Source organism: Stegostoma tigrinum, chromosome 30, assembly GCF_030684315.1.
Source record: "Stegostoma tigrinum isolate sSteTig4 chromosome 30, sSteTig4.hap1, whole genome shotgun sequence".
Classification (NCBI taxonomy): Eukaryota; Metazoa; Chordata; class Chondrichthyes; order Orectolobiformes; family Stegostomatidae; genus Stegostoma; species Stegostoma tigrinum.
In genome coordinates, this window is record NC_081383.1 from 15130094 (window position 1) to 15202182 (window position 72089).

Below are 72089 nucleotides of genomic sequence, written 5' to 3' on the forward strand. Positions count from 1 at the left end.
TCCAATCCATTTTTACATCTCAAACACTTCAGAACTGCTTTTATGTCTAAAAGGAAAGTCTTCTTCAGCTAGGAAAGAGTTAGCTTCTCTGTTAACAAATATTTACAATGAAGGATAAAGATTTACATCATCTTTCTAAGAGTTCAATGCCCTCAAAAACTTCTGAAATGTGTCTCCAAAAAATCACTTTTCCTACAGCATTCAATTCTAACTACTCCTTTACCCACATGATGAGATGAAATGTGATCTATTGAACGGTTGCCTGGTATGCTAATTCTTTTTTGGGATTTTGAACTCAGCCAAGAATTCATAATAGGAATTAATTGCACAGCTGTATAGGTAAAACCTTCAGAGCTGAATACATTAAAATTTGGTAAATCATTGAAATAGTTCAGCAGCTATTTCAAGTTCAAATCAAGGGAACAGATATCTGAGCTGTCAGCAATGAAAAGATTAAATCACTAGAGCAACTGAAGCAGTGAAATTTGAATAACATCATTGTTCAGTGCAAAGAGCACTTTATCCCTTGCACTCAAATGCATATTAAGATTGTTCTACTTTCACAAGGCTGGTCCATTAAATGGCCCTTAAGAACTAAGCCCTATATCAATCACAGCATTTTTAACATTTAAACACATTCATACAGCAACACATTATGGCATATGAAGATGTCAACACCTTTTGAACTTTGAACTCTGTCAAAAGGTTTCTGACTCCAGGGTGAGGGCTGGTTCACGATTCCTCTGAGCTGACGTGAACCACTGTGACTTCAGAAGCTGGCCTCAATCCATCAACTTGTGGAAGGTTTAAAATACCCGCTCCTTTCCCAGAGACAGCAAGGTTTGGCAGCACTGTATGCAGGTTCATAGTGTTCTCTTTTCCTGCACCACAAAAATATGGTGGTGGTGAGAGGAAGAGGGTGGGATGTCTGCAAATGGATTCCAACTGCTTCTTTTTCCTGTTATATAAACATGCCTTTTCTCAGAACTACATGAGGGCAAGAAAGTCACACTGTTTGTGTTAACCCATTCTCCCTGTTCTGAATATTTTCAAACTTGTTTTTTTGCTGGGTTAAAGGAATAAACAAGCAGCAGTAACAATACACATTGTCATAATGGCTATTCACATTCTTACAGTGACCCCTTGAGATTGAATCTAAGGTACAGCAGAACTTTTGCCTCTCCAATAGATACATTGCAGATCCCATTCCTGATCCTGAACTGAAGAGCATAAACATTTTGGCTAGACTTCTATGTGGTTTGTGGTTAAAGGGAAGGCAGGGCTAGGGGTGATAAGAGTGAAACATATGCTAATGATGAATCCTCACACAAAATAAGGAAACCAATCAAGTTCAGGATCAGTAGGAATATTTTCAAAGGTCTTAACTTTGTTATGAAACTGATAGTAGGAGTGCACTGGTAATCAAGCCCCATTACTCCACAAGCCAAACCATAAATGTAAATATCTAAATTTAATTGCAAAATGGCCAACTGGTTATTTTGTTGAACTACAGTTACCTGGAATAAAAGAACATTTCAGCAGGCCTCCTTTACAAAATCAGAGGATATCTTCTTTATTCTAAATAAAACTTGCTCTTTAAACAAGTGGGGAAAATGGTTAACGGCTGGGCTGTAAACTGGACTTAAACTACTAAGAATTAAACTTTAAGCCCAAACAAACATTATATCATGATAAGTGTGTTAATACAACTCTGCAGATCTGAAACGGATTTTCAAAGAATGAGGGATAAAATCATTCCTGTGGATTGGGATAAAATGGAATGATTTCTGAGTTTCCTATTGAGGGACTGAAATGTGAACTGTGGTAGAGTGATGGAAGATCTTGAGGCCAGACTTCTGGTCAGATGAGAAGTCAGGTTCGCTCAAGTCTTTGAACAGAAGAAACTTTCTGGGTTTTTAAGGTAGTCATGGATACTGGTACTTGGAACTTAGTCTCCAAGAAATACGTAATTGAGGCAGAAATTTTCAGCTTATCCTGCTTTTAATATTTCTTCTTCATTTTCAGCTTATTGCAAGCTTTGGACAACTTTGCCTTCTACTGAAACACTTAGGTGTCCTGGAAAAATGGTATTCAAATGCAAAAGCATTGTTAGGCAACCTTCGGGACATTGTCCCCATCCCTTTCAAACCAAGCTTATCCAGCAATTAAAATATAAACTTCATCTCATGTCTCTTAAAAGAGCTGTTTGTTTCCTTGATAACAAAGTGTGGGGCTGGATGAACACAGCAGGCCAAGCAGCATCTTAGGAGCACAAAAGCTGACGTTTCGGGCCTAGACTCTTGATCAGAAAAAAAATCAGTTATGACTTTTCTGTAATTAGCAGGTGAGTCCTAACTCACATTGCATTTTTGATTTCAATTTCCAAAAAAGGAAGCCTCACTTCAAAACCCTCTTGATCCAGGATTTCTCAATAGTTCAATTTTCCATTCTCCGTGGTCTTTTTTCTTTAGAACATCCAAGAAGATCCACCAGCAAATCTCCCAATTACTCAACAAAACATGCATGATTCTCCTTTTCTTTTTCTTTATCTTTATATCCAAAGATGCTCTTACACAGACTGAACATTTTTTCTGTCACCAAAGGGGTTTTTTGATCATCTATTAACCATCACCAGTAAATCACTGTGTTTCCCTCGATTATTTACATGCAAAGCCCGTTTGGAGAAAATGCAACTAATGGAGAGGTAGGGAGAGGTAGGAGGAGGCGGAGGGGGCTGAGTCAAAATGGAGTTGGAAGGGTCACCCGTAGTTCTTAAGTACAAATATGCATTCTGAACAGACGCTTTTCCATTGGCTCCTGAACTCTTTGTTATTGATTGCAAATGAAAAACCAATCTTTTGAAAGAATACTGGGTGTGACAGTAACAATGATGAAATGCTAACAGGCATATTCTTTCCCAAGCATAAAAAGCTCTTTCTGTGCAGGTATACATAAAGGGAACAAGTGCAGATGAATCTACAAGAAATTTCTAAAGACAGCTTATGTTGCTCAACCAGTTTTGTTTTCATCTGATATCAGCACTTGAGGCAGAAGCAACAAGGACCCATTCCAATTCTGAAGGAATTTCACAATACAGACACCCAAATTGAGTCCTGTCCCAAATCTAACTTACAATTATCACTTTATGAAACTATACATTTGCAATCCTAGCATATCACACCAAGGTGTTATTTGAAGTGATCCCTTGTTAGCAGAGGAGAGATAAGATTACAGATTGCAGAACTGAACACGAGCTGATGATGACTCTCTATCTCTCAAGATTAGCACTAAGATACACCATTGACTGTAAAGAAGTATAAGATAACCAAATTGCAAGTTAACTGAATTATTTACAATGTATATTAATGACTTAAGGAATAAAGTGAATGTACTACAGCCAAGTTTGTGGATGGTACAAAAAATAGATGTGAAGGCAAGTGGGGAGGATGACACAAAAAGTAAGGGCATAAACAGGTTAAGTGACTGGGCAAAAACTTGGCAGATAGAATATAAGGTGGAAAAATGTGAGGTTGTGTATCCTGGCAGGACCAGAGGAGATGAATATCATTTAAATACTACAGAAGACTGCAGAAAGCTACAGAAAGAAAGGAATTTGTTTGCCCTTATCTATGAACCACAAAAAGGTGGCATCCAAGTTCGACAAGATTTAGGAAGGGCAAATGGAATGTTAGCCTTTATTTCAAAGGGAATGGAGTATATAAGATTTTGCTAAAACTATACAAAGTATTAGTCAGATCATAGCTGGAATACTGAAAACAATTTTGAGCTTCTTATCTAAGAAAAGGTATATTGATATTGCTAGATTTCGTTCAACTGATCCCAGGTGTGAGGGAGTGCCTTATTAGGAGAGATTGAGCCTGTACTCATTGGAATTTAGAAAAATGACAGGCGACCTTATGGAAACATAAACGATTTTTAGAGGACTTGACAGCTTAGTTGCAGCTGTTGATTCCCAATGTGGAAAATTATAGGACCAAAGGGCATAATCTCAAAATAAGGGATCATACATTTAAGACCAAGCTGATGAAGAATTCTTTCTCTCACAGAGTAATAAATCCATGTAATTCTTTACTGCAGGGTGTTGTCAAGATTGGGTTTTTAAGAATATTCAAGGCTAAAATGGAAAGATTTTTAATCACTAAGAGAACCGGGGTTATAGGGAAATGACAGGAAAGTGGAGCTGAGGATTATCAGATAGCTATGGTCTCATAGAAAAGTGGCGTTATATTTCAAGGATACCCAAACTGTATTATTCATCTGTTGCCTGCCACTCCCAATGTACCACCCTGCTCCATGGCCAACATCTCTGTCTCTGGCTTGCTGCAGTGCTCCAGTGAAGCCCAATGCAAGCTGGAGGAACAGCACCTCAATTTCCGCTTGGGAACCCTACAGCCCTCTGGACTCAATATTGAGTTCAATAATTTTAGGGCTTAAACTCTCCCATGCCCCAGCCCCCTACCACACGCACCAGGCCTCATTAGCACATAGCCTGCCATTACATACAGTCACTAACTCTCCCCATTAACAACTATTCACCCTCCCAGTCTGATGGTTAGCAACTCCTTTGTCTGTCCATCTGTCTTTCTCTCTCTTTGGGCTCTATCCTTTCATTTACCTCTTACCCCACCCACCTCCCTTTTCTGCATACAAACTGATGTTTTCCCAGCCAGCATCAGTTCTGAGGAAGGGTCACCAGACCCGAAACATTAACTGTGTTTTTCCCTTCACAGATGCTGCCAGACCTGCTGAGCTTCTCCAGCAACTTTTGTTTTTGCTCCTGGTTTACAGCCTCCACAGTTTTTTTCAGTTTTTGTTGTGTTATATTATTTATCTTCCTTTTGTATCAACTTTTATAATAAAAATTGCTGGACAGTAACTCAGCAGGTCAGGTAGCATCTAAGGACAGATAAACTGAGAGAACCCATGAGTCCAAAAAAACGACTATTTCAGAACTGACCGCTATCTGATATCCCCTTTTAACCTTATACCATTTTGTGTGCTTGAGGACCCACGTGACTGCACAAAGCGACATGCTCAATATCAGAGATAACAAAGTGTGGAGCTGGATGAACACAGCAGGCCAAGCAGCATCTTAGGAGCACAAAAGGTGGTGTTTTGGGCCAAGACCCTTCACCTTTACCATGTTTCTCTGGGTTCTCAAGTAACAAACTTGAAAAACCTTATAGCTGATCCATTACCACAGTAAAAATGCGAGAGAGAGAGAGAGAGAGAGAGAGAGAGAGAGAGAGAGAGAGAGAGAGAGAGAGAGAGAGAGAGAAATGCATAGCTCCATGCCAAAAAAAATTTACATCCTTGCTTTAATCAAACAAGAAGTTTGTAAGGAGGGGAGCTGGTACATTCTTTTTCATGTGGTAGTAATAAAGCAATAAAACTACACACAGCTTTTTTTCAAAAAAAGAAAATTATATATGGTCCAGGCTGTGTCAAGATCCTGGAATTCCCTCCTAAGGACAGTATGGGTCAACCTACTGCTATGGTGGGATACAAACCTCTTTCCCTAGAACACGAGAGTTTTGCATTACTGGCATAGTGGCACCACCCTATAGCTAACAGGAAAAGTGGCAAAGTACTCTTGTAGTGTCCCTATCTCTAAGATAGTAGGTTGAAATATTATAGAATCCCTGCAGCATGGAAGCAGGGCATTCGGCCCATCAGGTGTATATCAACTGTCTGAAGAGCATCCCATCGCCCAACCCATGGCTGATCCACATTTCCTCTGGATACTATAGGCAGTTTATCATGGCCAATCCACCTGACCTGCACATCTTTGAACTGTGGGAAGATACCAGAGCACACAGAGTAAACCCACACAGATGCAGGAAGAATATGCAAAGTTCACACAGACTGTCCCCCATGGCTAGAATTGAATCTGGGCTCCTGGTGCTGTGAGGCCACAGGGCTAACCACTGAGCCACTGTGCCGTGTCAAGTTTATGTTCCACCTGATGTAAGGGAGTGCCATAAACTGATCAGATTAAAAACATTTATGAAGAGGTGTGAATTGAGTCAGGATCTGGCCATTTCTAATGTTTCACTTGGTGAATAAAACTGCGTAACAATTGGTTTCTGGTCTAGTACATCAACTGACAGTTGGGAATTTACCAGCTATACATGGAGGACATAGAAAATACATTGGAAGCTTCATTTTGATAAATATTAGCTTTGAGGAGGCTATGCAAGGAAGGTGAATTCCTAGGGGGATTTGTATCTTTTTCTAAACTGAACATGCAGAATTGTTACTATACCTGAGATGAGTCTTGAACCCAGGTCCCATGGCTCACAGGTAGGGACGCTGGCATGCAACTATAAGGGCCTTTCAGCGGAAATAATCTGTAAAAGGTTCTGAAGAAGTGTCACTGGACCCGAAACATTAACTTTGATTTCTCTCTACAGATGCTGCCAGATCTGCTGAGATTTTCCAGCATTCGCAGTTCTTTCATTTTTTTTTTCTGTTAGCAATAGGTTTGAATTCTGGGCAATGGGCATCCAATGTATGACAAGGAGGACAGAGGTATACAAGAATGGAAATCAGCCCAACACAATGCATTTTTGGATGGGTAAGTATTAAACTTGCTTTGGAAAAGTTAATGAAAGCTCTGCTTCTACTTTGGTCATGTCAATATCACAGGCAAATGGAGTGGATATACCATTGGGAGCTCAAATCTTGGGTGTTCACATTGAATCTAGGGGATTAAAAAAGCAAGTTTACTTAATAGCATACGATACAAATCTACCACCAATCACTGTAAATATTATCAAAAGCAAAATGTATTTAATGTGAAGCTCTGACACCTAAGAAATAAAAACAATAAAATGCCCGAGCCAACTTCCGTTTTACCGTCATTACAAGCAAGTGCTCTTAATGTGTGGCCAACTGATTTTAAATTGTCTATCTGTAGAAGTTAAATATTTACCAACGCCTTTTTAATAAAATGTTTCCTTAGCTTTCAAATGTGTGCAGCTATCCACAATTGAGATCAAGTGCTTTAGTCAATGAATTACTTTTGAAGGAAACTTACCCAGGTAAATATGGCAGCCGATGTGTACATTGTAACAACTTCCAAAGATAATTAATCTTTCAGTGATATTTACTGATCACAAACATTGGTGCAGATAATTTGGAGAATGTACCAGATCTTTGAATAACGCTGCAGGATCTTTATGTCCACTTCAACAGTCAACTGGAATTCATCTCATTTGGAAGATATTGCCTCCTACAAAGTAATATTTCAAAATGCTGCAATAAACATGCCTAGAATTTGTGCTTACGACTGTGGAACAAGATTTAAAACCATGAGCTCTGCCTTAGTGGTTAGTATGTAATCACCAAACCAAGTTGACTCCAAGAGTTTTACTTCCATTTCACATGAAGAATGCCTTCAATTTCTTTGCACTTTGCAATCTTAAATGAGTGCATTTTTAGAAATGTGTAGACCTATTTTAAAGTCCTAGGAAACACATGTTGAGGCATTCACAGCTTCAATGTGTAACTCTACAACAACAGTTTCTGTTGAGTGCACAGTCCCCAATCCTGGATCTCTGTACCTGTCTCCAGTATTTTGTATTAGATGTAAGTGGCAAGACTATTAAGACACTGTTATGTTGATCAGAAGCAGCTAACCTGCAAGTACTTAAATAGTGTGCATGAGAGTTTGAATTTGATTGAATTCAGAATTTGAGACATGACTTAGCAATGCCAATGGTGTTGTGGAGAAATAATTTATCTGCTAATACAGCACAAAGAGGAGATATACAATATAGATAATTCAAGGGTTTATTTCGAAGATGCAGGATCAAGCTCAAAGTTTGCCAATGGAAGTGGTTACGTGAGCAAATAGCTTTCTGCAAAAGTACAAAGTTTTCTTTCCTGCTTCAAATTCAGGGAGACACAGCTGAAATCCATGCATAAATATTCAGCTCAATCTGAACTCTTGCCAAAGGGAAATAATGCCTTGAATCTCATTCTTTTTACAAAATACTGTCTCAACAAAATCCTTCTGAAAAGCAACAACAATGAAAAATAAAATAAATTGTTACAAGGCAGCTTTTATTTACAAAAAATTTATTGCAAATTTTATGTAAAGAAATGTTAAACAATACAGAAAGTTGCAGATAGTAGAAACATCTGGTGAAAACATAAAAGTTAATGTTTCAGTTAAAGACACTGTCAAGACTAGAAAATCTCTGTGGAACAGGAACAGCTTTTAAAAAGGAACAGAATAAAGTGGAAGAAAAAATTACAGAACAATGAATGACCTGGCTTGAAAGTTAGGTGTGACACTATAAGAGATAGGAGGACTTCTGAAGAAGGAATTATTGGTGTTTACAAGACATAAAACATGTAAATAACCAAGACTGCAGAGCATTGGGTGGATGCATTGCGGCAAACAGCAGGAAAAGCAGGAAGCTGTCCTACGTGGATAACAAGATATGGAGCTGGATGAACACGGCAAGCCAAGCAGCATCTTAGGTGCAGGAAAGCTGACGTTTCGGGCCTAGGCCCTTTATCAGAAGGGTTGCTCCTCATTTAAAATGTTATAATGGCAGGCCAATCTACATCTTTGATAACAGCCTGCTTTTTCTCTTCAAAGGCTTCTAGACTATTGGAAATCACTCTGCTCAGAGGAAAATCACATTCCATGGCAAAAAATTGATAAAGATTTTTAAATGAATTCCTTCTACGGTCCTTACAAAGTCAGTGTCATCATAGAATATAATTTATTTAAAAGCAAAATGGTAACACTAGCCTCATCCCACCCCCTTGACCCATCTGTCCTCCCCGAACTGATCAATCCCCTCCCTACCTCCCCACCCATACTCTCCTCTCCACCTATCTTCTTTTCTCTCCATCTTCAGTCCGCCTCCCCCTCTCTCCCTATTTATTTCACAATCCTCTCCCCATCCCCCTTTTCTGATGAAGAGTCTAGGCCCGAAACGTCAGCTTTTGTGCTCCTAAGATGCTGCTTGCCCTGCTGTGTTCATCCAGCCCCACACTTTGTTACCTTGGATTCTCCAGTACCTGCAGTTCCTATTATCTCTCTCAGTAACACTGAGCTGTATCTGGTTCAGAAAAGTAGTGAACTGAACTGAAAAATAACTTATCTATAATGAGGAGAAAATTGAGAACAAAGTGGAAATATTAATGGGAGAAACCTTTACCATTTAGATATACTTTGTCTCCACTAAAAGTATTAGCACACATCCTTGTACCCTTCACCAGATGAAACAAAATGAACTTTCAGCTGTTGATAATTGCTAAGATTCACTTTTTTGCAATTCTTTGAGGTATTTTCTTCCCCACCCAGTTTCACTATAATCAATCCCATCAGAAATACTTTTAGAATAGATTTTGAAAATGTTAAGGTCCCATTTTCATCAACCTGCAATTGGGTACAATTCAAAATATTAAGGCAAACTTACATTTGCAGAACACCCTTTGGAATCTCAGTTCATCACAAAATGTTTCAAGCCAAGTACTTGATGTGGTAACTGTGTTAATGTAGTCAAACACAATAGCTAAAATACGCAAAGTAAGATCTCCTAGTAATTAGATAAATGTTTGAGAATCAAATATTGCCCAGGACTTCAGAAATTACATTTGCTTCTTCAAGTAGCGTCAAATGACCATTTTACATTAGTACATTAAAATGGAGAATTTAACTAAGCATTTAGCCAAAATGAGTCTATATTAAAATACATTTGTTCTATCCCTGATAATTATGTGTTCTATTGCCTCAAAATAAGCAAAGTAAGTCACAAAATTGATAAAAATTAGAATTACCCCAGAATTTATAATTTACTTTAAGAGATGCTTAGTTTCCCATGTCTTTGTGATACTGCTATTTTCCAGGTGATCAAAGTAACCTTAATTCTTTTGCTGCCTTGCTTCATTGCTTTGTAGAGGACGACCACACCCATTGCAACCTCAAATAGCAATTCTGATCCATGATACAAAACACAAAATGGAAACATTAACCATATTGAATTGCAAATGCTAACAGCACTAACATTCCAGACTTTGGGCCTTTTCTGAAAATAAGAATGCATGTTTTCATTCCTTTAGAATTGGAATTAAACTATTTTTATTCAAAATAATTCCAGTATTCCACTCTGAAAGAGGAAATGATTTTTGACTTTAAGAAGCTAAAAGCTTTGTACACATGTCCATGATCTTCCACTAACTAATTGCAATTATGGAGGATTTTGCACTTTGAATTCACTTGCATTTTTGCAACTGAAGACCAAGAAGCTGCAATTTACCCAGAGATGGTACACTTAGCGTCTAAGATACACTAAAGGAACAAAACAAAAGTTGAGAGTTCTTAAACAGTTAAGATGACCTGGCAAGTTTCTATAATCCAAAGTATTATTTGATGTAGGAAAAGCAGCAAGATCGTATCATTAAACAGGAGCAGAAAAGGTGAGTCAAAAGGAAGTACCATTGAGCAGAATACCAGAAAAGTGGGGCGGGGTGAAGTTGACCAAACACATTGCAGCTGTGTTCACATATGCTAGTGTCAACGATGCAGGTGCCTTTGCATAACTAGAGACACTTACATTTTTTGATTACCTCAGTGTCAAGAATGGCCAACGGCAAAACCTCTCAGCAGCATAAAGTAGAAAGTCACTGCAGCATGAGAGAGTAGAAAAAGTTTGCATTTATTATGATCTGATGTGAAATCCAAATGTTTCTAATCATTTAGAATTGGTGGAATTAGTCTCCTTGTGGGTAAAACTTCCAATTCTCATTTTTGCTCATCTTTTCACACCATCAAGCTATTGGGCAACATGTTTGTATAGTTATTTCAAGCATTTTAAATTTTCACACAATTTGCTCATGCAATACTGAAGGAGATAAAAGTCCTTTCTAACTACATAACCACGCTAGATCATGGACATCACTGACAGGGATGGTTCATTAAGAAATCCATGTGCTGCTACCCACAGCTGAAGTTGCTACCTAAAAGGTTAATCACCTACAAAGATAAGGTGATTCAATCTCAAATCAAAGCTGTTAACGAGTCATTCAGGAATACATTCTTCCACATTCCTGGGTACTTTTCCTCAAATTTAGATTCTTAAGTACAATTAATCATATTCAATAACAAACCAAAATCAGATTTGCTGATTTAAATTGCCCTAGATGTGAGGTGACAGTGAGGGAACACTAATGAAGATCAAGTCATGTGACACTGCCACCCTTGGCTTTTCTAGGTAATAAGAGATCATGCATTGAGAAGATGCTGTCCAGGAGGCCTCAGTGAGTTATTTCAGTGCACTCTGTAGATGGTGTACACAGCTAGCACTGTGCATTTGTGGCGAAGGGAATGAATATCAAAGGTAGCGGATGCGGTGCCAAACAAGTGGGCTGTTTTGACCTCACTATAGTGTCAATCTTCAAGTGCTGTCAGAGCTGTCAAGTTTGTTCAATTAAGTGCAAAGTATTCCATTACAGTTCAGATATGTCTTGTAGATGTTGGAAAGGCTTTTGGGTGTCAAGGCAAATTACGTGCTACAGAATTCTAAGCCTCTGACCCACTTGTAGCCACAGCATACATATGGCTGTTACATCTCAGTTTCCAGTCACTGATAATAGTAGGATGTTGCTGGTGGAGGTTTCACCAATGGTAATGACATTGAAAGTCTTGGGGCAATGGTTAGATTCTCTCTTTGGAAGAAGTTATTGTTTGGTACTTTTACTGCATACATGTTAATTTGTCACTTATTGCACCAAGCCTAATGGTTGTCCAGGTCTTGTTGCATACAGACACAAGTTGCTTCAGTTAAAGGAGTTGTCAGAAATGATGTGGTGTGAAGTTCAATCAATCAGCAAACATCTCCACTTCTAATTTTGTCATTAATTAAGCAGCTGAATATGACTGGGTGTAGGGACTAGCCTGAGGAACTCCTGCAGACCTTTGATATCTGCAACTACATCCTTTGAGCTGTACAGGTCTCCAAACAGTGGAAAGATTTTAACCTAAAACTGCCATTGACTCCATACCAAACTCCCATAAATTGCTCCCTTGATATCACACTTCACCTCATTTCTAGACTTCAGCTCTTTTGTCCAGATGAGGAAATCATCTGGCGGAAAATCAAAGCATTCCTGGAGTGGGGACTCCTGGTGGGGTTGTTGTTGTACTGGCACTAGGGATTCTTTGAGGTCCAGGATACCTTGCAGAGCCCTGGAGCTGTGTGATGACCCCTTACACAGATGATGAACTTGACTTACGTAATTTTTTTTAAAAACTCAAAATGGAGCCAAGTTGTGGCAACAAAACACACCACTTGAGAGATGTGACAATAAATAATTCAATCATAAAACCATTAGTGAGTAGTTTATTCTCTTGCAAACTTGACAGCACTCATGACACCACTGGATCATTCACTCGACATTATATGCTGTGATCTTCTACCATTAATGAGGGTGATATTTAAGGGCACCCCCACCCCCATCTCCTATTAGTTGTGAGATTCCAGTAGCATTTCATGACTGCAGAACTTCGATCTGATTGCTTGGTATTAGGATTGCTTAGCTCTATCCTTGATTCTGCTCTGCCATTTAATGGCGGATCTGATTGGATTCTCAAATGCACTTTCCCAGCAAACCCCGATAACATTTCATCCTTTTGCTTAACGTCAATCTACTTCCATCCAAAAATATTTTGACTCTGGGTGGAGAACCATGCCTCCAGGAACTCCTATGCTCGTCTATATTTGACTTGAGCTCCTATGGTTACTTTGTCCCAGTTAAAGTGATGGCCTTCCTTGTCTGAATGTACTAATATTAAAAAGGAGAATTCGTCATGATTCTGCTTTTGCCACTTTTTCAGAAAAAGATCGCTCGGAATACTTATGACTCTGAGGAAACAGGTCACCCCATGTTTTAAATGGATAACACCTTAAAAAGAGTGATCCTTAGTTCTCCCATAAGAAACTCTCCACACTCCTTCAGCATCCTTTGTGTTCATTAAAGAGGCCACTTAATCTTTTAGGCTTGCGTAGATATAAGCAAAGCTGATTCAACCCTTCTTCCAAAGACAACCCACCTATTTCTGAAGGTCACCAGACCTGAAACGTTAACTTTTTTCCCCTCACAGATGCTGTCAGACCCGCTGAGCTTTTCCAGCAACTTTGTTTTCATTCCATTTGTTTCAGGTATTACTGACAAACCTTGCATGAAATTTCTTCTAATGCATTTACATCCTCCCTTAAATCAGTATCAGATATAGTCTTACTTGTGCTCTGTATAACAAAGCATAACCCCTCCAGTTTTGTATTCACCTCTTAGAAATAATTTATTGCAATCATTTCCTAAATACTTGCCTTGACCACACAACAGGCTTGTAAGATTCATACATTAGGGTACCCAGATCCTGCTACACCATAGGACTCAAATCTCTCATCATTCAGATAACATATATTGGGGATATAGCCTCTCCCACTCCCATTCTCAAAAAAAAACAGACCAGACATATTAGTGGCAGATTCCAAGAGAAGCACAGTGACAGTTCCTCTGGGCCAGACAAACGGCAGATATTAAAATATAAAAATTCTGTTCTCTCAAGATGAATATCTGCCACACAGTGGCGGTTTCTCATTTCTGGTCTTTGATCAAAAAAATATAAACAAAGAATAAATAAAGAATAAATCTGGACATATTCAACAGTAATCACTTGGACTCAAGCTCCTGATGGTTAACAACATTCAAACTGGACTATGCAAAGCATCATGTGTCACACACTGTCAAATAAATTTTGACAGAGTAAAGTTCTGTAGGAAGGACTAGTTTTTAAACAAATTCTAAATCTGGTAACAAAGGATGAGGTACTGAAATCCTTTTAGAAGTCATGTAATCTCAGTCGTTAGGAAAACATTACACCTGAGTTGAATGAGGAGGAAATGTATAATGCAGTTTTACATTACATTACTTAAAAATCGGAGCATTGAGACAAAGGCTCCAACTACTGAAACAAATTTAGGATTTGGTTTAATTTTTATTGTCATATGTACTCAAGTATGAACGTATAGGAGTACAGTGAAGTGTATAACGGGGCCTTAGGTACGAGTACCTTGGTACAGAAATTTAAGAACAAGGTAGAAAACAAAAACAAGGCTTTAAAAAAAAAAAATCAGTATTTATAGTAGGGTCGCCTTCTTAGCTTTCTTTATTACCTGCGTAAAGCTGCACATTCAATCATTAGTCTTTCTGAAGTGCTCAGCCACAGTTGCACCACACTTTGAGGAATGATCTCAACATTAGTCCACGCTGAGACCAAGCAGGGCCAAAAGCCCATGCTAACAGGCCCGAAAGCTGCCCACTTGGGTCTGTGCTGAGTCCAAGGCCAGGAGAGGAAAATATATACAAAAAAAGGAAAACGAACAGCAAGGACAAGCTCAGTCTGAGGCATCTTACTTTGTCACCATTTTGGATCTGGGAATCAACAGTAAACAAACTGACTTAGCCTTTCATACAGGCTAAGATTCAAGAACCTTGGTGCCATAATGGAATTGATGGGTTTTTCTGGAAAGGTGAGCTAGTTGGCTATTCTCATTTGAATCAGTTTTCGGTTCCCAAATGCCTCCCATTATTATACTCAACCACTAAGCAAAACAAATTCTACAAAAGGACTAAACAAACATTGTAATATTACACTTGCACAAGTCATCTTAGCACATATAATACAAGTTAACTAAAATGAAGATACAAGGGAAAACGTGAATTGCGAGCCCACTTTGGAGTACACTACAGCCAGAACTGCATTTAGAATTAGTGACTTAATCTCATCCCATGGTCTTATTGTTTATCACTCTTTTTATCTTTCTGGTGTGGCATGCAGCCCATTGCAATCCCATGTGACTATCAATGAGCACCAATATTGATACTGTGGTTGGCACAGGTTTCAATTTTTTTAGTGATTTTCTTTCATACCAAGCTAATAGTGACAACTGCCCTTCCATTTGGAAATCTAACTGATACCTTGGATTTCCAATCTGCTTTCAGATGACCTGTCTTTTTCCTTGACAGATGAATTTTTAACTGCTCACCACAGCCCCTCCCTTCATCAAAATTACATATAATGACACTATAATAGGGGTCAGTCATTCCTCAGCAAGGTTTCCTGACTTCAAAGAAAAGCAGGACTATGCCAAATGATAATCAGACATCTATAATTCTTTGAGTATAATGATTGCAATGATTGTGGGTGTGGTACTGAAGTATACAAATAAGACATTAGTGAAATATTACCATATTCCACGATGGCAAATTGGGTACATAAGATTGCTCACTATTAAATGAAACAATTATTTAATCAAGTCACCAACATTGCTAACTTGAAATCAACTTTCTAAATAGAAAGCAACAAAAAAAGTTTGATGGAATACTTAACAGGTCAGTTACCAATTGAAGCTGTCATCTTGTAGCTATTAGCTTGGCAAAATTCCTGATGCAATGAGCTGACAGTAGTTATATTAACTGGCTTCAGTAGTTTTCTAAGCCAAGCGAGGGGATGGTCACTTCTTTAAAATGCTTTAAAATTAATGTTGTAAAAAGTTAGCTTCAGTGATATGCTAAAATTTGGTGTTGTCAATTCACTCCTAAATCAAAGGTTAACACTTGCAATACCTAATATTTTACAATCGGGCAAGCAGTTGCATTAACCTTGAAATGTAATGTTATGAAATCCTAAGATTTTTATATAGACCTGAATTAGTGTTATCACTCTCACCAACTCCCAGAACTTTTTGATAAATCCCTATCAACTCAAAACAGTTAATAACACAAATGCCACCAGATGATCATACCATGGCATATGGTTGACAATATCATGCAATGGTTTTATTTTAAAAAAATCTACATTCATCTGTCTCTAATCTGGTTTGTAGAAGTCAATGCTCCCAGCTTTTTCCAATATTACTTCATTCAGTAATATATTTTCCCATTTGCAAACATCCAAAGGTAAATGAATGTGCAAGCTAGTCAAAAAAGAGAGATGTACATAGTTGAAAGATAATATTAATGATCTTTGCCAATTATACACCAAGCAAACAAATTACTTTCAATTTGTTAAGTGTAGAAAATTCAGAGGTTTTAATTATTATTTGTTTTGATCAACAAGTAGTATTAGAAGCCAATCAAATCAAACCATGTTTTTTAAAAAAGGTGGTGAATCCTTTGTTGAATTGCTGGACTCTTCAAACACTAAAGAACTTCAGTACTTCAGTTATCTGTAGACATGATTAGGCAACTTCTCATAACACAAAAAAAAAATCCCAGTAAATACCCACTTCCAGATTTTATGTTTTTGTAAGTCTATGAAAGGAATTACCTCAAACAAAATTACATCAACTTTACAAAAATACAAATATACTTTTGAAAACAGTGTTATCCAACCACCAAATGACCATGGTTTTATCAGCACAGTAGGAACCAAACTGCCTATTTTTCTCAGGAGGAAGTAATTTTCTCTTCCATATTATCTGCCATCTAAGAGGAACAAAATTTTATGGGCAGCATCATAGGTTTCTCAATTTCATTAGACAGCATGCCTTACAAGGAGATTCTTCTACCTCAAGCATCCAACTCACATTGTTGTACTCTCCAAAACAACTATAACTGAATATGCCAAGGTTTCTCAAATTGGAGACCTGTGACCAGTGGTGCTCCACAGGGATCTGTGCTGGGGCCACTGTTGTTTGTGGTATATGTAAATGATTTGGAGGAAGGTGTAGGTGGTCTGATTAGCAAGTTTGCAGATGACACAAAGATTGATGCAGTAGCAGATAATGAAGGGGACCGTCAGAGATTACAGCAGAATATAGATTGATTGGAGAGTTGGGCACATAAATGGCAAATGGAGTTTAATCCGGGCAAATGAGGTGATACAGTAAATGGAAAAGTCCTAGGGAAAATTGATGTACAGAGAAATCTGGGTGTCCAAGTCCATTGCTCCCTGAAGGTGGCAACGCAATTCAATAGGGTCATCAAGAACGCATACAGCATGCTTTCCTTCATCGGATGGGGTATTGAGTGCAAAAGTTGGCAGATCATGTTATAGTTGTATAAGACTTCAATTCGGCCACATTTAGAGTACTGTGTTTAGAAAGACAGAGATTCGGGGGGACCTGATTGAGGTCTACAAAATCATGAGGGATATAGACAAGGTGGATAGCAAGAAGCTTTCCCACAACCCCAGCACCCGACCCCCAGAGAAGGGGACTTAATTGCTGGGAGTCATGAGTTCAAAGCAAGAGGAGGAAAGTTCTTTACGCAGAGGGTAGTGGGTGCCTGGAAACACGTTGCCAGTGGAGGTGGTAAACGCAGACACGTTAGTGTCTTTTAAAATGTATCTGGACAGGTAGCAAAGAGATACAGGCCCTTAGAAAATATATGATAGGTTTAGGCAGAGGATCTTGATCAGCGCAGGCTTGGAGGGCCAGAGGGCCTGTTCCTGTGCTGTAATTTTCTTTGTTCTTTGGACAGTAACATATGCTAACACAACTTTGGAGTCATTTACAGGGTACATGAAACTGAAAGATGCTCATTTCATGTTTACATCTCTGCGTGACAACCACTGTAATTGCTACTTGTGCGTTTTTCCCAAGTTAGCTCCAAGCTGGCACATTTAAAAACTGGAGAGGCTGGATTCTATCAGAAACAAGCTGGGCATGCTGGCAGAATTCTCAAGAGCAATTAATTAACCAGCCAACCTGGCTCAAACTAAAATTTAACCTCAACTATTTGTGTTTTCACAACACAATAAATGTGCAAACATCTGATTTATGCAAGCAATAAATCTAGATGCTATTTATTCTATGGGCCAACCTGTCAATTAGAGGAAAGACCACAGACGTGAATCTCAATAAGTTGGCTAGAATTATTAGGATGCAAATACAAAGTCTTAGACATTTTAAATTAGAAAATTTTGCTTTATTGAACATTGTAGAAGGAATGACAGCTTTGTAATCGCAAAATTTGGGATTTCCTCCGTCTCTAGCAGTCTTGCAGTAGTTAGCATTTTTTAAAAAAACAAACAGTACCCTCTGCCAGCAACCGGCAACTTTCATAACACCCCAACCCAATCAAATACATATTTTATCAGAAAGTTGGAGCAAACAAGATATTAAACAATAATTAAGAAAAAATCCAGAAAACATAAATGTGCAGATTTCTACCACTGGTTCAACACACTTGGGTTAATGTAGATCAGCCAAGATTCCACTTTTGACTACTGACCAGCACCACATGTTGACAGTACATGTCTGTAAGCAATAATCCCCTTGTAAAAAGTTAGCTGCCACTCAGGAAAAGAAACAGGGGCACCAAAAGTTGTCAACCTCTCAGGCATGTACCACCATTTAACTAGATCATGGCTAATTTGATTCTAGTCTCAAATTCCACACTGCTGCTGGTTTCCCATAATCCTAGAGAGTCTCCTTAAGTAATGAAATTAGTCCAGGCTGGTCTTCAATATACTCAATGATTTTGTCTCCACAGCCTTCTGGGGCAGAGAATTTCACAGATTTGCAACCATTTTCATTCAAGTTGCTTGGTGAATTGGATAAATCATCGATTAGGGTGACAGTCACCTGTGAGACTACATCTAAAAGAGATACAAAAGTTTTAACAAAACAAAGATAAGAAAATTGGATTGATGGGAAAAACATTAAATCATAGACAGTTTACATTTGAAGTGTGTCAACATAATGGAACAGCATTATGACATTTAATACACGAGAGATTACAAATAAGATCACAATGTACTGCAAGTTCAACACAATGGACAATATTACAAAACATAGCTAGGTTATGAATATCAATTAGATTACCATATTTCTACAGCTGCAAATTATTTAATGAAATTAAAATAGATTATTCCCCCTAATCTATTTAATACCATACAAAGTACACACCATTTTCTGGTGCATTTGAAGTGTGCCTCTCAAACAATTTTAAGTTTCAAAGTGTTTCTTTCTAAATCAATTTTATTTACTTGGCTCTATGACAAAACAATTCACTGTTGTAAAAGCAATAAGATCTACAAGTGCTTCATTTAACTAAGTGACAACCAGACTAGATTAAGCTTTTCCTTAATAGTAATATGGTAGACAGACAAATTTAGGAGTCAAAACACTTACATTAATCAACTAGCCCTCAAAATACAATTACATACACAAGCTTAGTGAATGTGAGAAGCAAAACGTACCCCACATGCTTTCCTCTGCCTTCAATGTCAAAGGACAATCAACATCATTGTTCACGAAATCGTCACTCAGATTCGTTCTGCAATATGAAGAGAGTCTATTAGTTATGTTTGGTCATTTACAGCAACTCAACAAAATGAAACTGTTCAGGCTTAAGAATTTAATGTAATTTTTAACGATTTTCAGAAAAGAGTCACAAGGCAAATCCTAGTTAAGGGAACAAATTGTGCCAGTAATGTTATATGGTCCAATTTCTTTTCTTCAAGGGAAAATATTTTTAGAGGGCTCACTGTTAAAAATCAATGGAGTAGAATACCGCAAGCAACTGAATGAATAAAAGATCAAGGAATGAAGCTTTATAGTAAGGTTTAGTATGGAGCTCAATTTTAAGAGTTGGATTCTGCTAGAGAACTAACCCAATACAATAAATGAAATTTCACAAGCACATTATTTGAGTGTTTTGAATGAACAGTCAACATAAACTGCCTATGAGAGTAAAAGGAGTTACCTCAAATCTAGGACTATATCCACATTTGCACTTAGCCATGTGCTGTTTTCATCTCAGGTTTCATTGAAGAAGGCACAGCACTTCGTTCTCCATGGCCATTTCTTTCCAAATGTTAGCAAAGATCCTTAGAAGTTGTGAAGCGTTATAAAAATCTTTAAATGGACTTGAACACCCTTCTGAACAGACATTTGCACCTAATTTAGCTGTGCCCAATTTTATAGCAACAGAGACAGTTTATGAAATGTTGATAAATTTTATCCTGATATTTCTGATAACTGAACTCTTAAAAAATTTACATTTTATCCAGCTGCTGGTACTAATATTATCACTTCAGCCACAATGTAGCCAACTTTGGAATGGAAACTTTCCATTTGGTAATCAATTACTCAAACCAAGAAATTCACAATAGAACTACCAGTTTTTGAGAAACAGGGAAAGAGAGATTCTTCTTCTCTTAAAAATAAACTAAATTCTTCAACAGAAACAGACAGCTGTTTGATATCTAGCACCAGACGCAATTCTTTTCAAACCAGTATGGCAAGAGAGATGTACAATCACCCCTTCAATATTACTTTATGTAAAAACAGTAAATTATGAAAATTAGTACTAAAAACTTAAGCAATAAGACTGAGACAAAAGGAGAAGTAGACTATTCAGCCCAAGGAGTTTGCTCTGCCAATGAGATAATGGACAATCTGATTATCCTGAACTTGCTTTCCCCATAACCTTGCACTGAAAATAGATTATCTAAAATGAAAGGCAAATACAAGAGATTCAAAATCCAACCTGAGGAATAATCTCAAACAGCATATCTGGCAATGACCTCGGGCAAGCCTGTTACATGAGAAAACTGGTACTGTGGTATGATTTTATTAGAATTCCTACAACTGTTGAAAAGGGACAGTTCAGATTTCAATTTAGATCAGCTGATTGATACCTTCTGACAGTACATTACTTTGTCACAGGTTGCTCAATTCTAAACTGGCAATTTTCTCATCAATTAACTAAGGAGGATATCAACTGTGGTTATACATCTACAACCGATCAGCAATGGAAGACTTGGTTGCTTGCTTACATTAGTTCCTAATAGCCCCACTATTCTTCAAAAAGACCTTCTTCCAACTAGCTTTAACATTACAGATTGCAGAATTAATCCATACCTATACCCCTTCTACTGCATCCCATAAGAATCCAACTACAGAAAGATCAGGGTTATGAGTCATGTATTTTGTTTAATGAGGCTTCGTGAAGCCTGTTTCAGTACAAAAGGTCAACTCTAAACCACTTGAACATACAACACAAAGAAAGCCATTTCCAAATATTTCTCATCCAATACATGTCAACTTATAAAGATACATTGCTCAGGACTTCATTCGTAAATTTTGAAGAATTTGGAACATGATTAACTAATTATTTACAGTGTACAGAACTCTTGAAACTACTGAAAGATGCACAAATGTCCAATTACAAGTTTAAAAATAAAGCCTTTTATCTTCAGCAGTATCAAAGCGGTTTGAGGCAGAGAATATCTTCTGTTCCCGTGTTGCTTTCCTACCCTGCTACACTAAAGGAACGTTTCAGATGACATTTTTTTTTAAAAAGAAACAAGAATAAGTGGCTATGAAAGCCTTTATTTTGAAATAAAGACCACAGCTTGTTCAGCTTCTATAAAACATCAGTTTGCTTAGCATAAAAATAGATTGAGAACACACTATAGCCCCTTTTACGTTTGTTTTACTAAAATTGCAGTCAACCCCGCAACTTCATTTCCGAAATAACAACTTTACAGGAAGCATTTGAGCAATATTAAAGAAAAACAAAAAGATTCTAAAGTAAAATGAAAACCTCAGAATATTACTAAGAAAAACATGGAGGGCTTTGCCATCTGCCTGAGAATGCTTATTATTTGATTGTTTAATTCCAATATTACCGAGCCAACACTTAGTGTGCATCCTCATGTCAGAAGCTGTCAGGCTGTGATTAACAAGGCCAAACTGAATTACTACAAGTCAGTGAGAATAAAAGTACACAATACGATTCCACGAAGCTCCGAAAATCTTTATAAATACAGCCATAGGAAGGACGATCTTGAGTCAGGAAGATTTATTTATTCGTTGTGTGTAGCTGAGAACAAGAAGCAGGTACAATGTAAAAAGACTGCAATAGTAATCATAGCTTCCTCTTCCTATTGCTAGATCAGTGCTATGGACTGAATTGGATCATGGTTTAGAGCTAGGAGGGCACAGTAACACTAACCAAAGATTATGACATTTGAAGTTTATGGCATTTGCACTTCCAAACTAAATGTAACCTCATAATTAATACATTATGGGAAAATAATAGGGGACTGGGTTAGAGATTTTTAAACTTACGTAAAAGTCTCGTAAAGATACTCTCAATGCTTTAGAAATTTAGAATACATGCTGCTTTCTTGGTTTTGGTTCTACACTGTAGAGCCTATGATTTAAATGGGAGGACAAATCTATTAACTTAGCTGAACAGATGGCAATAAGATTGGCATGCAGATTAACAGCTAAGTTTAAAAAGCTAAAATCTTAATGGAAAAAATAAATTAAACTATGGCAGTATAAAATTTAAGATTAAGGTCTGTCAAATATTGTACTACTGCAGTTAATTTATACAATCCAGTAGCAGGAATTAAGTACTATGGTGCAGCACAGACCAACATGTTTCTTCAAGCTGGACCCAACAGAACTGCAAGGCCAGAACCTACCATTAGTAGAACTTTCCAACCCCGCGCCCCCCCCCCGCCCGGAGATACACTGTTGAGTGATACTACAGGAAGAATCAATATTACACTGTACTTAACCTACTGTACAGACTATGGTTCTGTATTTCAAATCGTGTGGACAACACTGAAATGCACTGCTGCACTAAACTGCACAGTGCAGCTACACTGCTTATCACAATATAGGCCTTCCCTGAAATTTGTTACCAAGATAATGAGATCATACCAGAAGATGAGGTGTAATCCCAACCCAATAATTTTCCACGTAATATCCATTTTTAAATGGCACCTACCTTAACTGTCATAACTGTCCCTGTAGGAACCACCGCCACCATAACTCCCTTGACTCCTGGGAAAAACAAAATCCCTGTAGTGTTTTCCAGAACATTTATAGTCACATAATCATTAAGATCTACAGCATAAGGCATTAAAAACTTATGTCCTCTAGTTTTTAGCCTCCCCCACGCTAGTAAAACAAAACTTTGGTATTCACCCCATCCATGCCCTATAAAACTCTAGGGTCTCCTATTCAGCTTCTTCCTATACGTCAACCCCTTGGAAATCTTTTCTGCACCCTTTCAAGTTTAACAAAATCTTTCCCAGAGGGGCAATACCAGAACTGAATGCAGTATTCAGAAATAACAAATTATAGCAATATGCAGTCAATCATGGGCTCTTGTGGGGCAGTGGTAGTGTCCCTAACTCTGGACCAAGAAACCTGTGTTCAAATCCCACCTGCTCCAGAAGTAGATAACAGGATAACTAAGAAATATCTAAATTAAATAATAAATAAAACAAAACAAAATTACAAAGAAATATCTTTACCTGTCTCTGTTATAGTAGTCTCTAGATCCAGAGTAGCCACTTCTTGAATCATATCTTGCAATGTACCCTCTATCTCCTCCACCTACGCAAGCATCCAAATAATAATGAATTTAATTAAACAAAGACACACATACATAAACAAGTCACTACGAGTTGAAAAGAAGTTCTAGGACAACTATACATTGTCCAGAAATACAGCAACTTAGCTATTATAGAAATTCAACATGTAGCAAAGGGAGCAGTGAAAGTCTACACAGCAATTTTCTCAAGATCTGTTCTGTATGGATATGGAAGTGGTGAAATTTTGTTAAAACTATAATTATTACTGTTACATACCTCTAGAAAACCCACGGGCTCTACGTCCAGACCCTCCACGGAAAAATCCACGACTATTTGCACTTCCACCCCTGTAGCCTCGGGATCGTTCTCCAGAGGATTTTCCAGCTTGATCTACCCTAATCTGACGCCCATCAACAGACTACAAAGAGACAACATTATTAGACATCAAATGGCACCACTTGTCAAAGTGCCTACACTCATTTGCACCTTCACAAAAAGGCTTGGTTAGGTCACAGATGGAAGACTATGCCGTTCAGGTCATCACGCTATTGGAAGGACGTGAATGAACTGGACAGGATGCAGAGCAGATTCACCAGGATGTTGCTTGAGATGAAAATCACAGTTGTGAACGAAGACTGGGTTTGGCTTTCTTGGGGCAGAGGCAGCTAAAAGGTTCTGGATGTGAGTTTGCTCGCTGAGCTGGAAGGTTCGTTCTCAGACGTTTCGTCACCATTCTAGGTAACATCAGTGAGCCTCCGACGAAGCGCTGGTGTTATGTCCCGCTTTCTATTTATCTGGTTAGGATTTTCTTCACCAACCCAAGGAAACCTAACCAGATAAACAGAAAGCGGGACATAACACCAGCGCTTCGTCGGAGGCTCACTGATGTTACCTAGAATGGTGACGAAACATCTGAGAACGAACCTTCCAGCTCAGCGAGCAAACTCACATCCAGAACCTCAACCTGAGCTACAAATCTTCTCAAAACTCGCTAGCAGCCAAAAGGTATCTGATTCAGGTACACCAAATATAAATAACAAAAAGCACAGACAGTGTAGATCATGAGAATCTTTTCCACATGCCAGGTGGATCTAACCAGGAAACATAAATTTAAGGCGAGGACAAAGTGGTTTAGAGACAACCTGAGGACATTGTAGAAATACAGAATGCGCTGCCTGAGAGGGTGGGTGAAGAGGGGTATTCTTACAACATTTAAGCAGCATCAGGATGAATACTTAACATGTGATGGATGGTAGGCTGTGCACTCAATGCAGGTAAATGGGATTTATGGTAGTTTGATGTTTGTTGGTCAGCATAGCTGTGGAGGTCGAAGAGCTTATTTTATGTTGTATGACTATGACCTGCTTTCACCAAGTTATGACTGATGAGTTTTTATTTTAGAAAGTGCAATAATTACTACATTACAGGGAACTACAGCAGTTAGCTTTTAACTATTCAATCAAAAACATTAATGCTTTATTATAACAGAAATACAAAGGCACTTCACAGGATTGCAATTGGACAAAAAAATGACAAGTTTAAAAAAAGACACGTGGCAATCTGGAAAACCAGAATCAAAGTAAATCAGGTAACAGATTCTGGAGATGGTTTCAGAAAGGTGGGTCAAAGAATGGGTAGACCTATGTGGCATTAGAGGTGAAAGTAGACATTGAAGTCTTTTATAATAGATTAATGGTTCAAAGCTGAGCATCAAACAGGACAAATTTGTGAAGATGCTTCAATTAGAGACAGGTGCCAGGGAGAGTGACTGATTGATCAAGGAACAGTGATTTTCCTTAGTAATGTCAATGAGGAATAAATATTTGAGTAAGGAATCCTTACTCCCTGACTTAAGTTCAAAAAGCACTACGTTATCTATCTGTGGGGGCAGACAAGGCAATGTTTACCATCTTACCCTAAGCACAGATAATTGATATTGCTCTCTCTATATTGTACTAAAGTATCAACCTGAATTATATGCTCAGGTCTCGAACAGTGAGACAGGAAATAGCACGAAGCCACTATTTAGGCTAAGGCATCAGACATACCACTTATGATACCTTAATTGTAGAGCTTGTAGAAATGGTGGGTATGTAAATGTACCTTTCCATTCATAGCTAACATAGCATCCTTTGCATCATCAGGATTTTCAAACGTGACGAAACCAAAACCCCTTGACCGCTGTGTCTCCCGGTCCTTAATTACAATAACTAAAGCAAATAAGGAAATAAACAAAGTTACAAAACGCCACCATACAACTGAAACAGCTTTAAAAATGTTTACAGAATTATAACAATTAATAGAAACAAGCCATTTGTCTCAAAAGATTAGCGCCAGTACTTATGGCCATACAAGGTTTCTTTTCCTACACTACTGCATCCTCCCACAGTAACTTCATTTACTGCTGCCCTCCAATTATGTGCCTCAGCACCAGTCTACACAGAAAAACATCACCACGTTTAAAATTGTAAAATTAAGAAATCAATGCTGTGGGGAGTACATGCACTTAAAAGCCCCCTTTGTTTTGTTATATACTGAAGATGGAGAATATAAAGAAAAAATTCACTTCACACAAACTTCCAAAAATATTCATTCATATTTAAGCTAGTGTGCTCCTGAAACTGGATCCTGCTTAAATACAGGGCATATTATATTTAGCTGCCACACACCAACCTTCAGAGATCTGTCCATATTTGGAGAAAACGGATTCCAACGACTGTTCGTTTGTGTCAAAGTTAAGACCACCGACAAAAAGCTTTCCTTCGTCAGACATCGTGTTTTACCTATCTGGGGAGTAAGTGAAGAGTAAAGTATTTAAGTTATTTTTGCATGGGGATGGTAAAGGGGTCGATTCGACGGACATAGTTTGAAGAGGGTAAAGAGCCGCTGGTTTCGGTTTTAGTGAATGGTTTGCGGCACACAGCTCCTCCCCAACGTCCCGTCCCCGCAGATGCAGTGCCGTCTCGGTCTCTCCCCACCTCGCAGGCAGAGAGAGAGAGAGAGAGACACGGTGCCGCAGTGCGGCACGATCCGGGTCCCACGCAGTGGCCATCTCTGGCCGGCTCGGCTTTGTGGAGCCGCCATTTTACAGACTCCCCCCTTCGTTTCTTCTCCACCGTCCCTTCAGTTAGAACAAAAACACCAACCTAATTCTGTCACCACCCCCCACCTCCGCACTGCTCGCCATTATTCGTCCCAGCGGACTCTAGCTTCAAATACGGCGGGTTGATTTGCGCCCCACTTCCATTCGGAATTGAAGCCGATCCGGTTATGAATCACTCCCCCTCCTGCGTTATTAACGGACCGGCCTTTCCGTGGAGCCCACCCTGCAAGCTGGCTCAAAGGAAGCCGCTCGGTTTGACCAAAACCGTCGGCGAGATTCACCCTACGCGTGCACAAAGCTTCACAGCGGCCTTCAACTCACTTCAACACAGATTCAAATACGGCAACGCAGAGCTCCGGTTCGATATGAGAGCACGGCAATATGGGCTGCTATTTATAACCGTCCTCCCCTCCCCCTCCTGCTAAAATGCCCCGGATCCAGTAGCTCTGCGCATCCTCTCACCCCCTCTCCGTGAATGAAACCTCAGCATAGCTGTTGCTAGCACCCTTCAAGATACAACGCACAAGGGACAACACACAAAATGCCAACTTAACACCTTTATTTAGTTAACATTTCGGTTGCAACAAAAAAGTCTCCCTTCTCTTCTCGACCAGAAATAATACAAAAGATGCAAACAACCCAAACAATTTCGCGGGGATGGGGAGGTTTAACAAACGGTCACCAAGTTTCTCTCAGCTCATTGAGCTCGCTCCGCTATTCAAAATCAAAGACTTCTACTTCAATAATTTTCGTACGCTAAAAACGTGTAAGACGACAGGAATCAATTACTCGGAGCTGAGAATTCCAAAATTTTACTACCTGCAAGAAAAATCCTCGACATACCACGGACGAGTTTCACATTAAGACTCCTACTTCTGGATCAAACCCTTCACGAGGTTTAATGTACCTACCCTTTCATTCCTTTTTAAAATTAGTACAAAAGCAACCCTCATTCTTCTCAGCTCCAGAGTACAATTCCAATCTATTCTTCCTCATACTTCAACAGGAAACCCAGTAAAACCTGAGGCTTCAGTTCCAAATTACGGGAAATCCTGTAAAGCCAGTTCATTAATTTTCAAGTATTACAGTTAGCTAGTTTTCACGTGGACCCAGGTGCACCGAGCAAGTATCTTCGCTTCTATCTGCAACTCCTCCTAATTAAAGGTCAAATTCCTTTCAACTTAAAAGTTGTCTTTGCATTTAATAAATTCTCTAGCTGCTTTCGATTTAGAAATAACTTCATTTCGCCAGTGTTCCAGATATTAAACTTATACCAACTCACTCCAAAATTCCTTATAAGTCTAATTCTAACCTGAATTAACTTCCAAAGTTTGCCATCCAACAAAAAATTACATCGACTCCCACATTCAAGTCATTGATACTTTCAGAATAGAATCCACAATCCGTATAGTGTGTAAGCAGGTTGTTCAGCCTATCAAATCCAGACTGTTCCTCCAAACAGAATCCCAGACTCACGCACCAAACCCTCCCTATCTAACCTGCATATCTTTCGAAAGTGGGAGGATATCCATGTAGACATGAGAATGTGCAACGCAGACAGTTGCTCGAATGGAATCGAACTGGCACTGGGGCAGCAGTGTTAGCCACTGTGCCATCCAACACTGATCCTGCAGTACTTCAGTCACGTGACAACATAAAAATGATTAATTTCTCAGTCTGTTTTCTGTTTGTTAACCAGTTCATAATCCACACCAGTAAATTCCCCCCCCCCCCCCCCCCCCCGCCTCAATCCCAAGTGCTCTACTTTTGCTTAGTAACTGCTTGCTGGGATCTCAATCAAAAGCCTTCTGAAAATCTTAAACATCAGTTCCTGTTGTCTAGCACAGTACATAAGGGGGCGCCAAATTCTCAAAAAACAACTCATCAGGCTTATCAAACGTGATTTCCCTTCCATCATGTCCATGTTGACTTGTCCAATCCTATCGTCATTTTTGATGCGTCCAGTTATCACATGCTTTGTTTACAGATCCAAGCATTTTCCAACTCATGTTAGGTTCAGCATTCTGTAGGTGACCAGGACCTTTAAGATTCTCCATGAATCTCTCTTTAAGAGAAGAAAGGGTCTAGGCCCGAAACGTCAGCTTTTGTGCTCCTGAGATGCTGTTTGGCCTGCTGTGTTCATCCAGCCTCACATTTTGTATCAAACTCTCAAACTATGTTTAGGTCACTCAAGGAATAGCTACCTGTTCTTCAGAGAATGCCAGAAACAATCAAGTCATTCTGCTTAGGAATTCAAAAGTGTAACAAACTTGGCAACCTCAAAATAGTCCTAAATAATGCACTGAATTTACTTGAAACGGTTTGTAGATTGTAGGTGCACAAAACACCCCAAATAAGAGCAGTTTTCCCTATGCAATTTTAAAAAGGTGTTCAATAGGTCAGAACATCACATGATGCAGTCACCCTCTAATAAAGGAGTTACTGCAATGAAATGCCATGTCAAAACTGTGAATCTGCTTTCTTACTTAGTTTCAACTGCTGAAAAGATTACAAGCACCTTACAATAAAAAGTGATTCCAGCATATATTGGCATAGGGATCAATGGCTTTAAATCCTATTTTTCTTCTCTTTTCTCGAATGGGAGGCACTACATTCCAATCAGTGGGAACTATTTGAGAATTCCAACTGATTACAAATTAGTACATCTCCAAGAACAAACTCTAAATCATTCAAACCTCCATATTTTAGAAACAAGAACTAGTCATCACTGTTGAGCTCAAATTTTTTACACCATATGCATCTACACTCTCTTTTGTTAATGACCAACAAATGTAATGGCATTTTTGATCAGTATGCCCTTTATAGTCCCAACTACTGCTTACTTCCTGTTAATTTCCATATTGGATAAAACTGTTGGACTACAGTACCATGCAAACACCAGCAACATCGTACAGGAAAGGTAACAGTGACCTTTAGTCTACAGAGAGATCAGATTAAGCGTTTTAGTAAAGTAACAAGGAGCTCCAACCATGATCATCATGGCAAAATTTAAGCAGCATCTAACCATGATTAAGTGCAGTAGGTCTGCTAAAACATGGTCAACGTTCTCGACACACATTAAATGAAGCACCATGCTTAAGTGTTTGAAAAGAGACACTGGGATTGGTACACGTTTCGTGCGATAATCAAACACAGGCTCAAGGGACAAACTTTAGAAAAAGAGACTTTCATAGTTTGAGTGAAAAACTGGCTGACACTCATTATCAAACGTACACATGAAGTGCAGTCAACATGATCTTTATCTTTTCCTTCAACGCTTCTATGCATTCAAATATTTGATCTAGCAAGATGGGTGCACTACCAAATTTTCTGATGTTTGCCTTCAATTATAACAGTTCAAATTCAATCTACAACTCCATCCAATCATATACTTTCCAACGGTAAAATATTAGAATTTCCTTTCTAAACTTCAACCCCTGGTTTCATCCTTAAGATTCAGTTTAAATTGTCTTTTTGACCAAGTTTCTGATCACCTTTCTTAGTAGCTCAGCTTGGTATCAGCTAATACAAGGTGTGTGTGTGCAAGATGATGATCCTGCCTCTGTTGATGGTGCCATATAAATAAATGTTGCACTGTATTCGATAAAATGGACATTCTGGTATACCTTCAATCTGACTCAACAGTTCCCTTCACCCCATCCACTGTACCATCCCTTAGATCTCACCACCAGGAATTTTCATCACATCTTCGATCATCACCTCTTCTTAGCTCAAATCTATTCTAATATTTCATTCTTTCTCTAGCCAAAAAAAAGCAGAGACACTTCAAACAGGCCATGCACAGATAGTAAGGGAATTGTAAACTATACCAGTCTAGAAGAATGAAATGGTATCAAGACAACCCTCATAGAAAATGTAGTGCATCAGAAATCATGGTTTCTCCACACAAAAATAGATATGCAGATAAGATCAGGAACGTTGTCAAAAATATGGCCAAATCAAGGTAGCAATTCTTCACTACAGCATGCAAATCATGTCAAATAACCCCAGAAGTAAGGCCAATAAATTTGAAAATATAGCACTCACATAGCTTTAACATAGCAAATATTTCAGGAATGTCAAAAAAACCTAAAAAAGGATCCAAAATCAAGGATAATGGCTAACCTTCTCCATTTTAAAGCTTTATCAATGTTTTGCTGACTGCAAAGTCTGCATCAATAAATTTTACCAACAGCCTAGAAGAAATGTGGTCAGTGATTTCGATGCAACAAACATCCATTTTCCCAATAATAATTCTAAAACAGGCACCATCTCTTTCTACATACAATGATATCAGCAAGGTAAGCAGTTAACCATTTTGAATGGCTTTTACCAATACAGGGCTTCACTTACATTGTGTCAAGTGAATTGTTTTGAGAGTTTGGATATGTATGTGTTTAAAACACCTAAATTATGTGGTTTCTCCATCTTCTTATAGACAGTCAAGTTTGGTAACAACACCACAGTATACTGATTAATAGTTAATAAATTGAGTATAGATCAGGTGGTGGGAAAACAGTTGAGGGAATAACAGTAAACTCCTGTTTTATAATCCTATGATGGCGCCTTACTTCCGCTAGCTTTGTGCAAGGGCGCGGGGGGGGGGCAGGAGGCAGCCTTCTACAGCTCTTTTAATACAATTGGGGAGTATTAAAATAGCAGCACAGGCAAAATGGAATAAGTAGTACCTTTCAAGCTGTAATTGTGTCGTAATAATATAAAGTGTGTGTTTGGGTATCCTTCCAAACTAACTCATGACAAACAGCAGTTTTCACAGTCTGTATCTCAAACTCACGTAGCACAGAAATAAGTAGCAGGTTGATGCATTTGGTCAAATTCAATTCTCACAAACATACTTCAGTTAACAGTTTAAGAAGATTGATTTATTTTCAAATTAGGCAAGTTGAAGCATGAAATTAACAGTGAACCACACTATATGTACACTAAATAATGAAACTGGTCATTTTTACACAAACTTTTGACTGCTAACTAAATCACGAGTAGGTAATCAGAAGGAGATTCTCAAAACAGCTGCTCAATTCCATGTTTGGCTCCAATGCTGAACTAGGCAGAGTTGAAGACAATTTCTGAATGATCTGGAAATTAAGATTCATTATAAAAATTAAGGCATGCACTATTTTTCTCCCCATGCTTCATGGGATACCGCTGTCACTAACAAGGCCAGCATTTATTCCACATTCTTAACAGTTGTGGAATAGAATTGCTTGCAAGGTAATTTCAGAAGGCAGTTAAGAGTGTGTCGCGGATCTGGAATCACAAAGGCCAAACCAGGCGAAGATGGCAGATTTTCTTCCATAAAAGATTTATGGAACTAGATGGACTTCTGTAACAATTATAGTTGTGGTCATCATGATAGAGACTAACTTTAATTCTAGATTTATTGATCAAATTTAGACTTCAGTTTGATGTAGTGGGATCTGAATGCATTTCCTAAACATTGGCTTGGATTGCCGATGTAGAGTCCAGTGACCACGTTACCTCCACCGTACCTGGGGATTTACTTTTGTCACGTCATGACTGTAACCAAAATCTGCAAGTATTCAGTGTATCCTTATCATAATTCAATTGTCCCATCAAAGCAATCCTAATATGCTGAGCCCTTGTATACACAACCACTCAAACTGGATATTTTGACAGTTAGAAAGGGAGATAACGACAGAAAGCTATTTTCAAACTTTTACAAAAATCTAGTTTTAGTCAATCCTGATTTCAAATGTTTACTCGAATCAACCTTCCTAAGTCCGAAATGTCAGCTTTCCTGCTATGCTGCTGCTTGGTCTGCTGTGTTCGTCCAGCTCAACAGCTTGTTATCTCAAATTATTACCATGCTTTGATCCTACAAATTTCCTACTCCCTTGAAGCCTGCAGAATTCCTATCAACCAGTTAGAATCTCACAGAATGGGCACAGACCCTTCTATCCAATGAGTCCACGCTAACCATGTACAAAATAGTCTCACCTGCCTGCACTTGGCCCGCATCCCTCCAAACCATTCCTATTCATGAACTTATCCAAATGTCTTTTAAACGCTTTAACTGCAACTGCATCCACTACTTTCTCTGGCAGTTCATTCCACGCATGAACCAGTGTTTTTAAAAAAAAAATTGATCCTCACATCCTTTATAAATCTTTCCCCTCTTACCTCAAAAAACATGCACCTTAATTTTGAACTCCTCTACCCCAGGGAAAAGACCTTCATCATTCACTTAATCTACACCCCTCACGATTCTTATAAACCTCAAGAAGGTCACCCTTCAACCTCCAATGCTCCAGTGAAAGATGTCACATCTTCCCAGTCCATTTCTCTCTCTCAAAGCCTTCAGAATTGTTTTTATGTCTAAAAGCTAGGTCCTCTTCAGTCAGTAAAATGTTAGCTTCTCTGCTAACAAATGTGTACAAATGAAGGATAGGGAAAGATTTACATCACCTAAGAATTCCAAATCCTCAAAAAACTTACAGTAATGTGTCTACAAGAAATCACTTTTCCTGATGATTCTGCATAGAGCGTGCAATTCTAACTCAGGTACCACAGGTGTTACAAGCTGCACTCATGTGTTTCCCTAATTTGGTCGTCTCATGATTGGTAGAGTGGAAAATTTGATGAAGTCAAAAGGTCATGTGGTCAGTTAGTACAGGAGTTGTTAAAATAACAAGAGGATTTAGTTCCTGAGAGAAGTTGAAGCATCTAATTTTAATGCCTCCTACACCCAACTGTGGGCATAAAATAAGTAATTTTAGTGAAGGGGCCATCAATTATGATCTGAATTATTCCCACTAGAACAAGAAAGCATTTCACTAAAATAAATGCAGATAGAAAAACTGGGCATTTGCACTCCATACTTGTGACCCAAACAGCACCTTTCCACGCACCAAAACTGGAAACATATTGCTGGCACTGAACCAGAGAAGTCGACGGACCAGAGTGCCTAATTAGCAAAGTACAACTTGTGCTAGCAACCAGAGTTACAGCATGACAATAGTACGATTTCAGAAGCTAAGAGGCTAAGAGAATAGAAAAGGAAAATCAACCTACATAAACATCGAGAACAGAAGCGGTCATTTTACCTCAAGTGTGCAGTCATCTAATAAGATCAAGGATAATCCGACTAACAAATCTCCACCCATGCCTGATAAGCAAGAGCGTGAAAGGTTACCAAGAATTATCCACCTCTTTAAAATATTGAACAGAAGATTTTTCTTCATTGCCTTTTCAGTAAGAATTCCATTGACTCTCCTGAGGGGGGTGGGTAAAAAATCTCATCTTAAAAAGTCCCATTTAAGACCAGTGACTGCTAGTTCTGATTATCCCAGAAGAGGAAACACCCATTCCACATCCACCCTGTTAGGGTCCTTCAACATCATTTCAAACTTTAAGTTGCTTCACTCCAAGTCCCAGTAGATACCAGCTTAGCCTAGCCCAACTATGCCTCACAAGGCAACCCAAACACTCCATACACTCAAGCAAACGTTCTTAGAAAAGTTTCTGCATTCAAATCTTTTAAGGTAAGAGTACAGTACATGTTACTCATGTGATCTCACCAGTGTTGTGTATAACCAAAGCATAACCTTCCCTTTTTCTTCCCATTCACAGGATAAGGGTGACACTGGCTCGGCAGCATTGAATGCCCATCCCTAATTACCAATAGGCAGTTAAGAGTCAACCACATTGCTGTGGATCTGGAATCACACATGTAGGCCAGACTAGGTAAGGATAGCAGTTTCCTTCCCTAAAGGGCATTAGTGAACCAGATTGGTTTTTACAAGTCAGCAATGGATTCATGATCATTAGATCCTTAATTCCAGACATTTATTGAAATCAAATTCCACCACCATCTGCCGTGGTGGGATTCAAACCCCAGTCCCCAGAACATTATGTGATCACTAGATAAAAGTCCAGCAATACCACCATTCGGCCATCGTCTCCCCTAAATTGTAATACTATGTATTAAAAATTTGCCTTATTGTAAACAAGTATATTCTGCTTTCCTAATTTGTTGCACCTATTTTTTAAATCATTCTGCAAAAATAAGCACGTAATCCCTTGAACATGGATGGCGAAGAAAACTTAATATTTCTGTTAGAAAGCTATCAAACAGTTTGGATTAGTTCTTTTAAAACAGATTTGCAAATAAGGAGTAACAAAACGAAAGAGCGCAACGAAATAAGTGGACTGACAAACAAATTAAAAAATTGACATTCCTTTCTTTATACAAGAGCAGCCTTATCCTAATTGTACACTGAAGAATTCCACTCAGAAAATCAAGTAGCAAAGCATTATATAACTGGCAATACTATTTCAAAAACAGAAGACATGGTTTTTAATTGCAATCAACTCTTAAGTGTTTTTATTATACAAGCATACATTCAAAAGTCAAATTTTTCTCAACTGAAACATTGGCAGATGCCAGCTTTGGTCAGCTTAAAAATGATATGCAGAACTATTAGTTTTCACTTTAAAAAAGCAGCAATTCTCACTGAGTACTACAATTACCTGGGGTCAAATTAGTTTGGAAATGATTATGTTGCCAGTGCAATCATGTATAACAAAATAAATCCGACATTAATTCAGATAATTTAACTATTCAGTGTCCAGAAATATCACATCACCCAGGTGTTACTAATCTAGATAAACTATTCTTTCACACAAACTTTCATTAACCTGTTCATTTCATTAACAATTGGGTCTGATTACTTGATTATCCATGAAAACACAAAATATTCAGAATTAAAGCAGAACAATTTTTAACAGTAAATAAGTCTTTCCATACAACACACCAGGGATGTTGTCAGAATTGACTTGGTAGTACTCAAATCAATTGAAACATCTTTGGCCAGGGACTGATGTAGAGAATGAAGGAAAAATTCACCTTTCTTTTTTAAAAAGGGTATACACTTAGTTTGAGATCAGTAAATTATAAAATCAACTTGCACCAACTTTTCTCAGATTGAGCCAAGGACTTTGTGAACTTGATATTAACTAGCTTTCTAAAATGAATGAGTCGCCACAGTTTTGATGTCTAATGAAATAGGAGGAAAAAAATCACAAGCTGGATACAAAGAATTTAGTTCAAGCAAAGTCTTGTCAAGTTACTTGAAAACATTATCTGTAACTATGCTAAAAGCACAATAGCAAACCGAAGTTAGTTAAGACAGCAATAACAAAGGTAGTTCAAAAGTACTTAAGTGCCAGATCCAAGAAATTGCTGACATTTTCAAAAATTTGATGGTGATTAATTAAATTCAGGCTTTCAAATATCAAAACTGTCTCAACAAGAGTGAATCACAACCTTACCTAAATTCAAATTACACCTTGCTATTAAATGAAATAGTGTACAAACCACATGCTTTGATGAAACCATTCAAGGACCAACTCGTGACCCAGTACAGTGGAACACCACCAATGGTTTAACGGAAGTGCGATGTGTAAAAAAAAATGAACACTCATGTTTTACCAATTGGAATATGAACATGTATCCTGAGGAGCATTCAAAATCATGAGCTGAGTGGAAGGATCATACCCATTTGTTAATTATAATGGTTGAAAGATTAACAAAACACTGCATTTCTAAAATGGAGGAGTTTCTCTTCCTCACCGCATCTGATTAATTTACACCAGTGTCAAAATTGCTGTTGTTATTTGCAATCAGGATAGATTAAAACCACAGAAATATACATTAGTTATTTGTCAAATGCACCAAGATTGGGACCAAAATGATGGACTCCTAAATGTGTTGTGACAACATTATCTACTTAAACAAACAGCTGACATACTGCATGGAAAAGACAAAACAGAGGTAATAAAGTTTCAGCATGTGAAACAGGGATATTAGTTTCACAATTAAAGAAGCAAACAGATTTTTCAAAAATGTTCTTCCTCCAATTTTCTGTTCTATTCTCAAAAAAGGAAGAGGCCATTCAGCCTCTTCAGCCTGTTCCACAATTTAATAAGATCATGGCTGATATTGGCCTAAATCTGTATGCCTGCCTCAAACCCAACTCCCTTGATATCCTTGCTTAATAAAAGATTGTATCAGATTTAAATCTAAACTGAATCAGCAATCACCATTTGAGGAAGGAGTTCCAAACCCTCACTACTGTGTAGAAGTGCTTTCTAACATCTCTCTTGAATGGCCTAGTCCTAATTCTTAGACTACACCCTCTCCCTGATTCTAGAGTCTTCAAATGCAGATGTGCACAAAAATTTAATTCAGGCTACCGTCAAGCTTACACCAGCTAGATGTTTAATACTGTTGTATGTACTTACATTGTATTGAGAGAGAATTCACCTCCATTCAAAATTTGAATGACAATCTTAATTCTATTTCTTCATTCTATAACAAAAGAAGTCACTAAGTTAACATTTTCTTAAGTCATTTTAATATTAATCCATTAATTAATTCTCTACCGAAGCATAAAGTTCTATTTGAGCACAAAAAGTTTGAATAAGTCATTAGGAAGCTAATCCAATGTTTTCTATAGTCCTTTTTTTCCAAACATCATTTAGCAAATCCAAAAAAAATTCAAGCATAGTATTTCCACAATTGATAAATTTGGGCATATTTACAAGTATAATTCATGATGAATGATTGAACACCAAAATGGGTACTTTCCAATTTGAGAGATGAATAAAAAAAACCAACACAATCTGTTACGTTTCCAAATTATGTGGAGACTGCAGGTATTCCATATCCCAAGAGATCCGCCATTCCACCTTCCTGGAGAAATCAGCGAACCAGAACTGTTATATTTGTCAATGAATTTTTTTCTGCAATTATGGTACGAAATTAAATACAAAAGGGCAAAAATAAAATTGGGAGTTGTTGCTTGTGGTATGCTGGGTCCCAGAGTGAAATCAGAGGACCTTGCAAATCGCCAGTTTAGAAACATACATTGTACAGTATTGAGAATAACTCATTATGAAGAACTGGGGCATTAACAGAATTGCTGAAAGCACAATTCCTGTTCCTTGCACTTATCAGTTGACCTTATTGCTAAGTTTGGCAAGTTAAGGTCTAGGATATTAAGCCGACATTATCACATCAAAAGCCCTTCATTGATCTTTTCAACCAATGGCAACAAGGCAACTTGCATCTGGGCACATTTTACAAAATACAAGGATTGTAGCTAGCTTGAACTGATTTTAAAAGTATCAATCTGCACATTAAGGAGACCAAGGAGGAAATTCACTCAAGTTTATTCCAAGTGCACTGCCAGAACATTTATCACAGATCAACTTAACAAAATGGGAAAGTGGGCACTGTACGAGAGCAAAATCAGTTACCTCAAGGCTATGATTATGTCCACTGATGCATTAGCCATAACCAGCTGAAGTTTCTTTGCAGGAGGAACACGTCATTCTTCAATGTCACTACCTTCAGCAAAGCTATCAAAAATCTTGATATAGTAGAGTATATGAAATCTTTGACAGGCAGGTAATATGGGCTGATATCTTAATTCTGTAACTGTTGCACAAGTTTTGAATATTAAAGGACAAAACAACTAAGTAGGATGCACTTTCAGAAATAGTCTGAGAAGGGGTTTTACTTAAGCGGCTGGTGTAATGACATTTGGGTAGGGAGAAAGAGGGGAAAACAGAAGAACTTGCATTCCACACAAATTCTTTAAGAAGGACTGACTTTGGGGTTGTAACTTAATCGCTGACCCAATTCCATTCACAACCAAATTCTAAGATACCAGAATTTCATTTGACCTCTTTGGAATTTACATGGACAGTTCAGTAAATCAGCAATGTTGCAATCTTAGTAAACCAACTTTCCCTACTGAAAGAAACATGGCAGAATCAACACAAAATTCCATTTTCAAATAATTAGGTATTTACAAAATAAATAGATTGCTTGCTGCATCTTCAGTAATTTATAAAAAGAAACTTAAAACTGTGTGTCACTACTTCAATCTTTTGTATTTCTTTTCCTACCAAAGTGGATCATCTCTCATTTTTCCCCCACTTTGTAAGCCATTTGCCAAATTTTATTCACTTAGCCTCCAAAACATCTGTACCCTACTTATTAATCCTGCTCCCACCTACTCGTATGTCACCTGCAAACTTGGAAATATTACATTTAATCCTCACATCTAAGTAATTGAACAAGATTGAGAACGGCTAGGGCACAGATTCTTGCACACCCATCTAGTCAGTTAGCCAAGCTGAATATTACCCTTGATTCCTGATTTTTCAATCCATGCCACTATATTCCCCCAAATGGTATGTGCTCTAATTCAGTTTACCAACCTCGTGTGGAACACAGTGACAAACCTTTTAAAATCTAAGTATGCCACATTCATCCATTCTGCAAAGTACATACTCTAAACAAAACTCCCCTTTCATAAGTCCATTGGCATCACCTAATCCTACTATTATTTTTTAAAAAATTGTCCTGATCTTGCATCAGTTATTACAGATTCTCGTGTTTTTCACACAGCTAATGCTACCCTAACTGGACTATTCCATACAACAGAAATTTGAGAAATAATCAATGTTGCCACTCATGAAAGCTATCTTTCAGCACTGGGATGTAGATTATACATTCCAGAGAATTTATCCACTTGAAGTCCTTATCTCTAATATATTTTTTAAACAAATTAACGTCACAGGTCTTCTTTTATACTTGCCAACGATTCTCCAGATTTCAGGTAATTTCCTCCATGGAGAGAGACTTGGAAGTACAGGTTAGTGTCTCTGCAATTCAATCTTCCCCATTATAATTTAAAAAAAATACCGCTAGCTTTCCTCTCTAGCATATTCTCTCACTGCTTACCCTCAATCTTTTGCTTGGTTATCCAATGTAGAATCCTAAAAGACTCCCAACTTTAGATATAGCAGTTTTGTCAGCAGCTTTATAGGCCTTTGCCATGTGTTTTCAGAAAATAATCTAAAGATAAATAAACACATCACACGAGAGAGATACTGGCTTGCAGGATCAAAGTAAGGAGGTATCGAAAAAGGAGAAGGTTGGAAGAAAGGAGGAAATCCCTGAACATGGACAGAATCAATGGTAATCCACCTTCCTCCATAACTACAAGTTGAGTCAATCGTTCTTCTCCCACCCTTTTCAAATGGAGTTCAATATTTAGAAATATATAGAATATAAAAAAACCGTAGCAACTTCAAATGTTGAACATTTTACAGAACAGGTGTCAAGTCATTTCACTGCATCTTTAAACATACAAAATTGATGCATTACAGAGGTCCAAGTCAATTGGATTTCTTTTAAAAACGTTGATTCCACAAGTATTTTTATTAATAGATAGAAAGTTGTCCAGGAGACACAGCCAGTGTGTTCATCTGGCAACCTTCATTACATGCAGCTTAAAATTGTGCTAAGCTACGCAGTTTATGAAGGTTACTTAAACTATAGGTTGAAAATCAGAATTTTCACCACACGTATTCAGTATGAAGACAAGATACAATAATCAGAATGTCACGTGTTCAGGTGGAGCATTCAATATCCAATTCTAGTTGCTACATTTTATCCATGTTGGATGAACTTACAGTAAACAGGGTTCTCTGTAACACTTATGGTTGATTAAACGCAACAAGAGATCTTTGGGCAAGGTTCTTTAATCAGTTTCCAAAAAGCCAAGTTTATACAAAAAAATTGTTTCATCCTTGCACGAAATACAGCATGAACAAATGGCCAACTTTACCAGTATATAATTTTTCAAAAACAAACCTCCTACATTAGATTGAAAATGAATGTTTTTCTGTAAATTGTATATTAACAGACTCAAATGCAAAATACTCAAGATCCAGCAGTTTGAACATTCCACTACAAGTTACTTTCTAATGACAAGCAGAATGACTGAATGCTGATTTACCATCAGGAAATCAATCTGCATATAATTGTATTTCAAAATAAGCTTGAAAAAGTCAATACTCTGCAGCATGCACAGCTTTTGTGATCTAGCTCAAATTGGTGTTTATTTTTGTGGCCAGCAGAGGGGAGAGATAAAGAGAAATATCAAAATACTGCAAAAAAAAAACCAAACTGCAGGACTAAGAGCAAAACTGATTGAGGATTTCAACAAGATAAAAGTTAGACTGAGTCTGTTCTTTACAGACCTGAAAGTGAAAACCTTTTAAAATAAATAGGCTGAATAGGTCTTTTTTGACCTAAAAGTAAATGCACATTCAAGTCAGAAGCTATCAGACTGTCAATAATTTTGATAATATTAAAACAGACAACAAGTTCAGAAGACAACTGCTTTCTGTAGTTCCAAAACTCAAGGGCCAAAAGGAGGATGATCTTGATTCAAGGAGATTGATTATTCATTTGTAGCTGGAGGAGGAGAAGCAGGCACAATGTAAAGAATTTGTAATACATTTTCAATTCAGCTTCTCCACATACTATCAGTTCGTAACAATAGCAACTGATTGGCACACACTTCCCTTCTTTAATACCATTCATTTTAAAGCATTACCAGTAAAGCACAAACTTAAATAGATTCAAAACAAGCAACTGGGTAGGCAGCTCAAGATTCCAATTCCAAATTAGGGTTCTATTTCAAGTGAAAAGTTTTTATGTTTGCCGAAACACTGGATGAACATTTCATTCCAAGTTATCTTTTTTGTGGGGTTACAGATTAAGAAGTCAAATTGGGTGAAAGGAGGTAAAGAAAGAAAGCTAGCACCCACCTCTTAATACTTGATAGTGGGCTACAACGGTACTAAGCCAATTTCCACAACCAAGATAATTTCCTTTCATTACAATGAAGTTGTAGACAGAAATGTATGTAGACAGAAACTGAGGTACCAAGAGAAACATCAAAGCTGAATGATCTCCAATAGTGTTGCTTACAGAAAAACAGGACAAAGAAAATGCCCTTTACAGCTCATTAGCGATGCCATAGGTTAAGTATGGATAATCTAGAGCTTCTGGACCTTGGTCTAGTTGTAGAGGCGTTAGTGCTGCAGCAATAACAATGTCCGTATAAAAAAGGTCTGTAACATGCTTTGCAGTTTATATACAGGTAGTTCATTGATAGGACTGGTAGACCCATTCCTAAAGCACCATGAAACATAATGCAGAAAAGATTTCACAGAATTCATTTTCCTCTCCCTTCACATTACTGCTGCCTGAAGAGCACATGATAAACATTGTAGGAGTTTCAGCCACTAATGGCCGAAGATACGGTCTCAAATGTAATTCACAAGAAAATAATGCTTTAAATCTGTCATCTAGACAAGCAATATGTTCGTGATAATTTCTTCAGCCCCAGAGGACAGTTGAAAACTAAAATTGCTTGGAAATTTCAAGCTGAGCTGAAAATTTTCTGAACTTGTGCTATTTAGCTTACAAAGTGCAGAAACATTATTCTAGGCAAGTGAGCCAAGCATTTTTTTTTCTTACAAGTAGGAGCGCTCCATTTAGCCAGTTGTTAGAATTGAACTTAAATGACCAAATAGAAAACGAGATAATAGAAAATTTAAACTCAAAATCCCAATTATCAAATCTAGATTTTAGATTTCACATTTTGAATCTAAAGTAAGTCTGTTGAATCAATCCGTTACATAATCACAAGCTCATTAAAAACATTTTATTTATTTAAAAGACTGAAGTCTTATTATTAGACATGAAATTTTATAAAATAGGTGTATGAATGAAAAGTTCTGAAAATGAAAAATTGCTGTATAAAACTAAATTACAATAACATGAAAAACAATTCAAAACAAATCCAACTATTGCTCACACCAGCTGAACTGACATCTCTTCCTTATGTTAAACCTTTTGTTCTCATTTAATCCACTGTAGCCTTTTAGAAAAAGTGCCCTTTCTCTCCATCTTGGCTTCCATTTCCAATTTAGAGGAAAGAATACATTTCAAAAATATCGTCATTAGCAAGAGAGGTTGAGCCAGAGCTTTTCAGCTGCATAAATCTCAAAGTCTCATGAATTGACTGTTGTGGTAATCAAAGTCCCCAGAGTAAAACATGCCCAAAGAACAGATAATGAATATAGTGTTATCTTACAGGATAATTCTTTGCCCCCACCCCCAAACTAAAACTAACTGTTCTATTTTAATTTCAATACTGAATTTTATCAACCTGTTCTATCACTCACTGGTATAAAGGCTTACAGTAAACTTGCTTTAAGTTCGTGTCAAGACATTATTACTGCAGTTAAAATTCAAAACTGTAAGCACGTGAAAAAGGGACCTACAACTCCAGATTTGCCCACTTACTTCCAAGTAAGGTTTTGAAAGCTTGAACTTTATTATACAGAAAACTACACAATGACTTTACGAGCAATCTCAAATGACAGTTGGCATAATTTTTTCCAATGGATATAATGCACCATGTCCTCCAAAAGATGAGGCTCCTAGACTGATGAACAATGGTTTTTTTTAAAAAAAACAAATACATGATAAAATGGGTCAGTTACATGGCAAGCTATCTTAAGCTTAATGATTTTCCATCTTCCAGTAGCCAAGCACGTACTTACCATAACTGTCATAATCATCTCGGTATGACCTTCCAACTGAGCTGTTATAGCCATAGCTGCTAGAATTTTGACTCCTGAAATAAGAATAAGGAATTTACCAAAATGTATTACAAAACAGACCTACTGAAAAGTGGCAAAGCAATATACTTACCTATTATAGTAGTCATTTCCATAATTGCTTCGTCCACTTCTGTCACCATCTATTGAAAGATACAGCAAGTTAGCCTTTAGGAGTGTTGAAGCAGTAACTTAGCATCTTACTCATTTGAAAGTCTTCTTACTATACACGATTTAATATAACTCAATGGCAGGTGAAACAACACTGGCCTGCCATATGCTTATCTCCCAGACTTTCCTTCCACCGTACAGAATGTATTGTACTGTAACGTACACAGTACATTGGGGCAGCACGGTGGTATAACGGTTAGCACCGGTGTCTCACAGGGACATGGGTTTGAGTCCTCAGCCAACTTTCTGTTTAGAGTTTGCACGGGTTTCCTCCAGGTGCTCCGGTTTCCTCCCATAGTCCAAAGATGTGCAAGTCAGGGTTGGCTATGCTAAACTGCCACAGTGGCTAGGGTGGGAAACGCAGGGACAGAGTGGGGGTTGGGACTAGGTGGGATGCTCTTTACAGGGTCGGTGTGAACACAATGGGCCAAATGGCCTGGTTCCACACTGTAGAGATTCTATGAATATCATTAGCAATTATTACTACATTCATAAGTCAGCAAAACAAGTTTCCACCACTATAGATCACCTCTGTAAAATCCACGGTTGCTTCTCCCACCACGGAATCCATAACCTCGCGACTGCCCACTTTGATAATTCCTAGATCGTCCTCCAGAGCCTTTTCCTGCCTGGTCTACTCGAATTTGTCGACCATCAACGGACTGAAAGTGAGAAAAGAAACAAACAGATGAATCGTCATAGTTGAGGGGTACTGATTATTTAAACCGATTATAAATTGCAATACTAAAGTTTGTTTTAATGGTGCACACAAAACGAAGTTCTTTTACTTAAGTAAATCTGTTTCTTAATCTAAGCAAAGAGTGATATTGATATTTATAATTTATAATCAAATGTAGATCAAAAGATATCCCAAGTCGCTTGAGACACTTCATTAAGTTACCAAGAAAACTAAAGCAACTACACGCAACCATTTCAAATCCAAGTTTAATAAACAGGTCAACTCATTCTATCATGATTTCCGAAAACAGCTGAAAAAGATACAACACATTTGAAGTACAAACAAAAACACAAGTTTCTGGAAAAGCTCAGCAGTTCCAGCAGTATCCATGAAGAGAAATCAAAGTTAACGTTTTTGTCCAGTAACCCTTCTTCAGAACCTACTAAAGAGTCACCTGAAACATGAATTCTGATTTCCCTCCAGACACTGCCAAACCTGTTGAGCTTTTCCAGAAGTTTGTTTTTATTTCTGATTTCCAGCATCCGCAGTTCTTTTAGCTTTACGTTTAAAGCAGAAATTGGTTTAATGCAATCTGGGTGGAGACTTGTAAGATGAACAAGAAAGAGAGAATATTTAAGCAAGTACAATTTTCACAACTATCTATAAAGTAAATCAAGGGCATTTACACAAGCTTCAGAGACTAAGGATCTCTGTTGCCAGAAGATAGGACACTAAAATATTTTAATATCTGGGTGGCAAATGAAGATGAAGTGGAGAGTAGGCAGCAGCAGCCCACACACGAAACACCTTGCAGTTTTAAAGGTTAATATGGCTCCAAGTACGATGTAGCATCCAAGTTCAGTCTCTGGGGGCAATGTCAAGTTCTAGACAAGGTAGAGACAGTTCATCCCAATTGCAACTACACACTTGAGCCTATCTCTTTCCGAGTCTGAAGCATGATGTTTAGTCTTAGTATAACAAACATTGGGAATTATCCAAAGCCTATCAATGTTACATTTCAGGAACACTCCTGCGACTTTTGGTGATAAACGTCAAATTTTTTTTCAAATGCCTAGATCCCTAGAGGACGGCTCTGAACAGCTGAGTAGGTTCTCAGTGCCAGGCCACGTGTAGTGGTAGCCTGGAGGAAATGGTGTATCACATTCGGTTAAGGCTGTCTTCATTTGCAGCATCTATTTAGTTGAAAGGACCACTTCCAAAATATGGTATTCCACGATGACAGCAATAGCTGCCCTGTTGGTGGTCCTACTTGATGACCTGACCAAGGAGGCCATTAATATGTCTAGGCAGCAGATTTGGAGATAGGTCATAGTGCCCAACTTCAGCCCCTCTTCTATGGTTACATCCACACTTGGGTTTCCAGGATGAGGGAGCATACAGAGTCTACCAGCATGGCATAGATGTTGCAGTGGATATGTCACCCATCATCCCGTGAAATGTTTTATTCTAGTATAAGTTTGTTAACATTTTCAGCTTTTGTGTTAGTGGCCCAGTGGAGGCTAAGTTGTTATTGCTTAAGGAAGCGTAGAAAATGGGCTATCAGATGTTGAGTAAAGGGAGAAATACATTAGTGCATAACATATTCAAAATGGTTCAATCCATACATAAATCTGATTGTGAGTATTTATCATTTTCAGGTATTAAAAAATTTGCAGAGAACAAATTTATAGGACTCAAAAGAATCAACAGAGGTTCTACGAGATATCACAGATTAAGTAAACTTGAAGTTTGGAATTTGGATCGAGTATGAACATCAAAATGACAAATGCAGTAAGTGGATGGTGTCATACTAGATTTTGTAAATAATTGCATCTTTCAACTTCTAAATAGACAATGTAAAAGTTAGGCAAACAACACAAACAGCCAGTAGTGACTTTTATGAAGGGTGCAATAACAAGAAAAGCCAAGCTTATAATAAGACATGAGCCTTCCATCAATTTTCTTGTATGCTTGAACCTGGATAATAAGTAAATATCTGCAGGGTAAAGATTAAAAATTAAATACGTAGGCCATTAGATAAATAGTGAGGCATCTGAAATTCCTAGAGGAAAACATGCAAAGAATTGACATCCAGAATAGGTCTGTCTTTTGATGATAGCCAAGAGATGTCATCTGCAGGGTGGTGCGCGCATGCACACGCACAGAGGTCAACATAGGCAGAGTTGGATTACAAATGTCACCATAGTTGCAAATAAGTTAGCAGATGTGCAAGGATTGAGCAAGATAGAAGAGCTTGGCATACCAGGTGTACCAACAAGCAGCGGAAACATGAGGCTAGCCAAAATGTAGATAATGAGCCCACCAGTCTAACCTAGATTTTCAACAAGTAACAAAGCAAAGAAACCAAGTTAAATTAAAGACATTAAATACATAATTTAATGCAGTTATATAGTACACAGAATAAATTTTAGTGCTTTGGAAAAACACTTACAGTACAAGAGGCTCTCATTATTTGAGCATACCCCAAATGAAAAGCTTCACTTATTTGAAGAAATGCCTACCACCTAACCTTTTTTAAAAAAGCTTCATCTAGAAATGTATACCTTTCCATTCATGGCCAAGGCATCTCTTGCATCATCCGGATTTTCAAAAGTAACAAAACCAAATCCTCTGGATTTGTGTGTGTCTTTATCTTTGATCACAAGGACTAAAAATGGGCAAGAAAGACAAAAGCATCAGAATTACATATGCAGGTTAAAAATACATTCAGCCAGTACTTTTAGAAACTGGAAATGCAATTTAAAGGGCCGAGTCTCAGGCAAGACTCACGAACCGGAGAACTAATCATTGAGTCAGAATGAAACTTGGTGGCCTTCAGCAGGAGCACAAGAATTGTCAGCATTTAGTTTACAGCCAATTCACTACTCTCATCATTTGCTCAAATCAAAACCACACCTTTGGAGTTAAGTCTGAATTAGAGCACTGCATCCCCTAACAATTCCAATTTCGTTTTTTTGTTTCACCCATAACCCTCCATCAATTTTGTAATTTTTAAAAACTACCTCCTTTTCATGACTTCCTAAGTACAATTTCAGGCTCCTGAAACTGCAACTGCATGCCTGATATCCCAAATGAAAATTTACTTCGCCAGCCCACCAGCCTAAAACATACATTTGGTTCCTTGTAGCACAATACATTGAATTTGGTTCCTTGTAGCACAATACATTGAATTTGAAATGAATGACACAATCCTTTGGTTCTTCACCATTAAACTACCTATATTTGTTCAATGTTCTTTGACATCTCATCTGAACACTTGTCTACAGACTTGCAAAAATACCATCAGAAAACTCATCAAGCATGTTCTGCCTCCCCTTTTAATATTGCTTCTTTTCTCCCTTCTGCTCCATCCGGCACAAAAGCCCCAGCAAAAGCACTCTTAACTAGGTTCTACAACATAAACAAGTCACAATTTTTCAGTTTTTAAAATTCATTCACAGGATTTGGGCATCGTCGTCAGCTAGGCTAGCATTTACTGTCCATCAATTGCCCAGAAGGGAGTTGTGTCAACCACATTACTGTGGATCTGAGCCCCATTTAGGCCACACCAGGAATGGACGGGGTTCCTTCCCTAAAAGGATATTAATAAACCAGATGGGTTTTCTCAACAGGAGATGAAGGCTTCATGATTACCATTACTCTCAATTCCAGACTCTTTACTGAATTCAAATTCCACCATTTGGCCATGGCAGGATTCAAACCCAGGTGCCAGAACATTAGCTAGGTCCCGAGATTAATAATCTGGCAATAATACCACTAGGCTGTTGCCTACATTAAATGTTTAATAAATTGAGAACACAGTCCAAGAGTACTCTAGGCATTTAACTAACTGCAATGGCTTTCAAGGAACTTTAAGCTAGACCCCAAAGTCCACTCCTAACTGGCCTAGTAAACTCACTTGCTTTTTCAAAAAAAAACTTGTGACAGGAAGAAAACCATCTTCAATTGGATGCAAGTCTCAGAGGGGGATTCAGATCCACAATGTCATCCCTCAAAGATGGCCGGCAGGGAATTGTAACTGTTGGGTATCAATCCAAAACAACCAATTTTGGCACGATTCCTCAATAGTGTCTACTTCTTCAAAGAAATGGAAACAGTTAACATCTCATCATTTAAAATGCCAACAATCTTGTTGCCTCAACCACATTCAATGTTTCATACACCTGTGCTTTTACCAACAAAACAGACCATTTTGACAGTTGAAGGAGGTCATCCCACCTTCAACACTTCATTATTTTAAATAATACACCAAATACGGTCAACCAGTGGCAAAGCTTTGAGAAATGGCCACATTAAAATTGCTTCAATCGAACATACTGTACACAGAAGTGACCTACCATCACGAACTTCTCCGTACTTGGAAAATAACTGCTCCAGCGATTGCTCATCTGTGTCAAAGTTGAGTCCACCAACAAAAAGTTTTCCTTCATCAGACATGATGCTTTGAGAGAACAGACCACGTAAGACTATAAAGGTTATAATCTGAATAAAAAATACTGATCAAACTGTAACTTGCAAGGGAGAATCTGGAAGTTAATTTAATTGGAATGTGTCTTTTTTTAAAAAAAGAGAATAACTTTGGCAGGCCAGCTACAGTTAAGATATTGTTAAACTTGAAAGGATTCAGACAACATTTACAAGGATCTTGCTGGGATTGGAAGGTTTCAGCTGTTGGGAGAATGAATAGGCTGGGAATTCAATTCCCTGGAGCGTCAGAGGCGGAGGGGTGACCTTACAGAGGTTTATAAAATCTTTGGTGGGTGGGGGGGGGGGGCGGTTTCAGATAGGGTAAATAGCCAAGGTCTTTCTCCCAGGGTGGAGGCATCTAAAACTAGAGGGCATAGGTTTAAGGTAAGAGGACAAAAGATTTAAAAGGGACCTAAGCGGCAACTTTTTCCACACAAAGGGTGACAGTGTTCAGGACAAGCTCCAGAGGTGGCGGATAGAATTCCAACATGTAAAAGGCATTTTAATAGGAAGGGTTCAGAGGGATATGGGCCAAATGCTGGCAAAGGGACGAAGATCAGCTTCAGAGATCTGGTCAGCTCAGATGAGTTTGACCAAAGGGTCTGTTTTCATACTGCATAACTATGACTTTGATAGTCTCATCTCAATGCATTTAAATTTTTCGAGAAATGGGAGACATTAAATATTAGTACTGTTTCTAACTCCTGCAATTACTGTTGTAGTGGAAGGCCTATTGTAACATTTTTAAGAGACATCAGTTTTTGCAATTAGCACAGTAGCAGAAAGTCAATCTTTGAAATTACCATGGCATTTATGAGGTGAGAAGAGTCCAAAACACTTATCAGCAAGGCAATTCATGTCTCTCAGGGGACAAAATGAAAACAGGTGACTTGAAGTAGATCACTTTCACATGCCATTTTCGTTTCGGTAAGATAAGAGATTTAAACTAAAAGAAAAATGCCTCTAAAAGACTGTAGTTTGCAAGTTTAATGATTTTGAATGTTTTAAATAGCAGCTGGGACAGGAGCAAGAACAGAGTACTATGTTATTTACGTAACGATCAATTTAAAGGGAACTATTACTCAGCTTAAAAAAGGTAGGGGAATCGATTATACGTTTTATTACTATAGAAAAGTGGAAATTACAATGCATTAATAGCTACAATATGCAGCGCTCACATACAACGCCCACACCCAAACAGGAATTAGCTAATAAATGGCTCCAGAACCTCCCCCTCAAATGATGGAAGTTATTTCAGAATGTTCAAGAGATGGGAAAATCCTCACGTCGTGAAGAGAAAGGCTGATCCGTATTTTTCGGAGACATTTTCGTGCAATCGGCGGGGTGAGAAGGCGAGGAGCAGACAAGACTTTCGAACTGCGCCATAGAAGATGGAGACGGCTGAACATACCGCGAGAGCGACAAGTCTTCAAGGAACTGGAGGCGGCCCCGCCCGCGGCCGCCATTTTACCACCTCACCACCATTTACACCCTCACCCCAGGGGAAAAAAACTATTCAGAAAAACATAAGCCGAAACCAGACACTGCCTGGCTCCCCTCCCGCAGCGGCGTTAAAACACCAGCTTTTGAAAAGGCTTCCACCTCTATTTTATAAAAAAAACTTCACCTCACGGGATAGGGCCCTGGCCTCTCAGAATACAAATATTTAACCAGCTCATGTTATCACTAAAGTCCTCCGGCAACACCTCACCGTCCTCTGCTTCGATCGAAACACCTTAGGCGACAACTTCACTCACCGTATATTGTCGTCAAACGGCACACGAAGTGATTTTTTTTTCGCTGCTACACCCTGCTTCTCCGACTCACCGTGAACCAAACAAGAAAGATGGGTGCAGGGAGGAAAAAGCACACTATTTCCTCAAAAGTGCGCAGGCGCGGCGTATTGACTTCCGAGCCTCACGTCGTGATCAGAGACAAACTCTCGGCAGTGCGCAAGCGCCACGCATTGATTTTCCGCCCTCTCCCAGTGACCAGGCCCGAACTTTCGGCAGTGCGGAGGCGGGGCAGACGGACGTTTTTTGAAATGAACCGTCGTTTCTGTGCCCGAACGGTCCTGTGGCTGCAGTGCGCAGGCGCAGCGAGGTTTTCGTTCAGAATTGTTTTCCCTGATACCAGCAAAGTCCCTGGAAATATTCAACAAGTGATGGAGCATCTGTGAAAAGAACAAAATCAAGAGAGATTGGTAGGGCACGGTACAGTGGCTCAGTGGTTAGCACTTCTACCTCACAGCGCCATGAGCCCAACCCTGGGTGACGATCTGTGTGGAATCTACACATTCTGCCTAGATTTCCTATAAATGCTCTAATTTCAGTTGAGCTGGATTTGCTAAACTGCTTATTGTGTCCACAGTTGTACAGGCTAGGTAAATTCGCAATGGAGAATAGCTCTGGGTGAGATGTCCCTTGAAGGATCAGTGTGAACTCGGTGAGCTGAATGGCCTGCTTCCACACTGTAGAGATTCTATGATCTTATGTTCCACTGTACTGTCATGAGAGTCTTAAATTTTGAGCTGTGCTACTCTCCACAGATGCTGTGTCACCATTTTAAGTACATCCAGCAATTACAAACAAGAACAGAAGTTGCTAGAAAACTCAGCAGGTCTGGCAGCATCTGTGAAGAGAAATCAGAGTTAACGTTTTGAATCCAGGACCCTTCCTCAGAACTTCCCCAGCAACTTCTGTTTGTTTCTGATTTACAGCATCTGCAGTTCTTTCAGGTTTTACATACAGCAGTTATTTGTGTACTGTTTCAGATGGCCCAACCATCTTTAACTGCTTCATCAATGATCTTCCGTTCATCATAAGATCATAATTCATCATAAGTGGCTTGTTTGCCGATGATTGCACAATGTGCAACGCCCTTCACGACTCCTCAGATATTGAAGCAGTCCATGTTCAAATGCAACAAGATCAGGAAAATATTCCAGGCTCGGGGTTACAAGTAGTATGTTCGAGTGCTAGGCAATGACCGCATCCATAAGCATCCACTCAGTAGCAGCAGTATGCACTGTCTACAAGATGCACTGCAGAAATTCACCAAAGATCCTTAGCACCTTCCAAACTCCCAACTGCTTCCATCTAGAAGGACAAAGGCAGCAGATGCATAAGAACACCACCAACTGCAAAATCCCCTCCAAGCCACTCATCATCTTGATTTGAAAATATATTACTGTACCTTCACTGTCGTTAGGTCAAAATTCTGGAATCCCTTCCCTAAATGCATTGTGGGTCAACCTACAGCATGTGTACTGCAATGTTTCAGGAAGGCAGCTCATTAGTACCTTTTAAAGGGCAACTATGGATAAGCAATAAATGCTGAAAGCCAGTGATGCCCATGACCCACGAGTCAAGAACAAAAAATATTTCCAGGATCCTTGAATTTGTTTCTATTATGATTTCACTAAATTGGTTTGGGCATTGGAAATCTGAAATAAAAATAGAACAAACTGGAGAACATCAAATGATCTGGCTGCTTTTGTGGAGAGAATATTAGTTAATGTTACTTTTTCAAGTTATGTATGTGACATACATTTCTGGTGCTTTGCAAAAGTAACTCACTTAGCTCTCTCCAGTTGTGTTTTGTTTGCATATATTATCTGCATTTTCCTCTCTCAGATACATTAAATTCTCTTTTGAAAGTCTTGTTTAAATCTTGTTCTTGAACAATATCAGAACCCCTTTGATTTGTCCTCTTAGGTTGTGATTGTTTCACATCTTAAATTGATAGGCTCTGGTTCTTATCTTTACTGTAAAATGGGAACAAGTTTCCACCATCAGACCAGACTCTTCATGATTTTTAAAATCTTTATGGAATCTCTTTGTAGTCTACAGTAGGAAAAGCAATCCCTAGTTTCTCCAGTGATAATGGAAACTGCAGATGCTGGAGAATCCAAGATAACAAAGTGTAAAGCTGGATGAACACAGCAGGCCAAGCAGCATCTCAGGAGCACAAAAGCTGATGTTTCGGGCCTAGACCCTTCATCAGAGAGGGAGATGGGGATAGGGTTCTGGAACAAATACATTGGCAGTCTGGCATAATAGATTATCACATGACATGAAATCAAGTAGTATGATTCAAATCTGGCATAAAGGATGGACACGTGACATGAAATTAAGAAACTTGATTCAATTTGTCAGGAAGAAATAATGAAAAATACTGCTAGGTCATTCCCACCAACACCCTGGGAATGCTGCACTTGGCCAGTGAAGCATTGAGGGTATCCCCAAAGTGCTTCCTCTGTCCAGCCGGGGCTCCTCTGCTGTTTTGGAGTTGGGAGTAGAGCTCCTGCTTTGGGAGTCTCATGGCATTAATGCAGATGACCTGCCCAGCCCATCGCAGCCAATCAAGGAGAGGTCAGTGACTTGATGCTGGGGATGTTGGCCAAGTCCAGGATGTTGGTGCTGGTGCATGTCTTCCTAGCAGTTTTGCTGAATTTTGTGCAGGCAGCCTTGGTGGTACTGCTCCAGCGCCTTAAAGTGTCTGCTGCAGAAAGTCCATGCCTCAGAGCCATTTAAGAGGGTGGGAGCCACCACAGTTTTGTATACCATGAGTTTGCTGTCAGATCTGGTGTTATTGTCCCTGAACACCCTTTTCCTCAGACAGCCAAAGATTATGTAGCACGTAGGCAGTACCACATCTCTTCATTATTATTGGCTTTCATCGACAGGACACTCCCAAGGTGTTGCAAGGTCTAAGGCCTCCCCACTGACCTTGATTAGGGGTTTGCTCTGCAATACTGGGCCAGTTTTGTGCAGCACCTTTGTCTTGTAAATGTTCAGGGTGAGACCAAGCTCTGATATGTCTCCATGTAGGTGCTGACGATAGTCTGGAGTACATCCTCAGAGACTGCATATATGCAAACATCATTCACATGCTGCAGCTTGATTGGAGTGATCTGTTCCTCACACAGGGTCATTTTAAGAACAAAAAAGAAGAAAGTTTTTTTTACAAGATTCATTTCATCGTCTCAGGATACTCCAAAATCCCTTACAACCAGTAACCTGCTTTTGAATATAGTTACTGTTGTAACACAGGATATATGGCAACCAATCAAGCTTTTGTAAAGAACGGTGTGGTAGTGACCAGATCATCTATTTTGGTGACATTGGTTGAGGAGTAAATGTAAATGTTGCCCAGCGTACTAGAATGAACAACCTTTGCTCCTCCTCAAAACAGTGCATGAGATAATTTACATCCACATGAAAATCCAGCTGATATAAACTGGAGATAATAGGAACTGCAGATGCTGGAGAATCCGAGATAACAAAGTGTAGAGCTGGATGAACACAGCAGGCCAAGCAGCATCTTAGGAGCAGAAAAGCTGACGTTTCAGGCCTAGACCCTTTTGACGAAGGGTCTAGGCCTGAAACATCAGCATTTCTGCTCCTAAGATGCTGCTTGGCCTGCTGTGTTCATTCAGTTCTACACTTTGTTATCTTTGATATAAACTGGAATTTACTGTAGGTGATGCAAGTTCAATGCAATGTTTTGAAGCCTCCACTATAGGGTCATCACTGGATTTTGGAGACAAATGTGGTAGGGTGAGGATTACTGAAAGGATTAGTCATCATCAAGGAAAATTCACCAAGATTCTTCAGGCAGTGCCTTTGATCACTACCTGTAGAAGAACAAGGGCAGTAGACATATGTGAACACCACCACCTGCGAGGTCTTCTTTCAGCCCTTCACATCCTGACTTGAAAATGTATCGCTATCAGTATTGCTGTGTCAAAATCCTGAAACTCCCTTTCTAACCAAATTGTGGGGATACCAACCCCAAATGGATTGCACTGGTTCAAGAAGGCAGCTCACCACCATCTTCTCAAGTGCAATTAGGGATAGGAAATAAATATTGGCCTGATCAGCGACATCCATATCCCTTGAATGAATTTATAAAAAAGGAGAGGGAGGGGAATTGATGCAAATGCAATGGACTGGCTGTCAGCAGACAATGCACTTCCTAATACAAGGTCACTCAGTTCAGCACCAAAACTCCCTCAACCATCATCAGAAAACTCCAACAGAGTTCATTGGGTGGCTTTCAAGAAGTATGGGAGAACTGCCTCAGTTGAGGAAAACTCCTGAAGAAATATCTGAATTGAGTGCCATAGGCTAGGTGCTGTAGCCTCAACAGTTTACAATCCATATATCCATTACTTGGATGAAGGGACCATGCTAAATGCTTCTAGTTGTTAACGTTACTGATGACACATGGTTAGAAAGAGTAATTGTGAAAAAGACGTATGGAGTCTGCAAATGAATATTGATAAGTGTGTGGATAAATATTTGGTTTAAAGGGAAACATCGTCTCAAAAACTAATTCCCCTCAGGATCTTACATGTTTCAATAAATCCTCTCATTCTTCTAATCTCCAGTGGATACAGGCCCAACCTCTCCCACCTTTCCTAGGAATCAGCTGAGTGAACTCTCTCCAAACTATTTTTCATTCAAAGATATCCTGTTTTAAGTAAGGAGATCAAAACTGTGCACAGTACTCTCGTGATTTTGCCAACATTCTTTACAACTGCAGTAAAACATTCCCACTTTTATATTCCATTCAAGAAAAGACAATATTCACTTTGCCTTTGTAAGCGCCTGCTATACCTGCATATCAATTTTCTTGTGTTTCAGATACTGGGGCACCCAGATCCCTCTATGTACAGAATTCAACAAATTCTTTCATTCGTGTTATAGTTAAGCCACCTGCTGAACAAGGGCCTGTGGCTACATGGCAACCCATCCTGAAGCCCTAAAGGCAAAAACTGTCCTTAGTTTCTTTGTGAGTGGATCATTTCAGGAATCTATGGGACCTCTGTAGTCTTTCAGAGTCTTTAAACTAATAAATATACCCGGGATGCTCTCTTCACAATCTTGTTCCCTCATCATTTACGTAATGTTCAAACCAAACACAGTATTAGAGATTGAATAAACCAAAACGGTTGCATGGTGAAACCAAGAGCTGATGAGAAGAAGGTTAAGGGTTAACAGGCAATGAATAGCAGAGAGACAATGTACATAAGCATGTTGGCAGAAACAAACAAACTGCGGCCACACACAGACCCCAGAACAAAGGAGCAGCTTAGCGTGGTTTGAATGCTGCAATCAAGATGAGGATAATTGTAATGGCCCCAAGGACCCATAATCACTTCGAGAGGTAAATTGACTCTAAAACACTGTGTCCTGGCAAAGCAACATCATTGTAAATATAGTATACAGGTCAGACAGTAGGATATAGAATTGGATGTGGATGAGACGTGGATCGCAGCTGGAAAGGAGGATAGCTTGGTCAGCTATCAAAGGAAAGTTACAGAACAGGATGGTTTGACTATCTGATGTTATCTGACTTTCAAGGAACCAAGCAACTGGATTGTGATAATTCATTAGAAGATATTTCTGACAGTATTTTTGTGTTGAAATTGATTTGTATGCTGTAGAATTTAGGTGAATAAAAGTGTTGTTTGAAGTCAAGTGGACACTAAAATCAATGACACCCAGAATAAACCTTCAAGCCATAACGTTTAGTTAATGGATCCAGAGCAAGGGATATCCTACAACCCTCAATGCAATGCTGCAGAATGTAATGATCCTTTGGCATATAAATGCAATGCCTGAGTATTCTCACTGATATGTATAAATTACCACAAGCTACTTATAATTTAGCTACCTATTAAGAAATCTCACAAGTACTGAAACAATTACTTAAACTTTATTGCATATAGCAACCAAAATAAGACTCGAGTAAGTTAAGGCACACAATCCAACCTAGCTATTAGCCATTTAATGGTGGATTTTAGGTATGATTCCAAACAATAGCATCTGTCTTTGATGTCCAGGGTTCAACCCTTGTGCAGTGTTGCTCTTTCAAGTACCACTGCTGGACAGACCTGAAGTTGAATTCTTATAGGATTTTCTGATTTCCACATAAAAAACAACAAATTCCCATCGGCCTGTTCTCTTTGGGTTCATTTGCTTTCCTAAGAATTTCCTAATTCAGTCTAACTAACAATTTGATGCACTGGGACTCATAACATCACAATTCTTAGAATACACTCTACTTCAGCAGGTTCTTATTAAAATTTTCCTTAACCAAGTTTTCCCATTCAGGTTGATTGTCTACCATGATTTCACAGCAAAGTTTCAAAATCAAACTCAATTATACAAAAATTTAAATGGTCTGATTAAATCTGAAAAGCTTTTCCTTCACATTGCCTGTATCCTCATCTACCCACTTGAATCCTGGTCATCATGTGGGGCAGCTTCCCTCTTAAATCAGGCTCAGGCTGGATTGAAAATACAAGGCTGGTGATTTAGACTTTGGAGCAACCTAAGGTCACTTCTGATTGAAAGTTACCCAGGTGATGCTAATCGTTCTGTTTAAATTGATCCAAGCTACCTTTATTTTGGCCACTTATTAAGAAATCTCAGAGAAAATCAAATACTGAAACAATGACTTAAACTTTATTGCATGTACCAACTGAAGTAAGACACTTCAATTAAGCAAGTTAAACCTCAACTTAATTATTACCTGATTAATGATGGAATTTAGCTATGATTCTAACCAATAACATTTGTGTCTGGATGTTCAGGGTTCAATCTTTGTGCAATTAATTAATATTGATTAACTAAAACCTTCTAACTGATTAAAGATTTAACAGCATCTTAGATTTGTTCAGTACATCTTCATAAGTGGTGTGGCCCTTTGATCGTTTACTTATAAGTTCTGTGTCTGATACAACTTCTCTCACTTACACCTGAAGTGGGAGTAAGACTGTGAAAGCTTGTGTTTTCAGTTAAATCTGTTGGCTGATAACCTGGTGTTGTGTGATTTCTGACCTTGTCCACCCCAATCCAACACCGGCACCTTCACGTCATTGCATATGGGCAAGATAGTTTTAGAATCATCTGTAACTTGCAAGCTTGCCCTTCCAGTATTAATATCTTCCAAGCATTCAGAACAGTTAATATGTCATCATAAATGTCAGTTAGCCCAGAGGAAGGGCAATTGGAATTTAACAGCAGAATCATACATTTGTACATTATGTGATGTGACATTACTGACATAAAACAAGCTGTGAGATCTGCTCCTATTCATACAGCAATTTATTTACAATATGTAAATCAAGCTGAATTTATAAAGTCTAGAGCATTACATATTAGCCATTGCTAGATGTGTGATATGTAAATTTAAATTTGGAAATTTCCATAGCATAAATGAGAGCATAGAACATCTTAAAATAGCCAAATAACTGTGGCTTTTGAACGACAAGCCAAGGATTTTAGTCCGTCAGCACAATTATCAATGTCAGACAATTACCATGCAACAGATTGCAAATGAATAGGATGTGTGTTTAATTTTTCAGTACCTTCCATAGGAATAAGTTACATGAAAAGTAAGCAAGACTGGAAGTTTAGCAAGATATTTAACTTCTTTAACTGTGACTAGAAGAAGATGAATGTTTGGCATACATATATATAGGTGTGCATTTTTGCAATTCAGTACCAAGTCTTTTGATTGCTTTGTATCAAAGAATAAGACATATTGAAGACAAAGAGCTCTTGAAAAAAAAAAGTCCAAATGTTGGCAATGTCGCCGGCCAAACTGGAATGATCTCAGTCAGAAAGTTCCTATCTTTGACTCCATTTCATGTCCCAGTCAAAAGATCTAGTCATCATCTCAGGGTTGTCAAAGTATATTATTTCTAGCACTGAATCATGCCAGATCCTTTTTAAATAACAGGTACTATATTAAAACTATACTTGCATGTTTGACTTGGAATGCTTCAGTAGATGAGAAAGATCAAGCACCAAAAAGAGAGTAAAGCATGCCTCCATTTCATGTCCCAAAATGAAAATGATAAATCAGATTCAAATTTAGTGATTCTTGAATGGGCTCCAAAAATTGGAAAAAGTGCAATCAAATCTTCATTCAGTATTATGTATAACTCCAATACTCTTAATGTGAGAAAAATTGCAATCTGGGTCATATATCAAGTAAATTAGGCAAATATTTTGATCTGCATATTTTATGAAAATCTGTAAATCAAGTTCAAACAGCAAAGATTCAATCTAACATGACAACTCAACTAACCAAATCAATACGAGAAGCATGTGTATTAAACATGTCATCAGAAGCATAATTTGAATATCTCTGAGAAGACGGAGACATTTAACTGAAGCTTTTCCTTTGGCACACATCAGGAAAAACAAATGCAAGAAATATTTCAAATGAGGATGCTTGAAGAGTCTATAGTTTCCAATGCCTCAAGTAATTAGAGTCTGTTTCCAACCAACCAATACACTCTTCTCCGGTAATATAAAGTGTTGTGATAATTTGAAATTTGGCATTCTTGCATTTGTCCTGATTTGTACAGGTGAAAAGCTTCAGTGCCATGTCTCTTTTTTTCAGCAAAATTCAATTCTATGCTCTGAAGTGACAGCATGACAAACACATAACTTCAAGAAAACTTATTGTTACTATTCCCATAGAGCTCAATATCTCTTAAAAAGAGCTGGGTATATCCCAGTGATTTGTGCAAAGTATGGCACAAGATTTACTATTTTAATGCTTTTGCTGTAGCCAATTAAAATCAACACTGACTAAATTTAATTTAATTTATAACTGATATACTATGCCATAGAAAAGCTATTCCACATTCAATTCCAACGCAACCTAATTCTGTGTCATGTTTATATATTACACTGCATTCTCAGCAGAATATAGTATCATATACAAAGTCCCAAGCTCTCATCTCGTTGTAACAGGACATCTTCTCCTTGCCCCACCAGGCTGAACCTTCCAGTGTCCTTTTCATTAAACCCCTTGAGTTTAGTGAAATGAACTCTCAGAAGCATTGAACCCTCTGGAGACTCCTGGGTCAACTGTACAACTTTACCTTGAATTGAAGGAGACAGTTTAAAATATAATTAACTTACAATGCCTATTATTCATAAACAGGGAAAAGCAATGAAATGGTTAACCAAGTGAGGAATGAAAGTCAAATGTCTGAGCAGTATTTATAACACTCTTTAAAAATATCATGAACCAGAACCTCAATTGCAACAACCTCCATTTATGCAGTATCCTCCATTCAACAAACTACAGAGGTAATTTACAGACATTAGACACAAAGCAGCCATTCAATTATATTATAGTGAATCTGTACTTCAATACAGTTTCCTTGCTTTTGATCCATACCCCTTGATTCCCTCTGTCTAAAAATTCTGTCTTGAAAAATGGAGTAAATTCAAGACTTATACAGCCCTATGTGTGAAAAATGGGTTCTTGAGTTCTATTTTGTATCACTTCACTCTTCTTTCAACATTGTGCCCTGCTCTAATCAGGGAAAGGCCGGGTAATTACAGGCCAGTTAGCCTGATGTCAGTGGTAGGAAAATTATTGGAAAAAATTTTGAAGGATAGGATGGAAAGGCAGGAATTGATCATGGAAAGCCAGCAGAGACTCTCTATTTAATTGAGTTTTTGAAAAGGTGACAAAATATATTGATGAGGGTAGTGCAGTTGATGTTGTTTATATGGACTTCACGACCTTCGAGGCAGTTCCAAAACGTAACAGCCCATGGGATCCAAGGCAAGCTGGCAAACTGGATCCAAAATTGGCTTACGAATAGGAGGCAAAGAGAGATGTGAGTGGTTGTTTTTGTAATTGGAAGCAGGTAAGCAGTGGGGTAACACAGGATTCGGTGCTAGGGCTCTTGCTGTTACTGTTTACATTAAGGATTTGAATGTGAATGTAGAAGGTACAATTAGTACATTTACAGCTGACATGAAAATTCGTACAGCTATTGACACTGGGGAGATGGTCCCAGGCTACAGTTTGATATTGGGTAATAAAATGTGAGGCTGGATGAACACAGCAGGCTAAGCAGCATCTCAGGAGCACAAAAGCTGACGTTTCGGGCCTAGACCCTTCATCAGAGAGGGGGATGGGGTGAGGGGTCTGGAATAAATAGGGAGAGAGGGGGAGGCGGACCGAAGATGGAGAGAAAAGAAGATAGGTGGAGAGAGTATAGGTGGGGAGGTAGGGAGGGGATAGGTCAGTCCAGGGAAGACGGACAGGTCATGAGGTTAGTAGGTAGATGGGGGTGCGGCTTGGGGTGGGAGGAAGGGATGGGTGAGAGGAAGAACAGGTTAGGGAGGCAGAGACAGGTTGGACTGGTTTTGGGATGCAGTGGGTGGAGGGGAAGAGCTGGGCTGGTTGTGTGGTGCAGTGGGGGGAGGGGACGAACTGGGCTGGTTTAGGGATGCGGAGGGGGAAGGGGAGATTTTGAAACTGGTGAAGTCCACATTGATACCATTAGGCTGCAGGGTTCCCAGGCGGAATATGAGTTGCTGTTCCTGCAACCTTCGGGTGGTATCATTGTGGCACTGCAGGAGGCCCATGATGGACATGTCATCTAAAGAATGGGAGGGGGAGTGGAAATGGTTTGTGACTGGGAGGTGTAGTTGTTTGTTGCAAACTGAGCGGAGGTGTTCTGCAAAGTGGTCCCCAAGCCTCCGCTTGGTTTCCCCAATGTAGAGGAAGCCACACCGGGTACAGTGGATGCAGTATACCACATTGGCAGATGTGCAGGTGAACCTCTGCTTAATGTGGAATGTCATCTTGGGGCCTGGGATAGGGGTGAGGGAGGAGGTGTGGGGGCAAGTGTAGCATTTCCTGCGGTTGCAGGGGAAGGTGCCGGGTGTGGTGGGGTTGGAGGGCAGTGTGGAGCGAACAAGGGAGTCACGGAGAGAGTGGTCTCTCCGGAAAGCAGACAGGGGTGGGGATTGAAAATTGTCTTGGATGGTGTGGTCGGATTGTAGATGGCGGAAGTGTCGGAGGATGATGCGTTGTATCCGGAGGTTGGTGGGGTGGTGTGTGAGAACGAGGGGGATCCTCTTTTGGTGGTTGTGGCGGGGGCGGGGTGTGAGGGATGTGTTGCGTGAAATACGGGAGACGCGGTCAAGGGCGTTCTCGATCACTGTGGGGGGAAAGTTGCGGTCCTTGAAGAACTTGGACATCTGGGATGTGCGGGAGTGGAATGTCTTGTCGTGGGAGCGGAATGTCTTGTCGTGGGAGCAGATGCGGCAGAGGCGGAGGAATTGGGAATAGGGGATGGAATTTTTGCAGGAGGGTGGGCGGGAGGAGGTGTATTCTAGGTAGCTGTGGGAGTCGGTGGGCTTGAAATGGACATCAGTCGGTGGCGCCGATACAGTCATCAATGTACCGGAGGAAGAGGTGGGGTTTGGGGCCTGTGTAGGTGCAGAAGAGGGACTGTTGCACGTAACCTACAAAGAGGCAGGCATATGTCCTGTATTTCCCGCAACACATCCCTCACACCCCGCCCCCACCACAACCGCCAAAAGAGGATCCCAAGATAATAAAATGTGAGGCTGGATGAACACAGCAGGCCAAGCAGCATCTCAGGAGCACAAAAGCTGACGTTTCGGGCCTAGACCCTTCATCAGAGAGGGGGATGGGGGGAGGGAACTGGAATAAATAGGGAGAGAGGGGGAGGCGGACCGAAGATGGAGAGTAAAGAAGATAGGTGGAGAGAGTGTAGGTGGGGAGGTAGGGAGGGGATAGGTCAGTCCAGGGAAGACGGACAGGTCAAGGAGGTGGGATGAGGTTAGTAGGTAGCTGGGGGTGCGGCTTGGGGTGGGAGGAAGGGATGGGTGAGAGGAAGAACAGGTTAGGGAGGCAGAGACAGGTTGGACTGGTTTTGGGATGCAGTGGGTGGGGGGGAAGAGCTGGGCTGGTTGTGTGGTGCAGTGGGGGGAGGGGACGAACTGGGCTGGTTTAGGGATGCAGTAGGAGAAGGGGAGATTTTGAAACTGGTGAAGTCCACATTGATACCATATGGCTGCAGGGTTCCCAGGCGGAATATGAGTTGCTGTTCCTGCAACCTTCGGGTGGCATCATTGTGGCACTGCAGGAGGCCCATGATGGACATGTCATCTAGAGAATGGGAGGGGGAGTTGAAATGGTTTGCGACTGGGAGGTGCAGTTGTTTGTGGCGGACTGAGCGGAGGATCCCCCTCGTTCTCACACACCACCCCACCAACCTCCGGATACAACGCATCATCCTCCGACACTTCCGCCATCTACAATCTGACCCCACCACCCAAGACATTTTTCCATCCCCACCCCTGTCTGCTTTCCGGAGAGACCACTCTCTCCGTGACTCCCTTGTTCGCTCCACACTGCCCTCCAACTCCACCACACCCGGCACCTTCCCCTGCAACCGCAGGAAATGCTACACCTGCCCCCACACCTCCTCCCTCACCCCTATCCCAGGCCCCAAGATGACATTCCACATTAAGCAAAGGTTCACCTGCACATCTGCCAATGTGGTATACTGCATCCACTGTACCCGGTGTGGCCTCCTCTACATTGGGGAAACCAAGCGGAGGCTTGGGGCCGCTTTGCAGAACAACTCCGCTCAGTTCGCAACAAACAACTACACCTCCCAGTCGCAAACCATTTCCACTCCCCCTCCCATTCTTTAGATGACATGTCCATCATGGGCCTCCTGCAGTGCCACAATGATGCTACCCGAAGGTTGCAGGAACAGCAACTCATATTCCGCCTGGGAACCCTGCAGCCTAATGGTATCAATGTGGACTTCACCAGTTTCAAAATCTCCCCTTCCCCCTCCGCATCCCTAAACCAGCCCAGTTCGTCCCCTCCCCCCACTGCACCACACAACCAGCCCAGCTCTTCCCCTCCACCCACTGCATCCCAAAACCAGTCCAACCTGTCTCTGCCTCCCTAACCTGTTCTTCCTCTCATCCATCCCTTCCTCCCACCCCAAGCCGCACCCCCATCTACCTACTAACTTCATCCCACCTCCTTGACCTGTCCGTCTTCCCTGGACTGACCTATCCCCTCCCTACCTCACCACCCATACTCTCTCCACCTAACTTCTTTTCTCTCCATCTTCGGTCCGCCTCCCCCTCTCTCCCTATTTATTCCAGACCCCTCACCTCATCCCCCTCTCTGATGAAGGGTCTAGGCCCGAAACGTCAGCTTTTGTGCTCCTAAGATGCTGCTTAGCCTGCTGTGTTCATCCAGCCTCACATTTTATTATCTTGGATTCTCCAGCATCTGCAGTTCCCATTATCTCTGACACAATTTGATATTGATCAGCTTGTCAATTGGGGCAGATCAATGTTGGATGGAATTTAATCCCGAAAAATATGAAGTGATACATTTTGGCAGGGCTAACAAGGGAAGCATATACACAATGAATAGTAGGTCCCTAGGGAGTACTGAGGAACAAAGGGATCTTGGTGTACAAGTCTCAGCACATGTAGACAGGTTGATGAAAAAGGCGTATGGGGCACTTGACTTCATTAGCCAGGAAGTGGAACACAGAAGCAAAGAAATCTTGTTACAACTTTATAAAACTTTGAATACTGTATGCAGTTCTTGTCGCCACACTACTGGAAGGATGTGACCGCATTGGAACAGGTACAGATGAGTTTTACCAGGATGTTGCCTGGGATGAAAGGTTTCAATTATGAGGAGAGGCCAGATAGATGGTGTTTGTTTTCCTTGGTGCAAAGGAGGCAGAAGCGGGATCTAAATGACATATGCAAAATTATGACAGAAATAGGCTCAGTAGGCCATGAGAATCTCTTCCCCATAGCAGATGTGTTTAAGACAGAGGACATAAGTTTAAGGTGAGGAGCAAATGGTTTAGAGGAGACTTGAAAAAGAATTTTTTCACCCAGAGGGTGGTAGAATTGTGGACCATATTGCCTGAGTCAGTGTTGGAGGCAGATACTCCCACAACATTTAAGAAGCATCGGGGAAAGTACTTAAAATGCCAGGGCATATTAAGGTATGGACCAAATGGAGATAAATGAGATTCGTGTAGTTTGGTGTTTTTTGGTGTGCTGATGGGCCTGTTTCTATGCTGTGTGTTTCTACGTCTCATCATTCATCGCCACAATGCTTGCTGACTTACATTGGCACTCTATATGACAACACTCCAAATTTACAATGTTCGTTTCGTGCGCTAAAATCTTTCCATGGCTTCACTTTTCCTTATATCTCTAATGTCTTCTATCTGTCTGAGAAATCTCTCAGCTATACACACAACATCAGTCCACCACATCATATCCTTAACTGCAGAGAAAAAGCTTCTGTTAAGTTTGTGCAAATCTTGATTTTCCATATCCTATGGAGGGCCAAAAGGTTTCATATAAAATTAGCTCAGTAAAAGGCCATTTGGCCCAATGGGTTAATGATGTTTATAATCTATTTGAGCATCCTCTCGCCATTTTTAATCTATCAGTGCAATCATCTATTTCTAACTTGCAAAATGCTTGTCCAGCTTTCCATTGAGTGCGTACACACTGTTTTCTTGAACCAAAGAAACCACACAGCCCATCATATATCTGTGCCAGGCAACAAGCATTTATCTATTTGAATCCCATTTTGCTCCACTTGCACATTGCCGTGAATGCAATGACATTTTAAGTGCTCAACAAAATTCTTCTTGAATATTCTGATGGTTTGTGTCTCTACCACCCTTTTGGGCAGAGAGTTCCAGATACTCAACACCCTCCAGGTGAAAAATGTTTGCTCAAATCATCTCTAAATCTCCTGTTCCACAACTTTAAACTGTTTTCTCTGGTTATTGACCTCTCCACTAAGGGGAAAATGCCTTCCTGTCTATCCTATCTCTGCCCCTCTTAACTTTGCACATCTCAGTCAGGCCCCTCAGCCATCCCGAGGAAAACATCCCAGCCTATCTACATTCTATTCACCGCTGAATCACTCCCGTTCAGACAACTACTAGTGAATCTCATCTGCAGCTGCTTCAGTGCAATCACGTCCTTTTTACAGTGTGGCTACGAAAAATGCACACAGTACTCCAGCTGTAGCATTGCATACAGCTCCATCATAAACTCCTTATTTCCCCATCTTCCCCAGAAGAGGAAAGCTTCTCTTTCTGCATGCAATTCATCAAAACCTTTCATCAATTAAGCCAATCCTCAGCCTTCTGTCTTCCAAGAGAAAAAAATGACATACCTTACGAACATCAGTTTGAGTGAGATGCAGATTTTATGGAATCTGCAAGGGCATAAAGATAGTATGTAGACTGGCTGAATTAGATGGGTTGAAAAACCTCAATTTCCTAAAAGTTGAAGGGATGTGGAAATAAAGTCAACACTGGAGGCAAGCCAGGCTCCATGTGAGCCTGTGGTGGGTACATATTTTGCATAACATGAACACTCATTGACATAAAACATTTTAAAAACAATTTTTTTTTAAAAAAGTGCCACCTTGAAGATAAAGTCAGCAATGAATTGTACGTGGTTCATGATTGTGTAAAGTTCCAGTCGGCTTTCTGGGGCCAGCTGTTTTCTTTATTGAACCACCTAGCACATGGCTGAAAAGCAGAAGAATACAGCTGATACGGAGACTTAAGTCTGTCAAATCTGGATAGAGTTGATTTGGAGAAGATGTTTCAAGTAGCAGAAGAGAAGAAGACTCGGGGACACAACTTCAGAGTGAAGGGACGACCCTTTAGAACTGAGATAAGGAGGAAGTTTTTAGCCAGAAGGTATTGACTGTGGAGTTTGTTGCTGCAGAAGGCTGTGGAGACCACGTCAGTGAATGTATTGAAGACAGAGGCAGACATGTTGTTGATTAGTGTGGGGATCAAAGGTTACATGGAGAAACATATCAGCTGTGATTGATTGTCAGAGCAGATTCAATGGGCTGTATGGTCTAATTCTGCTTCTACATCCTATGGTCTTGTGGTCAAGTGTGAGTCGGTTGTTTGGGCGGCGGGGGGGGGGGGGGGGGGGGGGGGGGGGGCGGGGAGTGGGGCCCATAAACAAAGGGGAATGGAAGAGAGACCCAGTGAAAGAAAGAGGATGGGAGTTGGTTCATGGAGGAGTGAAGAGGAAAGGGACAGGCATTTTGGGTGTGTAGGGCAGAAAATGAAGGGCACAATGAATAGTTACTGTCCTGTCAAAATGTGTCCGTACTGTCAAGAAAAGAAACAAGACAGCAGAAATAGTGCACACTTTCAGTTCCACTATCAGGAATGAGGAGCCAGTGAAAAAATGGAGTATACCATGGGGTATGTTATAACCAGTCCCTGTGTGACGTTCCCCAATTTCACATGATTCCAGATGGGATATGCTAGATTGTCAAACTTTCGGGAGAGGAGGGATGAACTGGCTCCCTTCTTTTTTCCACCTCCTTAGTTGGTTGCAAGAAGATTAGTTTCAAAACCATCCCTTCCCTTGTAGATGACTTCCTCTCAGTACAAATATGTTTCTCCTTTAAAAACAGCCAATTTAAATGTTTAGCCCAAAATGTCCATTTGGTGTTTTTGTTCCACCCACAAAGCATCTCATTCAGTTCATCAAATGCCCCTCTAATGCACTCTGCCTAATGTGCTCATCTGACTTCCCACGGAAGACACCAGTTGTAGTTATTCATAGAAACTTGTCCAGCAAATTGGGAGGTTTTTATTCCAAAGCTCTACCAAAGCTCACATAAGTTTGAACAAGCTGATGATCACTGTCTGAACTTTCACGTGACTCACTTCTTAAAGGAATGCTGTCCTAACATACCATACTATAATACATATCAGTAGTGAAATCCATTTTTTGATTTATTCAATGAGTATCTTTTGCTTGTGGTCCCTAGTTTTGGTATCCCCGACAAGTGGAAACACGTTTTAAACATAGATCTTATGAAATCTTTACATGATCTTAAAAACTCAATCAGAGTGGTCACTCCTCACCCTTAGGGTGCCAGGCTTTTGAATCTTATGTATCAGTGATAATGGGAACTGCAGATGCTGGAGAATCCAAGATAATAAAGTGTGAAGCTGGATGAACACAGCAGGCCAAGCAGCATCTCAGGAGCACAAAAGCTGACGTTTCGGGCCTAGACCCTTCATCTGAGAGTGAAGGGTCTAGGCCCGAAACATCAGCTTTTGTGCTCCTGAGATGCTGCTTGGCCTGCTGTGTTCATCCAGCTTCACACTTTATTATTTTGAATCTTTTGACTTCCTTCATTAAACGGATTCACTGTAGTGATAGACAGCGATCTCTCACTAACCAGAATATTTATTTATTCCCTTCCATTACTGAGTTGATACTTACTGCTCATTTTGGAGAGCCAGTGCAGATATAATGCACCGAATGCCCTCCTTCTGTGCAGTAGCAATTCTGTGTCAAGTGTCTTGCAATGGCAGACGAGCTTTGAGTGTTTTGGACAAGTGAACAGTTAAATGAGCGCATTTAGCAGTAAATAACAGGAAACAAAATGCAAATAGCAAGGAATACCTGTTGAATAAATTTGAGGCTGAAATTGCCATTATAACATTGCATTTTCAAACTTTTTGACAAAATAGTCATAAAATGGTGTTGATGAAAGGGAATGATTTACCACACTGTCCTCTCGTGACCAGAATGTGAATAACAATTACGTTTACAGACTTTGCAGATCCCCTTTCACAATGAAACTGGACAAACATTTTGAGAATTATAGTAATGGAAGGAAATAAATAAACGTTTTGGTTGTTGAAAGATGGCTATCAATCACTACAGTGAATCCATTTAATGAAGGAAGGCGAAAGATTGAAGAGGCTGGGATCCTAAGGGCGAAGAGTGGCATGATTGAATTTTTCAGATTACATAAAGGTTTCATAAGATTGATGTAGAGAGGTGTTTCCACTTGTTTAGGGTGTCAAAACTCGGGGTTATACAGCACAGCAACAGATCCTTTGGTCCAACCAGTCTGTGTCTACAATAATTCCGTTGAGAATGCATTAGACGAACTGAACCATCAGAATTACCCTAATAATGTATAGAAATTGTTTTCTCTGATAAAAATCTTTCAAACAGGATATGACCAAATAAGTATCATTTTTAAATATGGAAATTAACTTACAGTAAGGGTAAAACTATATATATTCTTGCAAATGGTTGGTTGCATTGAGGAAGTTTCCATCGTCATCCTTGTAAGGAAGTTTGATCCGGTGTTATGTGCACAATTTCTTTCTGAAATAAACAACTCTAAAGCTGAAAATCAACCCTGTTTTGACATTTCTTAGTATTTTACTGCAATAACAGGAGATAATGATGAAGTTATGTAACAGTGTTGGTAGCAGTTCATGATCAAAAGGACACTAAGTGATTGAAAAGATGACTACCCTGATCAGAAAGCAATGTAACTGACCCAGCACGGTTGTGATTTGATTGCTATGGATGTAATTGTAAGCGGTACACTTTGGTCAAAGCAGGGAAGTGACTTCACCCTAGCATGGGATCCTGGTCTCCAAGAGATGTCTAGAGGTGCTTTCAATTTTACAGTCCTTGACCCCAACAGTAATTTTTTTATCCAAAAAAATCTATTATTTGAATGCAAATTGTGCAGGGTACCAAATTTTCCAGGCACTAATGCTTTTCACTCCACCATTACAACTATTACTCTACTATTACAGCTTACAGTATGTATAGAATTATACTGTATAGAAGCGGCCCTTCTGCTGATTGAAACTGTACTGCCAAAACTACAATAAATCTATGCTCGTACCCTACCTTTGAATGTTATGAAATTTCAAATCTCATCCAAGAACTATTGAAAGGTTGTGAGGTTTTCCACCTGAAATACCCTCCCAGGCAGTGCATTCCTGACCCTCATGACCTTGTGGGTAAAAATCATTTTTCTCAAACCCCTTTAAGCCTTCTACCCTTCACCGTGAAAGTGTGCTCCTTTGTCACTGCCTCCTTGGTTGTTTCTGCGTTTTTTTTAACTTAGCGTTTGCAATTACTTTTCTCCTATTCACAACTAATCCAGGCACGTTGTTTGTCGTTTTTATCTGTCACATTACCACTCCCTTTGATCTTACAACATGAAACCTTTTGCCAGCTAATCCCTCCTGCCCTCCAACCTATCAGAGACATTCTCTTCTCTTCATTTTCCAGCTTCTACCTTGCTCACAAAGCTGAAACATTAACCCAGATTCTTTTTCCACAGAAGCTTCTTGACTTGCTGAGATCCCCAATAGGGAGGTGCCGGTGTTGGACTGGGGTGGACAAGCTCAGAAATCACATGACACCAAGTTATAGTACTGCAGGTTTATTTGAAAACACAATCTTTCGGAGCCTCGGTCCTTCTTCAGGTGTTAAATCAGACACAGAATTTATAAGTTCTAATTTATAAGTTATAACTTATAAATTCTGCATCTGTTACTATATTTCTCACTAAAACCTGAAGACATAGCAAGGCTCCAAAAGCTTGTGTTTTCAAATAAACTTGTTGGACTATAACAAAAACAAAGCTGCTGGAAAAGCTCAGCAGATCTGGCAACATCTGTGAAGGAAAAAAACAGAGATAACGTTTCGGATCCAGTGACCCTTCCTCAGAACTGATGGTGGCTGGGAAAATGTCAGTTTATAGGCAGAACAAAGGGGATGGGGATGGGGATGGGAATAAACAATAGGATAGAGCCTAAAGAGAGAGAAGAGTGGTTGGACAGGCAAAGAGTTGATAATGATCAGGCTGGGAGGGTGAATAGTTGTTAATGGGGACTACTAGTGACTAATAATGGGTAGGACTATAACCTGGTGTTGTGTGATTTCTGATCTTGCTCAGATCTCCAGTATGGCTGATCTGTGACTCTTTGCCCCCTGTCTCTTAACCCCTTATTCCAAAAAAGACCTATCAACATGAGAGTTCCAAAATTATACCAAATTTACTTGACACAGTTCTGAAGTTCTGAAGTAGGGTCATTGGACCAGAACCATTAACTTTGTTTTCTTTCCACAGATGCTACCAGACCCGTTGAGTTTTCACAGCAATTTCTGCTTTATATTACCTGAAAAAAATGTTTCCACACTGACTCCTGGAAGTTCTGGCTCTTAATTTATCCCCTCATCCTGCACTCCCCATTAGTTCTTCTCTGTTGACCCCACCAGTTCCAATGCTAATCATGAAAACTTTGAACAAATTGCATCTATTCTTTAAAATTCCTGGAATATATCTATCAAATAAGCTTAAAAGTGAAAGTGCTAGGAAATACTCAGCTTTTGAAATATTGTGAGCAGTTTTGGGCCCCACACCTAAGGAAAGATGGGGTGGTTTTGGCCTGGATTCGGAAGAGAATGATCCTGGGGAATGAAGGGCTTGTCACATAAGGAGTGGTTGAGGACTCTGGGTGTGTACATAATGGAGTTTAAAAGGGTAAGGGGGATCTCATTGAAGCTTACGGAATATTGAGAGGCCTGGATAAAGCGGATGTGGAGACAATGTTTCCAGTAGTTGGAGAAACTAGGGCCAGAGGTCACAACCTCAGAGCGCAGGGATGGTTCTTTAGGATTGAGATGAGGAGGAATTTCTTCAGTCAGAGAGTGGTTACTCATGTGGAACTCATTGCCACAGAATACTGTGGAGGCCAAGTCATTGGGTTTCTTTAAGAAAGAAATAGTTGGGTTCTTGATTAGTACAGGGATCAAGGGTTATGGGGAGAAGGCAGGAGAGTGATTTTGAGAAACATATTAGCCATGTTTGAATGTGGGACCAGACTGGATGGGCCAAATGGCCTAATTCTGCTCCCACATCTTATAGTTTTATGGTCTTATCAACTAAGTACATTTTCATACTCACAGATACCTTCAGATTCGCACAAGCCATTCCCACCTGCGATCAAAAGCCTCAAATATGTCAGACACGATGAAGTAGCTGAGTGAAGGAGGTTGCATGCATACTATATTCAGGGAAAACTTTAGTCAACATTCAATGTGTTAGCTCCAGGCATAGCTGTCATTGATGGTTTAATTTTGTGACATAGAGGCCTAGGAATGCCAGATCAGAGAAGCGTACCATTGTTTTGGTTTGGACACCAGTTACAAATGCCAATAAAAAAGACTTGCATTTGTATAGTCCCTTTCACAACCTCAGGAAGCTTCCTACATGTCAACCTGGGCCAATCATAAATAGCTGCCTAGCTTTTTTGCATTTAAATCTCTTGAGTGGAAGATGACCATAAAGCTTTATTAATGTCACTGGAGTCATTAAATTTGTTTTCCTGTAGATTAGCAGCTACAGTTCTTCCAATCATAAATGTGGCAGAAATATGCACAGACGATGGTGCTGTTTCTCTGTTTATCTGCACAAGTCTGCCCTCGCCTCCTACTTGCATTGTTCTGGCGATAGGAGGGAGCCAGAAAGCTGTGCAAGGGGTGCAGTCAGCAGCATCTCTCTCTCTCAGGAATTGCTGCTATGAAACATGGGCAAGGAGACCCCCTTTTGAAGAACATCAGCAGCTATCTCAAACATTCTACTAAGGTAGTACAAACACAGATAATTCAAACTTCATATGCTTTCAGTGCTACGGGAAGTATAGTGGTAACTACCCAGGCCACAAGCACACAATATGTTTCCAATAACATGGAGACTCATAGAGTCATTGATGTGTACAGCATGGAAACAGACCCTTCAGTCCAACTTGTCCATGCCAACCAGATATCCTAAATTAATCTAGTCCCATTTGCCAGCATTTGGACCATATCCCTCTAAAGCCTTACTATTCATGTGCCCATCTAGCTGCCTTTTTAATGTTGTAATTGCACCAACCTGCACCACTTCCTCTGGCAGTCCATTCTATACATGCATCATCCTCTGTGTGAAAATTTGTCCCTTAGGTCCCTTTAAAATCTTTCCCC

The 72089-nt window shown here is 39.5% G+C and overlaps 2 protein-coding genes across 12 annotated transcripts; both read right to left on the reverse strand.

Annotated features, from left to right (window-relative positions):
- Positions 1-17954: 17954 nt before the first annotated feature.
- On the reverse strand, positions 17955-42989 carry LOC125465758 (cold-inducible RNA-binding protein-like). 10 transcript variants are annotated; one of them, XM_048559551.2, is made up of 10 exons: positions 42975-42989; positions 36780-36846; positions 26066-26179; positions 25496-25602; positions 23669-23810; positions 23333-23414; positions 22801-22856; positions 19759-21882; positions 19253-19329; positions 17955-18649 (listed from the first exon to the last, which is right to left on the reverse strand). In XM_048559551.2, exons 3-7 carry the CDS (start codon positions 26163-26165, stop codon positions 22802-22804), a joined length of 486 nt encoding a protein of 161 aa, XP_048415508.1. In that variant the 5' UTR covers positions 26166-26179; positions 36780-36846; positions 42975-42989; the 3' UTR covers positions 17955-18649; positions 19253-19329; positions 19759-21882; position 22801. The 10 variants fall into 10 exon arrangements, with proteins under 10 accessions (XP_048415508.1, XP_048415509.1, XP_059494576.1 ...); XM_048559552.2 differs by lacking the exons at positions 36780-36846; positions 42975-42989 and adding an exon at positions 26817-28173 and having other exon boundaries at positions 26066-26175; XM_059638593.1 differs by lacking the exons at positions 19759-21882; positions 36780-36846; positions 42975-42989 and adding exons at positions 22131-22215; positions 26817-28173.
- On the reverse strand, positions 31357-50261 carry LOC125465760 (cold-inducible RNA-binding protein-like). Of its 2 annotated transcripts, XM_048559558.2 has the most exons (8): positions 50127-50261; positions 48240-48343; positions 46446-46549; positions 43732-43864; positions 43126-43174; positions 42975-43048; positions 36780-36846; positions 31357-31591 (listed from the first exon to the last, which is right to left on the reverse strand). In XM_048559558.2, the coding sequence occupies exons 2-7, from the start codon at positions 48337-48339 to the stop codon at positions 36842-36844; spliced, it is 465 nt and encodes a 154-aa protein (XP_048415515.1). In that variant the 5' UTR covers positions 48340-48343; positions 50127-50261; the 3' UTR covers positions 31357-31591; positions 36780-36841. The 2 variants fall into 2 exon arrangements, with proteins under 2 accessions (XP_048415515.1, XP_048415514.1); XM_048559557.2 differs by lacking the exons at positions 31357-31591; positions 36780-36846 and adding an exon at positions 40079-40812.
- Between the last annotated feature and the right edge of the window lie 21828 nt (positions 50262-72089).

What these genes read in the sequence shown, in the direction of transcription:
- LOC125465758 (XM_048559551.2), bottom strand. Translation starts at nt 26,165, where the DNA reads ATGTCTGACGAAGGAAAGCTTTTTGTCGGTGGTCTTAACTTTGACACA. An exon ending in TGTTAGCTATGAATGGAAAG is followed by an intron (nt 23,811 to 25,495) that starts GTACATTTACAT and finishes GTCTCTTTGTAG; the next exon opens with TCTGTTGATGGGCGTCAGAT. An exon ending in GACTACTATAACAGAGACAG is followed by an intron (nt 22,857 to 23,332) that starts GTAAAGATATTT and finishes TGTTTTTCCCAG; the next exon opens with GAGTCAAGGGAGTTATGGTG.
- LOC125465760 (XM_048559557.2), bottom strand. Translation starts at nt 48,339, where the DNA reads ATGTCTGATGAAGGAAAACTTTTTGTTGGTGGACTCAACTTTGACACA. An exon ending in CAACCGTGGATTTTACAGAG is followed by an intron (nt 43,175 to 43,731) that starts GTGATCTATAGT and finishes ATCTTTCAATAG; the next exon opens with ATGGTGACAGAAGTGGACGA. An exon ending in GGAAATGACTACTATAATAG is followed by an intron (nt 43,049 to 43,125) that starts GTAAGTATATTG and finishes TTCTTATTTCAG; the next exon opens with GAGTCAAAATTCTAGCAGCT.